Source organism: Ruditapes philippinarum, unplaced genomic scaffold (genome assembly GCF_026571515.1).
Source record: "Ruditapes philippinarum isolate M1 unplaced genomic scaffold, ASM2657151v2 ctg661_1_1_1_1, whole genome shotgun sequence".
NCBI lineage: Eukaryota > Metazoa > Mollusca > Bivalvia > Venerida > Veneridae > Ruditapes > Ruditapes philippinarum.
Window position 1 is genome coordinate 298,247 of NW_026861494.1, and position 72,089 is coordinate 370,335.

Consider the following 72,089-nt stretch of genomic DNA (forward strand, 5'->3'; position numbering starts at 1 on the left):
AAATATAGTTTGATAATAATAAATAATTTAAATAAACATGGGCGTAGCTAAGAAATCACAAGAACAAGATCTGTCATATGTTAGGAAGGTATGCATTTTTGATGATACATTTGCCCTGTTCCTCAGCCTTACTTTTGAAAATAATGAATTTATTGAAAAGCTATTAGACTAACATACTAAAACAAATGTCTTTTTACAGGTATATATTTTATTCACATGAGTTATAAGCAGAGTTTATTTGTGCTCTTTGGAGAATGATAAATATACTGAATCACCTTTATTCTTTGTCAATATTTGAAAGTTTTTACATAACATAACATAGCTTTAAACTGAATTGCCTTAAAGGCCCATGAAACATTAAATATGCTATACATATATTTGTTAAAAGCTTTTATTGGTGTCCCGTTACAGTTTCTAAAACATTTCTCAATGACCAAATAGCTAGTCATCTTTTGCCTCTTTTGCATTTTGACAATTTGTGCACTTATAATGATTTTGTACTTTGTAAGGAAGTATAAATACTACTTTGTTTACATTTTGCTACCTTGATCACAAGTTAGTTTACATCCAGTACCAATTTCTTCAGGGGATAAGCATACTACATATGCTCTAAATCCATTATTGCAACATACTCAAACTCATGTTTGCAACATTTTTATATCAGGCTTAATGTGGCTTTAATTATAAATCCTTGACAATTTGTACACTTGAAATCTAAATCATATTTTGTTTCCACAGATCAGGAAACCAATGGTTGAGAAGAAAAGGAGAGAAAGGATGAATAAAAGTATATCCCTTCTGAAGTCGCTAATCGCACAGACTATTCAACAAAACGTAAGACCATTCTCAATAAAACATGCATCCATAGTTATCAAGCAGGCATTGAGCTTGACTCAGCATATTTAAAAAAATATGAAAAAGATATCAGCACTATATTTTGCATAGCATTATTTGTTATCATAATTGCATGATGTATGCAGGCCATAAGAAAAGAAACGCTTACACGTCATATGACGTCATATGTGACATCAATAAACCGAATGGCGTTATTGAAATTATTTTTCCACTCAATGTTGTTAAGCATATTTTTATTAATTTTCTTTCCATTACCATGGTCACAGGGAGGAACTGCTACACGGAGGATGGAGCTCTTTTGATAACTTGTCAGGAGATCTTCTGATAACTGAGTTCCTGGAAAACGTTACGGATTTCGTCGCATAACTTTTGTATATACCGAAGAAACATTCTTCAAAAAATAGTTACACGACAAAAGGGTTTGAGGCGCTTAATTACACTTTTAAGATTCAGCTTGCCTGACATATTGTATTTTGTGTGAGAAAAAAAACTTAAAAAAAAGATAAAACCGTAGCTAACAAGTTTATGCCCGATTTCAATTTTTCAACTATTTAATATTCTATATAGGACAGAAAATTAAATTTTGCAATACGCATCATAAGCTCTGATACCAATCAAAGGTAATAAAATATCTCACTCTTTTTTCATATTCTTTTTTGTGTCTTCAGACTGCTCCAATGACAAGAGTTGACAAAGCAGACATTCTAGAGTTAACTGTGTATCACCTCACGCAATTACAACATCAACAACAATCTGTTACCATGGCAACAGAAGCTGCTGCCTACAACGCAGGCTACAAGGCATGTGCACGAGAAGCTGTGACGTATTTAGCAAAGAATAAAATCACAAGTGATACAGTGACTGGTTCCCTTAGCAACCATTTACACAAGTCATTCCTCGCGAGTAGCAGCCGACAGGGGCAAACAGGTTTATTTCACAGAAATCTTCAGAGTTATAATCCAGCTACACAAGCCAGTCGTCTTTCAACTCCTCTCAGACCATGTGACCCCTTTAACACGTCTTTACCTGAAATCAATTTATCAGGATATTCACCAATTTTAAACGGAACTCAGGCTCTACCGGAACTCACGTCATCATTTGTGCACGCGAGCCTCGATTCCAGTTCTTCTTCAGGCTATTCAAGTACTAGTTCAAACGAAACTACCTCTTCATCTACAATGGGTTCTTATAGTTCATTGTCTGATGACTGTGCAGTAGATGATTCTTGTACGGAAAATGACGAAAAACACATTCCTAGTCAAACAGATGTTGTAACTATTGGAAACGGCAAAGAAAATGAAATTGGTCACGTTATACAAGAAGTTCTATGGAGGCCATTTTAGACACAAGAGAGAATGAGAGAGAATGGACAAAATGTGCTATGTTGATAAATTCAAACATATTAATTTATATTTATAACATTATTGCAGATGTGTTTCACGAATATTGTTTTGTAGATAGAGGTCTAGGAAATAAATTGAAAATCTGAAATGGCAGTTATGTTATGCTTTTTTTTCCAAATTTTAGAAGATGCTATCAGTCTTTTTTCATCATTATGACGTAATTTAAAGTAGCATTATATTCGATTTAAAAAAAGATCGGCATTATTTTTATAACTTAGTTTATTTCTATATTCTATCCTTAAAATTTTCAATATCAATTATTGATCACCATTATAATAGTCAATATCTTGAAGTATACAACTTTTTCACCTCAGCTAAAAAACAAACTAAAAAAAACGTGTTTATACAAAACGAGCGGACGAATATTTCAGGTATGAAAGTAAAAGTAAGATTAAATTGTATCATAGTTTGGGGACCTTTCTGTTGAAAAAGTGTCAGAGTTAAATCGTATACATATACATGCACAGTGCGGTAACTGGAGTGCGGGTATCAGTTACCCGCACTCCAGATCATGCCCGTTGATTGGCTCATTTTTGCTGGGGTTTACATATTGTGACGGCAGAGAAAGGAAAAGCGGCAGAAATATCATATTCAGATGCTCGATCATTGGTTACTTTTTCCCGGGTTTAAAATTGTGACAACAGGGAACGTGTTTTTATGTTTGACTATGATACAAAAGAGAAAGAATACCAAAACACTCGGCAATCTGATTTATACTCGGGGGCTACGCCCCCTCGTACAAATCAGATAGCCTCGTGTTTCGGTGCTCTTTCTATTACTTAAACTACCGACATATAAAATTAACACCAGTATATGGAGCATAAAAACGAAGTATTTTTCGGTCTTTTTTAAAATATAAAAGTAATTTTGTTCTATAAACTCGCAATACGGATTCTTATATGTTATATAGCCATTTATAAACTTGGGTTATACATATAAACTTACAAGTGTTTACACCTAGCCATATAAACTGTCAAAATATATAGGCGTTATCAAACAAGACTTACATGTTGTTATATTTTTATGATAAACTATGATCTCCAATTTGATTTTAGAAAATATTGTTATTTGCTACACGGTCTCAATAAACATGTTTTGACTTCACACAAAGTAGGGTAACTATACGTACGTTATGTTTAAAATGCTACTCACTATAGGTGGTCACAATACGAAGTGTCTTTTAAAAAACTAGCATTTCTTAAAAAGAAGAGACCAACTTTACTTGACCTGTAATCAGCTTCCCATACATAGTTTATTCAAATCAGAAATATTCAGAGCGAATCTTATACATTTAAATAACTATATGTGATTAAAATATTGTTCTCAAGGACGAGCGTAGTATATCGTTAAACTTGAATATTTTATAAACAGTTATTTATGATACGCACTATTAAAATCGCAGTATTTTACGACTTTGACCTATTTTATTAATAATTCTATAAATAAGTATATCGTACTTCTTACTTGTCCATGAGTAAATTGTCATAAAGCAATGTTTGTAATCTTTTGAAGAGCATTTTAGGATAAAAATAAACCTAATGGAAAATGACATCATAATAACAATAAAAGAAAGAATGTTAATTTACCACGAAGAAATGGACGCATGTAAAATAACAAAATGACCTTTACACTAAATAAACGTTGGTTAACAGAAATAAAACCGATTTGCCGCGTTTAGAAATCTTTTTTTTTCTTTTCATATTTAAAAATAACTAGAAATGTGTCCATAGGACACGGGTGCCCCCACCGCGCCACTGTTCTGTCAATCTTATGACTCTAGGTCAAATATTTTTTGAAAACTAAAAAATCTTTTTACTAAGTAAAGGGCAAGAACTTTACAAATACTAAATAAATCCCCAAGCAAACCCCAAGTTGAAAATTGCAAATTTATACTACTGTAAGTCAAGGGCAATGACTTTAACAAAACTGAAAAAAATCCACATGCAAAGTCCCAGGTTCATAGCTTCACAGTGATGTGAATCATTATTTCTGTAATTTAGTGATGTTGATCATTATTCCTGTAAAGTTTGTCGATTCTAACTCAAGCACTCAAGCACTCAAGGAACAAATAACAACATAATGAAACAGTTTTTACTAAGTCAAGGGAAATAACTCTACAAATACTGGATAAATCCACAAGAGAAACCCCAGGAGCAAAACTAAATATGCTGAGCAGCCTTCCCATAAGGTTTAATGACTCTATGTCAAATCCTTTTTGAGTTACATGCGACACAAGTTGAAAATTGCAAACATTTTCTAAGTCAAGGACAATAACTCTAAAAATACTAAATAAATCCAGACGAAAATACCCAGGTGCACAACTACACATGCTGATCAAATATTCCTGTAAAGTTTCATGACTCTATGTCAAATCCTTTTTGAGTAACATGTGACACAAGTTGAAAATTGCAAAATTTTACTAAGTCAAGGGCAATAACTCTAAAAATACTAAATAAATCCAGACGAAAATACCCAGGTGCACAACTACACATGCTGATCAACATTCCTGTAAAGTTTCATGACTCTAGGTCAAATACTTTTTGAGTTACGTGCGACACAAGTTGAAAATTGCAAAATTTTACTAAGTCAAGGGCAATAACTCTAAAAATACTAAAAATATCCAGACGAAAATACCCAGGTGCACAACTACACATGCTGATCAACATTCCTGTAAAGTTTCATGACTCTAGGTCAAATACTTTTTGAGTTACATGCGACACAAGTTGAAAATTGCAAAATTTTACTAAGTCAAGGGCAATAATTCTAAAAATACTAAAAATATTCAGACGAAAATACCTAGGTGCACAACTACACATACTGATCAATATTCCTGTAAAGTTTCATGACTCTAGGTCAAATACTTTTTGAGTTACATGCGACACAAGTTGAAAATTGCAAAATTTTACTAAGTCAAGGGCAATAACTCTAAAAATACTAAAAATATCCAGACAAAAATACCCAGGTGCACAACTACACATGCTGATCAACATTCCTGTAAAGTTTCATGACTCTAGGTCAAATACTTTTTGAGTTACGTGCGACCCAAAAGAGAACGGACGGACGGAAGGACGGAAGGACGGACGGAAGGACGGACGGATGGACGGATGGACGGACGGACAAGGGTAAATCTAAATGCCCGCCACTAATGTGGGGGCACAAAAATAAAATACCAGGAAGGCTGCTCTAAGCACAGCATGGATAAATGAAAAGTAACACCATAATACGATGATTCCCCTTGTTTGATTCTAAAGTGAAAGGAGGCTAAAATTCATTTAAAGCTCACAATGTAAAATGGTAAACATAAAGAACTTTGTTGCAAACAATAGCATTCCTTTGCCGTACTGAACTGGATTTTGCCATTTGTGGAATGTGCATAAAACCTTGCAAAAGATTTTACTTGGCCTTCAGAAATTTAGCACATTCAAGATAAGAATTATTATTGTTATCATTTTTAGTTTTATTTCAAAATCTATTAGTCCTTAAACATACACTGGTAAGTGTAATTACAAATTGTTCATCATTTTACATTGTGACCTTTGTCTTTATATGAATTTCGACCTATTTCACTTAGCAAACATGGCTGCGAATGCAGATTAATCAAAGTTAAAAGTAGTAGAAATGTCTTAAAAATATTCCGTTTTTGTAAAATCAGCTGTCTTAACTGTGTTGCATAAAATGATAGCTAAATCAAAGATTGAAAACAAAGAGGGGTACATGTGATGCAGTCGGACTGGTCTCATTTTATGACTTATTATGATTTCAATTTATTCAATTTATTTACTAACCAATTCAATATCATATGACCTATAATAACCTTGAAATTTTGAAAGAATGTTTTACAGGTATTTATATTACTATGCCTATATGATAGCGACACGCACTAGTTCGTATATAAATATTTTGTTACTTTATCCCAGTTTAGTCTTCTTTAAATATATCGATGACCCAATTGAAGATCTCGGACATTTTATTGGATTTCTTTATTGGACTTTTGTGCGAAATATCTGACAGTGTAATACAGTTTATAAAAGAAAATGGATTTTTCCAGATATAGTTTGTATAAGAACAATATTGCATTGGAATAAATAAGAAATATAACAGAAATAGACAGAACTATTTTCTAACGTGGAAAGTACCAGTGGAGCTGTTTCGTACCCGGGTAAGTATTTTTTTAAGTATTTCTGTTCATTTTCCCCCTCCAAGATGCCCACCCAAATGCTTTAATTATCGGCCTATGAAAAAACAACGAAACCAAAAAGAAACAAAAGTCAAAACATGGGCAATGGATAATGTTTATGACTTAACCCGCTTAAATTTATAAATGCTTTGGCTTTTTATCCAAGTTTTTGGGATTTTAGTGTCGAAACATGAACGATTTTATGATTATGATAAGCAAACAAAATTTACAAAATACGGAACTAAATCAAGATATTATATGGCTCAATTGAATAAAGGAGAGAATGTGAATATTAAGACAAATGATCCACTTAATAATTCCAACCGGATGTAACATTCTTTAGAAATTCTACTTGAAAAAAAAACACACACACTTATGGACAAGGTTTAGTTAATAGTTTCATTATTTTCACTAAACATCTTATACACACACTTTTCTGACTTTCGTTTAGAGTTTTAAACCTTATAACCTTTTTCAGATACACGAGAAATTCAGAGAGTTCTTTCAAATTCATAAAGATTGCATCTCAACAAAAGTGTTCTTCCGTTTCAACATTTTAAACAGACAAGATTTTGACAGGTATATTTCGATACCTTCCCTTTTCTATTTCTATGAGCACTAAATATCAACAGTATAGATCCTGGTCAGATTGCATTTTTATGCTCTGTACAGTTGACCAAAGGCTTTTGTTTTAATTTTCGGTTTGAGCAGGTGAAGAGTAACTTTACTGTTCTATAAAAAACATGTATATAATAGCTCAGTAAGATATAAATAAATAGAATTTAAGTGTAAATTAAGCAGGACAGGGCATTTCTTTAAAGGAGCTCCACTATAGACAAAAAAGCGTGAACTCAAAACAAATAATAACATAAAAAATAAATAAATTTCCTACATGCAGACTAAAACTGGAAAATAAAGACAATAAAAAGTATGAACACTAAAACTGGAAAATATGTGAAAGACGTTAAAAGTATATTCCAAATAAAGTGAAAATCGATTTCTTTCGCCAGATTTAAAATAAGTTTAAAATCATACTACGTTTTTAATTTTTTGGTCATATCACACAATTCAAATGTCTGGTATAATACACTCCAAAAAGTTTCTCCAGTTTCGTCATGTCAAAAAACCCCAATAGAGTCACTTTAATGAAAAACCCAAAAATGTTTAGTTTAATACGGATATGAATTTCTTACAATTCGTTTTCGCTATGATAACAATATCTCTTTATTTGAATACGCCCTTATATACCGGTATCATTCTTTGAAGATAAATAACCTAACATAATTTTTCTTCCTTAAGTTGTCATGTCACAAACATATATTGAATTGAACAAATATTCGATATAAATTTGATATGCTTTTTATCATCTTAATCTTAAATTATGCTACCAAAATTGTTCGGCAAAAATGTCTGAAGGAAACTGTTATTCAGTATTAAATGATTTCCTTAAATAGCCGTTTATGTCTATACTATTTGACATGCAAATACATTTTTGTTTCATTATTCAGTCTTCTTTAACACAGTGAAATTGATTTGAAATGTTTTACTTTACACCGATGACCTGGGATCTAAGCTTGAGTAAACATCAAGTGTATGTTTACAAAAGATTAAAAGCTGTATAAAAGTATAAGTTTAATACGGGCACTAGCAACGAGCAATTGTTGGCGTTCTTTAGATACTAAATCAAACACTTGTTTCTCAGTGCGTTAAATATCAAAATTGAAAATTAGTTAGGAGTTTGTAACAATCCTTCGAAATAAAACCTCTATGTTGAACAAAGAATATTTTGGTTGGCGCTTTAGCGCTAGACCAGGGTTATAAACATTTTTCTCGGAATCATACCGTGTTGTTAACAAGACATCTTGCCAGAAACCTAAAATTCAAATCAGCAAACGCATTTAAATATAGTTCCAATAGCCCCTTTTTTATCAGATTACTGCGAGTATGTGGTTACCACGTGTATAGCGTCTAGCAGACACGCCTTATGGAAATAATATGAACTGGCTACCATGTTATCGAAGCATTCGACTGTCTTTATGTTCTCGGTCATGTAGATTGAACTCCAAGCTTTCTATTAAAAGACAATTTAGCAATTACTTTTGTCGTTTATTTTGTTCGAAGGAAATATTTTTTCCAACCAAAAACGTTTCGTTGTACTTTTCAGTAAGAAAATCTACCTTCATCACATACTTGAAAATTTCTTTGAAATTGAGATCAAATCTAAAAATAATCCCCTTCAGTCAAAGTCTATATATTTTATGAAGTGCAATTATCTCTTTCTGAAAGTTACCAAAAAAAAAAAAACATCGTATTTTGGTAAAATGAGATTTTTCTAAAATTGTATTTATAGTAAAAAAAACTAATTGCATAGGTCAATCAAAGTACCATACTGGTGCCAGCTACGTGTTATTTTTACATTCTGTGTAATCTGCTTTATGTATCTATTATAATAAATAATAACTATCATAATAACATGTATTTGTCTAATGAATAACTATAGTAAAACTATTCTTTTAAAGTAAGAACACTGGCTTTGGAACAAGAGAAACAATGTTTAATTGTTTATTTATTCACATTTCATTGCAATGTTTATGTGTTATGTATTTGATTAACCGTTTGAGTTATTATTGTACATAGATTCATTTGTAATTTTATCTTGGCCATATTCAGTAAATGTTAACTTGTAAATGACCAAAAGCATTTTTATGCCGATTGTTGTATGAAGATTGATTGAGTGATATACCCGGACAAAAATAAGATATAATAATCAGACTACATTGTTTAAAAAAGACATTCTTACTTTCCTATTAAAGCATGTGAAACATAATGACAGAGAGACAGCCCATCTGAACTTTTGTAATTTGATACTAAATGAAAATACGAAATATATTTTTCGCATATAATAGAAAATTGTCTTATTTCTTAAAACACAGAACTGAATTTCTAATTCTTTTAGATTTTTCAGTATCTAAAAGTGTATAATGTATATTAAAGTATATGAGAAAATCAAATGTAGGATTCATGCTATTACCAAGGCAGGTAATTTTCTGCGTTTGAAAACAGACAATCAAACGTAAATTATTTCCCCGTTTGCTATAAGTGGCGCTGTGAAGTACACGGTTTTCTTGGATAAAATGTTCAACTTTGAAGTAGACAATTATGACTGGAAAAAACAAGCTTTTGGTTTTGCCGATAGAATATTGATCATAGAATATCAAATTGTGCCAACATTTAAGGAGTTTTGTCATATACCGGTACGTACATTGTATGTGTGTGTGTACGAATGTGAATACCATATGAACATTTTATAAATATATTTCTTTCATTGCCTGTTATTGATGTATAATTAGCATCCAAAGTCCCTTGCGAAATATCTTACAATCTGAAATACTTATTTTTGTTTCTTTTCTATCCTTTATTTGCTATTTAATGCAAACATTTCCAAATATATTTTTCACATGTAACTCATAACATATGCAATTTTTACATATTACCAAAAGAAGTATATAAACCTAATAGGCTTATGGTTTAATTTCAATACTAGACCGTGACAATTTATTTAGAATTAAAAGTACATCTGGGTAGCCGAAAAACCCGTATTCGATTAAGTGGTTTTCCATTTTGTGAATCGGGTAGGCGTCTTATTACATTTATAAAACCAAAATATCACGGTCGTAGTAAAATTACGCTATATATAACACTTATCACTACATAAATATTTTGACTTGTTATAACATGTTAAAACACAATTTTTGAGCAGAAGATCGAATAGTTCTGACAACAGCTATTATATAAAAAAATCCCAAAGTACTTTGGAAATAACCGAAATGACATTGATTTTTTTTTGCAAATGGAAAACCAGAAACTATGTTAGAAAACACGTAACGTACATATTGGTTTCACGAGTTTCTTAAAATTTAAAGGCTATACGAACATTACAACATACAATCGGTATATGGTATTTGTTTGAATATTGTTAAATTTTGTGAAATGTTTATTTTATCATCCAATTGTACGTCGTTTACTGCATTAAAGCCGTAAGTAATACGTTCATACTGTTGAAATATTTGTTGATGTATAGGAAATGTTTTAATTGTGGTCAAAGATATACCAAGGAAATGAACTATGCTCATCCTTGAGTTAAATATTTTAATCACAGAAATTCATTGAAATCTATGGAATTCTTTGCGAATATGTTTTAATTTGAATAAATGAATGGGGAGCTGCATATTTATTTTGTGTAAGATGAAAACGTGTTTAATTTTTATTTACACAGAGACTGTGTAGCAATTATCAATTTTTCTAATATCAAATTTGTGCATAGTATATCTATAAACTATAGTTGTAGAATACGATGGAATCTGATGAAGTTTGTACATTGAACTGATTGGTTTTTTTACAGATCGTCGTCTAATATATAATGGCTTTATCAAAAGAGACCGCGAAGTTTCCACCAGGAATAGTAGTTTCAGCTGCCATCGACCTTGGTACCACGTTTTCCGGTTATGCATTTGCTTTCAGGTATATTCATGCACAGTCATATCTCAATTGCATACGTAATTACATGCACTTTAATCATTTAATTTATAATGCACACAACCATTCTATTAACCCATTACTTCATATACACGCCTTTTAACGCCTTTTTCACCCCCCCCCTTTTTGTTGTCTTAAATGATGAAAAAATGCCTTATTTAGGCCCCAAACACTTGTTTTTGTTTGAGAACTGTTGTTAAAAAAAGTGACCTCTTTTTCGGCGCGGCCCCCCAACCAAAAGATACATCAGGGGGTTGCCAGAAGGGGGATGTGCCCCCTTCTGTTTGGGGGGTTTGAAGGGGGGCGGAGTCCCCCTCATCGCCAAGAAAATTTTTGGACTTGTGAGAGGCTGTAAATGACCCAAGATTGATCATAAGGTAACGTGTAACCAACGCTGAAAAGCATTTGACTCTATCTCAATCCATTGAGAAAGTGCAGCACTTTGAAATCAATTTTGATGGAAAAAATCAACGCAAAATAGTGATTTTTGGCAATTTTGAGATGTCCCCTCGTTGCCATGGTAACAGAAAATTTAAGCCTGAGCATGTTGTTGCAAGTGCAATGGTCCAGTCAGCATTTGTGCCAAGTTTGATTAGTGTTGAAGCAGTTTTTATAGTATTATAGCAATTTGAACTTGTAACGGGAGACTTTTCAATGAAAACAGCCATTTTTCACAAAATGCTCATGAAGTAATGGGTTAATGAAAAAAATAAAAAAATCTACAAAACAACAATTTTTCTTCAAATTTATATGACAGGCCATGTTTAAACATGAAAAAACGCGATTAAGGGTAATTTCAAGTAATTTCATCATTTTCAGTTAACCCATTACTTCATATACACGCCTTTTAACGCCTTTTTCCCCCCCCCCCTTTTTGCTGTCTCAAATGATGAAAAAATGCCTTATTTAGGCCCCAAACACTTGTTTTTGTTTGAGAAATGATGTTAAAAAAAGTGACCTCTTTTTCGGCGCGGCCCCCCAACCAAAAGATACATCAGGGGGTTGCCAGAAGGGGGATGTGCCCCCTTCTGTTTGGGGGGTTTGAAGGGGGGCGGAGTCCCCCTCATCGCCAAGAAAAATTTTGGACTTGTGAGAGGCTGTAAATGACCCCAGATTGATCATAAGGTAACGTGTAACCAACGCTGAAAAGCATTTGACTCTATCTCAATCCATTGAGAAAGTGCAGCACTTCGAAATCAATTTTGATGGAAAAAATCAACGCAAAATAGTAATTTTTGGCAATTTTGAGATGTCCCCTCGTTGCCATGGTAACAGAAAATTTAAGCCTGAGCATGTTGTTGCAAGTGCAATGGTCCAGTCAACATTTGTGCCAAGTTTGATTAGCGTTGAAGCAGTTTTTATAGTATTATAGCAATTTGAACTTGTAACGGGAGACTTTTCAATGAAAACAGCCATTTTTCACAAAATGCTCATGAAGTAATGGGTTAAAGGAATTCAAGTGAAATATAGAATCATTAAATTTTGTAAGACGTATAGTACATCATAATTTATTTTCATGTTGTAAAGACATTTTAAGGTTAATTAATTGCTTTACATTCATTTGATTTAAATAAAACAGATCGGTCGGAAATCTGCATTTTATTGATTTGTTACAAGCTATGATGTCCCATGACGAAGAAGAAAAGGAAAATACACACAAAAGTGTATAAAGCATAATTTATGTATAATTTTGATACATCAATGTTACCTTTTCAAATATTGTCCTGCCTGTAATCGTTAATACACATGTATTCGAACAAAAAAAGCAACAAACATGTATTCGAACAAAAAAAGAAAGAAAGAAAAACAAACAAACAAACAAACAAAAAACATAGCAAGGCTCTTACGATGTTATTTCTTCGACAATACAGGGATGATCCTTTTAGAATATTTGCAAGTACATGGCATTCGAGGACAACGGCAAACTTGATCGCTTACAAAGCACCGACAACTGTTCTACTCCGACCAAACGGGGAATTTGAAGCATTTGGTCTTGAAGCCGAGGAGAAGTATTCCCTGTTAACTGACGAGGACACTCAATATGGATGGTACTTTGTTCAAAACTTCAAAATGGAGCTATATCGTCAAGAGGTAAATTGTCAATTACTTACCGCGCAGCTCTAGCAGTATAAAGTTCTTCAGACCAGAAAACATTTAGTTTGATATGATTTCTAAACGGTGACCATACGCCGCGGTTTATTGCACGGTAAGAAAGGGGCATATTTTTTCATGATTACCACTATACATTATCTTAACATATGTTGATGTTTAAAGAGAATCGTTAATCTCATATTTAAATGTTGACGGTTCTAGCGTGTTGCAGGAATGCTTCCATGAACAGGGGCAATCAAACCGAGAAAGCATGATTTGCAATGTTGATGTGTTTGGTACGTAAATGATTTCCACTTTTATTTATCAACATTATATCTGAATATTTTGTAGTAAACAATCGGGTACATGAATACATTTTCATCGATACATTTTAAATTTCAGAAACTATCTCGTGAAACTAAACTTAAAGATATCGAAGGAAAAGAAATATCAGCAATGAAGATATTTACACTGGTTATTAAGTATCTTCGAGAGAATTTGACGGATGAAGTTCGCCGTAGTAAGACACACATTGAAGATCATGAGATTTTCTGGGTGCTAACTGTTCCAGCAATATGGTCAGATGCGGCAAAACAATTTATGAGGGAGGCTGCAACAAATGTATATTGAAGTTTTAATTTTTATGCTGTTATCTTTACGTATACTTTTACTGTGCATTAAATTAAAAGTAATTTATTTAGTCATTTCTTGTTAGAACTGTAGAACTACAATGCTTATATAGCCGATTTACCTGAATGTGGGTTATACAGCTTTGTCATATTAAGTTATACGACAAAGTCACATTCTGTATCCAGAAACATTAACTTTAAACCGATAATACTTCAATAACTTGACTCAAACCGGTGGTAAATGTACAGTCTGCATTGCAAGGTCTATAGTTTATGCCTGAATTGATCGAAAATTGACTCATTTCCCCAGCAATATAAATTTCCCTGTTATTATAAACAGGCTGGTATAACCACCACGCAACTGAAACTTGTGCTGGAGCCCGAGGCTGCAAGTTTATTTGGCCAAGCAACCTATACCCAACGAGACGTTCAAGCTGGTGGCATAACGGAGCTCAAACATTTCTGTCCTGGTCAGAAATACATCCTCGCTGACCTCGGTGGTATGCTTTTATTTCATTCTTGGCAATAACATTTGTTATAAATACATTTATTAACTTATATTAAACAGGAGTTTGTTCAAACTGTTTTTGTGAACTGCGTAATATGTAAGCATACACTAAGTGAAACAAATGGAATTTTGGAAGCATCACTTTTCTTTTAAGAGATAAAAGGGTTACTGAAAAATGTTGACTATTGCTATCAAAATTTAAAATGCAGCAGCAAAATGTTATTTCTATCAATTTAGCTGCATTATCGGTTATCTCATATACCGGTATAATACATTTAAATTATTTCACAGATGAATGGATATTTACTTCAATTATCATTTCATATATTAAACAACTAGTCATTGCTCGACATAAAACCTTTTTCTAGAATAGATTTTCATACGCCTTTGTTAAATAAAATCTCATATATAGTTATATTGCCGATGCTTTGGGGCGTGGACGGTATCTTGCAATTACCACTACTGTCCATGAACAGGTTCTATCCTACCGAACCTGCAACATTTGCAATTTTGCCGTGTTGGGTATTCTTTACGGATTATTTTTTTCTCCATCTTATATATATATTTTACAAATTACAGGTGGAACCGCTGATATAGCTACCCATGAAACTCTTCCAGATGGGAACCTAAGAGAGATATTTAGGGCAACCGGTGATGAACTCGGTGGTAATAGAGTAAATTTTGCTTTTTTAACATTTCTTGAAAATCTCGTTGGCAAAGAGGTTATGGACCACTTTAAAAATACCGCTAGAGGAGACTACCTAGATTTCGTAAGAGAATTTGAAATGAAAAAGGGAAGAATAGGTGCCGATGAACCAGTGTCCATGATTTTGAAGGTCCCGCCTAGTTTTAGCGAAAGTCTTTTATACAAAAGGCATGTAACGTTAAAGCAATGCATTACCGAGGAAAAATTGGCAAAGGTTATTGAAGAAAAGAGGGGTAAAATAACACTAAAACACGAACTGGTAAGTGTGTTCTTTAGAGAGCCAGTTAACGAAATAATTAAAAAACTACGAGAAATCATACAAAGTGAAAAATTTGAAATAGACACACTGTTGTTGGTTGGTGGATTTTCAGATTCACCTTTCGTTAGGGAATCAGTGATCAGAGAGCTAAGAGCAGATTTTAGAAGATTAGACATAGTAAAACCAGAACAGGCCTCATTGCATGTGTTAAAAGGAGCAGTGCTTACAATTTTAAAACCAAATCACATCAGTGAGAGAATTTCAAGATTCAGTTATGGATTTAGAGTAGCCGAACCATTTAATGAAGAGGTGCATCCGGCAGGTTTAAGAGAAAGACGTCGGTCAGGCTTGGAATACTGTTCGGACATATTTCATAAATGTATAGAAGTAGGACAGTGTTTAAAGTATGGTGAAAAGATAAAAATTGAATTTTCCGGAAACAGAAATGAAGTAGGAAGTAAACAAGAACCCTGCAGCACGGAACTTTATCGTTCATCAGAAGCTGATCCTAAATATTGCATTCCCGATGAAGGTTGCGAAAGAGTAGGAAAAATGGTCCACCATCCACCGAGAGGAGGGTGGGGTAATATTGTAATGTTTACAGCAGAAATCGAAATCGGAGAATCAGAATTTAAGATTTCTGTTATAAATGCGACTACACAGGAAGTATATGAGACAACTGTGGATTTTCTTGATGATTAAGTTTTAAACGAGTCTGCAACACATCGCCGTGTTGGACTACCAGTTTTCAGTTCAGTTCAGTGTTTCTCTCTATTTCTTTATCCAAACAAAATCTAAAATGATCTAGAGGCCATCGGGTATTGTAGTAATAAATAGCATGACGATTAAATGCTAAGATGTGTAACTTTATCTTAAATTTTGTAATTGTAATGCTAAGCTGTGCTAATTTGTCATCTTTTTTGTTATTTTGTGTGTGTATTTTAAAAAGGGTTATACTTTATCATTTCATTAATGTGTCGATATACGTTATTATCTTACAGAATAGTTCATGCAGATGATAATTGTACACATAATCTGTATCAGGGCAGTTGTTTGGGCTAGTGAGTTTATTACCTATCACTCATACACACCATGACCTGTTGTCAATGAACTTATTTTTTTATGAAATTATAATGAACTTCAAGGTGTGGCTAATAAAAATTGATTCCATATCAGAACCAGATTACAGTCGACCTCCATTTAGCTTTCGTCAGATTCAACAACATGTAATTGCAACGTTTTTTCTATGTTGTAATACAAAACTGTTAGACTGTTATAATGTTGTAAAACATAAGTGAGTCATTCGTTTAGTGTTGGATATAAGGGACCAAAACTAATAAAACAATAAGAATAGGGAGCAATGTGTCTCAATGTGATGTTCAAATGATTATTATTTATGACTAGAGTTTTCCTTTTAAAGAGAAAGAAGAACATCGTAAATTGTTTTTCAACAACAGAATATTCTAACATTATTCCCCGAGACTATCCATCACTTTGCTTTTGTATGGACTTAATTTTATGGTACATGTATACAAAATAAAATGCATAGAGTTTCCAAGTTTTTCTATAGATACATGATTTATTTCTATTGAATGGTATGAATATAAAAATTCATTTGTGGCGGCAGCATTAATATTGCATTTTAAACTGTTTTGACATTACAATTTGAAAGACTACACCTTAAACTTTGTGTATTGGTTGAATTTAAAAAGTAGTCCGACAGGACACCATGACAATACGTAAAATATGTTTCACTTAAGTATTAATAAATATTAACTGTGAAATAAGGAGATAATGGTGATAATAATAATAATACTAATAATAACGCATTTTATTTCATCAATATTTCAATTATAAGTATATTATAACATAGTTACTTTTTGTGCAATATCACGACGTACGGCAAACTTTATACAACATATTTATATACAAATGTAAATAAATGTCTTTGAATAAACGAGCGTTGTGAGTTTTTGTGTTTATTTTGCGTATTTTAAGAAGTATGGTGCATGTTCCCTACGAAAAATACGAAACCGGGAAAATTGCGCACCTGAATATTATTATATTTACCTTGTTAATTTCCTTACAAATATATACTTGCATCTTTGAAGTTTGATTTTATTTTGCTAAGCTAAAAACTGATGAATAACACACAGACAGACAGATAACTTTATTTCACTCAGGTATATCATCAGGTATACAACATGAGGTTTAACAATATATTGTAGCTATAATAGAGTCCGGTATAAAAAGCAGGTCTATAACATAAATTATATAATAATTATACAATAGGTACATTGTATATATGAGTATTCATCCGATTGTGGGGAAACTCAGATGCTCCTCTGCACACACGAAAAATACTCACATGCACATATATTGTTTGCCATCACTGGCTATAGAACAAAAAATACTGCTCAAATATGACATGTTTGGGAAAAGAATCAACAATAGAGGGAAACTAGAAATGTGTCCATAGGACACGGGTGCCCCCACCGCGCCACTGTTCTGTCAATCTTATGACTCTAGGTAAAATATTTTTTGAAAACTAAAAATCTTTTACTAAGTAAAGAACTTTACAAATACTGAATAAATCCACAAGCAAACCCCAAGGTGCATAAGTACACATGCTGACCAACATTCTTGTAAAATTTCAGGCCTACAAGTGAAATACTTTTTGAAATGACATGTTCATATCTACACACACGCGTTGAGATATCATAAGGAAAACAAGAATAACAATCATATAAAACTTAGGACATACCTTGAAATTTTAACATTATTATGCGCACAAATTTACGCAAAAGATAAAGAAAGAATAACTAAATAATGTGGGAGGTAAAGCTTTAACACCTTTATTATGTGCAAGTTTGTCTTTAAAGCTAGTTTCTTGACTAATCAAGAGAAATCCTTCAGTCACAGTATAGATTTTAGATAGCTGAGATTTCATTTCCTCCAGGGAATGTCAATAAATATGATAATTTTTCATATTCACGCTAATCTTACTTCTAGATTTAATTATATCTAGACTTATTAATACACAACATGCTAGAAATGATTTTTCATTTTACAAAAGTTATATTTATGAACTAACAAAAATATATATAATTTCTTTCGTTTGAGCAGACGAATTAGAAAAGATTATTTTCCCTTCAATAGTGTAAAGTCTCCGATAGGGGTCGCGATTAGCGCACGAAGTTTTCGTGCGTAACGGTAGTCAAGTTATGTGTCAGTTCAGCTTTGGGTTACTGACCATTCTACACGTCGATTATTTTTGTATGATGGAAAATGACAACGTGGCAAACGGCGGCATAAATGGCGGCTTGTCTTCACCGGGCGAAACTTCACGGGTTGAAACCAACTTCAACGTGTTCTTGACGAATTACAAACTCAGCGGGAAGAAGTTCAATCATTTAAACAAGATTTTCAGGGCAACGCTTTCAACGTGGCTTCAGAAGTCAAGAAGTTGAGATCAGAACAAGAACTCGTCTGGAAATTCCAGGGTAACAAGATTCAATTTATTTTTAATTCAGAGCTCGAAGAATTAGCCAAACAGACTGCTTGGGCTATTGAACATTGTAAATTCGATTATTCGAAGGAGTTGTTATCAGAACTCACTGAGAAACTGAGAAAGCGCAACAAGTTGATTAGAATCGCCGACGGAAGTCCCGGGGGCTGGGACACGGTCAGATCATACGAGGCAAATCCAATCGCAAGCGACTCAGAAGATGATGCCAAAATCAACAAGGCAGAAATCGTGCGCTTAAACGAAAAAGGTCTAGTTCCAAGTCTTTTCTGGTCCTTCGGGATCATTGATGCCAACACTATAAAGAGTTGAGAATTGAGTACCGCTCAAGCCGGTGCTAGGGGGCGTGAGGGATGTTGCACTTATTCATTATCCCTCATGTACAGACTCAATCAAACCGAGTCTGCAATTCTTATGTTATTTTGTTGTGATTAATGCTTCCGAGGGATCACTTTGTTTCCAGAATTTTTTACGATAATCATCCTGGCACATCTGGCTACTATCACGGCAAAACATGGGAAGCACCTGCACTTTCATTTCAATCAGGGCAGCAACATACGTTTCCGAGAATGCAGTCCTTTCGTGGATTCTACGGGGCAGGAAAAGGCGGCGTTTCAGGCGCGACCTACGGTACAGCATCATGGCCATCCTACGCATGTGGAAACCTCGGCCACTTCCGGCGGGACTGTCCAAATACAGGCGGTAGAACCCAGTGGAAAAAGCAAACGACAAGCAAATGAGCTAAAGAACATTGACTCTTTGAAAGATGAGTATAGTTTTGATTATCAAAGATTTACCAGTGACTATTTTGAGTATGAACAAGGCCAAAAGAAAATTATTGTTAGGGGCCGTTTAAGGCAGCATATTGATTTTTTGGCGTTCAATTGGTACTAATCAGTATATACTCGATGTGATAGAAAACGGTTATAAGATTCCTTTTTATTCTTTGCCACCTGAGACATTTTTGAAAAATAACAGGTCTGCTGCAAACGAAATTCAGTTCGTTTCCGAGGCAATTCAAGATTTATTAGATCGTTCTCTTATAAAAAATTGTTCAGTTCCACCGTTTATTGTCAAATAGATAAATACAGAATCCCTAAAGAAAGCCCAACACGGCAAAATTGAAAATGTTGCAGGCTCGGTTTGATTGAGCCTGTTCATGGACGGTACTGGAAAGTGCAAGTTACCGTCCACGCCCCCTAGCACCGGCTTAAGCAGAATTCAACATTTAAACATGAAATAGTAAAATATTGAAATTAGAAACATCCGCAGATGTGTTCATACGGCGGTTATCATGGAACCTTCAATGCGACACTTCCGTGCCATTCCATGAAAAGCGGCGTATGGTCCCCAAGTAATAAAAAGCGTGTGCCCTAAACGAGAAAACAATGGGCGGAACTAAATAAAATGGAATTTTGAAAGGGGATCAGAGGTTATGAAGCCTGCGTATCACAGATAAGACGTCAAAAGACAAATTTAAAAAGCAGACAACATATCCTAAGGGTGATTCAACATTATTCAAGTAGGAATATTGGAACCACCCAACTAGAAAATGCCGAAAAGTTGAAACTAAAAATACCACAAGCACAACAATAATGCCGTGCTGAACGATCTTCAAGGATCGAAAATATAACATCATTGATTAAATGTACGGGGAGACTTTCTACAGCCGCCACACGGCCATTAACAGTGTCTGAAAATTCTAGTAAGAAACGATTGATTTTAGATTTTAGAGCAGTCAACAAGCATATTTGGAAACAGTCGGTCAAATTTGAGGATTTAAGAATAGCATTATATTTCTTAAAGAAAGATTGTCACATGATAAAATTCGACATCACTAGTGCGTACCATTTCATTGAGATATATCCGCCACATACCGAATTTTTGGGATTTTCATGGGTTGATAAAGGTAATAAGATTTCTTATTACAAGTTTCTTGTACTCCCATTTGGTTTGAGCAGCGCTTGCTATATTTTTACTAAGGTTACTAGGCCCCTAGTCAAAAAATTGAGAGATGAAGGAAAGTCATTATTGATGTTTCTTGATGATGGTTTTGGGTGTGGCCAAGATTTCAGTAAAACAGAGCAATTAGGCGTTCAAATAAAGGTGATTTACTTTTATCTTGGTTCATTCTAAACGTGGACAAATCTGGCTGGGTTCCAGTTCAGATCATACAATTTTTAGGTGTTCTGTTAAATTCCACAGAAGGCGTTCTGTATATTCCTGAACAGAAAATACAAAAGGCGTTTTTCGCAATACACTGTATTCTGAATGCTCACAAAGTGCACAGGACAGTACCTGTTACAAAAGTGGCAAGTTTGATAGGGCAGCTAATTTTTATGTCTATCGTCATAGGTCAAATCATGACCCGTTCGCTTAGCATAGATATCTTGAATGCTAGGTCATGGGAATGTTTTATCCATCTTTCAGACGACAGCTTAGATCAGTTACATTTCTGGAAAAAAAAAGAATTTAGAACACTTAAATCGCAAGCACTTATTTGATACTGTCAGATGCTCAAAAGTTGTTTACTCAGATGCAAGTAATTCTGGGTTCGCAGGTTACGAGGTTAGTACGGTTAACGGAGTTGCCCATGGTTTATGGTCAATTGGTGAGAGTAGCTAATCCTCCACGTGGAAAGAACTGACCGCGGTTTATCGGGTTATTTGTTCATTAACTCATATTATTTCTAATCAAAGTATCAAGTGGTTCAGTGATTATCAAGGGGTTACATCAATAGTCAGGAAAGGGTCCATGAATAAGGAGTTACAAAGCATAGCAATACAAATTTTCAAGATTTGTATGTCAAAGTCCATACAATTATTCATGGAATGGATTCCCAGATCGTTTAACGAAAGAGCCGATTATTTATCAAAAGTTGTCGACTACGACGACTGGGGGATTTCAAATGAACTTCTGTCTATGATTGAAAACCGTTTTTGCCATTTGTCAGTAGACTGGTTTGCCTCAGAACACAATGCCAAATTGGTCAAGTTCTATTCAAGGTTCTGGAGTCCTTCATCCTCGGGTGTAGATGCTTTTACAGAAAACTGGGGAATTGAATTTGGATTGTTTGTACCCCCGATCTCGCTTATAGGAAAAGTTATTAGAAAAATGAGCGCTGATCAAGCAGTAGGTGTACTTGTAGTTCCATGTTGGCCATCGGCGATTTTCTGGCCCGATTTGTGTCCAAATGGAAATTTTATTTCAAATGTATCAGACTGGTTTGATCTGCCAACTAATAGGTTGTATTATACGGCATGTAGTAATGGAAAAGGTCTATTTGGTAATGCAGATCTGAAGTTTAGAATGCTCGCTTTAAATCTTAATTTTAGGCACAAGGGAGATCAGTGATGCGCGTCATATGACTTGTATTAATGATCATTTGTCTCCCTTGGATTGCACATGACAAATTTATGTAACGTATCTTTGTTGTAAATATCTTGTAACTTTATTTAATAAAGACAGTTTTTCGTTGATTAAATTATAGGTAGCTTTACCTTGCAAAGTTATGAAGGCAGCTTTGTCGTGAATAAGTTTTAAAGGCAGTATTTGCCGTGAACAAGTTAGAAAGGCAGCTTTGCCATGAACAAGTTATAAATGCAGTTTTGCCAGGAACAATTTATAATGGCAGCTTTGCCGTGAACAAGTTATAATGGCGGCTTTGCCGCGAACAAGTTATAATGGCGGCTTTGCCGTAACAATTTATAAATGTTTAAGTGTCTTATTATCTCTCTATTTAATGAAACAATAATAGTAGATTGTAACGAATTTGTATACTCTAGTTTGTTGTTGTTCTCATAGACTAATTATTCCGTAAGTTATGTTATTTTAGAAACATATATTATTGTCTCTATATAATGTTCTATACAGACATGATAATTAAATCTTTGTTTTATACATCTTTTCTTACAGAACCATATAGAAGAGATCGAACAGCTACCAGATGTTTTTGGCGGACAAGGTGGACCTACTCCCCGACGTTTTACAAATATCACGAGCAGACAACACGTGCAAAAAGTATGAACATGCATTTTTTCGTTGGAAAAAGTGGGGCGTGTGTAAATGGCTGCTGAGTGGGGACATTTTTCCCGCTAAAACTTTGACTGTAGCAACATATCTTACATCTTTAATTCAGACTGCAAATACTCCGAGTCCAATTATAACAGCATTTTATGCCTTAAAATGGTTTCATGATATTTTTGGTTTGAGGTCTCCGACTGATTCTAAGACCGTAATTAATGTTCTTGAAGCAGCCAAAAGAATCTTAGCAAAACCTACCAACAAAAAGCTACCCATGACAGTAGACATTTTACTAGCTATGTACAACAGGCTGTTTGAGTTTGGCAATTTTAAAAAATCAAAGACTAATTTGTGCATCTTTGTTAGCGTTCGCAGGTTTTATGCGCAGTTCTGAATTACTGAATATAAAGATATCTGATTTGATATTTGAAGAGACATATTCAGCTATCTTTGTTGAAGGAAGTAAAACCGATGAATATAGAGAAATTTTCAGAACAATGATCACTTATTTTGTAATATAAGTAGTACTGCTAAAGGTTATACCATTAGGAAGGCTTATACTACATTAAGAGATCAGTTTAAAGCGGCTTTTGCACCGCATGTTAGTAATTTATCACAATATTGTTTGCATTCTTTGAGGTCTGGTGGCGCTTCGGCGGCTGCAAATAACGGTGTAAAAGACAGAATGTTTAAACGCCATGAGCGTTGGGTTAGCGAAAGAGCTAAAGACGGATCATTTAGAAGAAAGGCTTTCTGTGTCTCGTTCATTAGGTTTGTGATATATAATGCCATACTGTGGTTATTTTAATACAGATATGAATCATCGTTTTGTTCCGCCAATATTACAAGCAGTCAGTAGTGTGCGGCAATTTAACCCGTTTTTTTAAATTTTCAGTATAGCGACCCAAGTGCTTTCCGCAATTAAATATGAATTTATGAAATGATAATTAAGTTTGGTTGTTTCTTCTTAGTTAAGGAGACGATAAAAGGTTTAAGGGGATTGATATTGATGTTCGTACTTAAGTTACAGTAAAAATTTTACCGTCAAGATCAATGTGACCTTGACATGCTCCTGTGTGAAAAACAAAAGGGCTTTTAGAATCGATGAGGATTATCATACTAAGGCTATCGGTCACTTTGTTCTCTAGTTATCGACTAGACAAGGTCACTGTGACCTTGATCTTAACGCATTGGTGCGCAAGAACAGTTAGGGTCTTTGCTCAACGATGGTGGTGATGAAGCTGTAATACTATGAGTTAAAGTTATTAAGTAGGAAATGTATACTCGATTGAGGCCACTGTTACCTTCACTTTCACATATCGGCGCCCAAACGCAAACGAGGCATCCCATTTAATGACGGTGATAAAGTGATCATTCTATAAAGTTTGAAGTCTATGGGTTAAATAGTTTTCTAGTTATTGAATGTGATCTTAACCTTCGAAAATCCGAGCCAGAAAGACAACATGATTCTTCAACTAATTAAGAGTGATCATCCTATGACGTTTGAAGGCTGTGGGTTAAATGGTTCCATGGTTATTGAAAGGAAACAATTTTCATATACAAGGTCACTGTGACCTTACAATTGGTCTTAACTGAAAGATGGTGATAATTATATACAATTTGCAGACTTTGGGTTTAAAGGTTTTTTAGTTATTGAACGGAAACCTTTGAAAATTGTAGGCTTTGGGTGAAAGGGATCTCTAATCATTTAGCGGAAACAATGTGATATACCGACTATCTCATATACTAAACGACATAACGACTGACATTTGAAAAATATTTAAAAAAAATATATATATGTATATATAAAAATAAATTAATTTTTTTTAACCTAATGTAATAAAATATACTTTAGCTTTGCAATTAAATGATTTTTACTGTTCTTGTTGTTTAAATACAACAAAGGTTTAAAGTAAATATAAGTTAAATAGATTCACCACTTATATTTTTCTTTTCAAAATTATTTTTTCAATGGTAGGATAGTTAATCCAAAGATGAGCGTGATTTATTCTTAATGCTAACAAAAGGCATTTTTAAAGTTTATTTTAAAAGTAAATATCATCAATGGGGTTTATACCTGCCGTTCCTAAATCATATTTCAGCTGTAAAATGAAAGGAATTTCATTATATGCATCGGTTTTACAGTTGTGGTGAATTCGAAATTTTAAAAGTAAAAAAGAAATGAAAAGAAAAATAGTATTTTCACTTCAATACAAAATGTTAAACCACTGTAACTGTATTTAATGCTAAAAAGCAAAATACAGTTAAGAAAATTTAGGCTATGAGAATATATTGAGAAATAAAAGAAAAACAACAAACAAAAAAACAACAACAAACAAATCAAACAAAAACAGGACACCCAAAATTAAAAGCTTTGAAATATAAAAAAAACAAATTCACATCTATGGCTGATGTTCCTTTAAGCAATCAAGCATATTCTATGTAATTCACCTGCTGTAGTAAAATATAAAAATCAATAGAAGATACTGTTATATTCATGATGGATCAATAATTTACAAAGTAAGTCCTGAAAGTATTTCGCTTTCGCACTTTTTAAAAGTGTTTACAAAAGTTTATATTAAAATACTTTGTAAGGTAAATGAAATAAAACATGTGTGAAAGGATTAATAGGTTGATATTATTGTTGTGAATGTGATCTTCTTATTTAAATATGTCAGTTTCCATATAGTAGAAGGAGAAAAACAAGACAATATAATCTTTGCAACTTTGAAATGGACGTTCTTCTTAATGCAACTATTGTAAAGATGAATATGACAATTCATGATACCCTTGTTTCCTTTTTTGGTATCATACAAAACGACAATTGGTTAGTAGCAATTTGACAATTTTGACAGTTTTCATTTTTTTCAAGGAATTTCAATTTCATTCTCAGTGAAGGTTTTGCAGAATGGATTTTTAAATAATTGAAGTGATGATGAAAACTTGTTTGTCAAAACAATTTGTGTACATTTTTGTTTGTTTCTTTGTGTTTTATTATGTGTATATGTATTTATCAAAAGACGTACTAAAGCCGAACATTAAGAACAACTCAAAAATTTTATTACACATCCTTCAACACTTCCCTACAACTTGAAGAAACCTAAAGTTTTGGATCCATCTGAGGGTCAAACGGCAATTATTGATAAATTACTGAATAAGAAGGTAGAGTATAGCATAGTTTTTATGTCTGTTCCTTACCCATTTTAAAAAGTAATTTAAAGCTACCAAATAATATCCTTTGTTTCACCATCTGTTAACGGAATCGGCATCCTTTTTATTATAAATTATTATAAAGAGAAGTACATGTATATCGATTCTCCATCGGTACCTTTCAAGCCTGGTCAAATCGTTTATCTTTTTACCAATGTATTTATATGCTGTAGTTATTTCTTACTTGTAAGACTGACAGTGTTCTTCCGTATAATCATTTAGTTTTATCGTCTTGTACATTTAACAAAATGTATTTGAAACTCGCGATTACAATTATGCTCATTTATAAATTCAAAGGACCTCTGGTTAGACCACAAATAACTATTGTCTATACAGTATTATTTGGTTTTAAAAGCGGTCATTCTTTAAAAATATTATGCGTGATTTGTAAAATAACACAACAAGAACTCTGAAGATCTTTAAAGAAAACCTATATTAATAATCAACCTGTACAGCTATTAACTTGAACACTTTCCGTATTGAGGTTAATAAACAATGTTGACAATTTTGATAGAGATAATACGAATGCTTACACAATAAAATGTTGATTTTTCTCTATTAAATATGTATTTTATGCCCATGAAAGAAAAATATAAAAAAGCAGGTGCAATGTTAACTTGCATTTGAGAAGGAAAATAAAATAATGAAAACAATATTTTCAGGAAAATGGATTTTTTGTTGATTGTGGTGCTAACGAAGGGGAAAGTTTATCAAACTCCTTGTTTCTAGAGCGGCACCGTAATTGGAATGGTATTTTGATAGAGGCAAATCCAACCGTCTACAGTGAACTACAGAAAAAGAACAGAAAGTCTTTTACATTGAACGCTTGTTTGAACACCAGACCATATCCATCATTGGTAATAATATTTTCCTTTATATTATCACCATTTTCTGTTTCCCAAAGAAAAACTAACAAATGTTATCCACTTATTCACTTGGCAATGAATTGGTAAAAATAAAAGGCTGGACTAAAGGGTTTAAAAATAATGTGATTTTCATTTACGAAGGTTACTGAGACAAAATTCTGAAGTACCTAGTATATAAGATCAGTGATAACTTATATAATTATCGAATTATTTATTTTAGGTAACCTTTATTGAAGACTCCTGGTGGGGTAAAATAGTCGAGGGAAACTATTCAAAATCTTATCGTGGAATTGGAGGTAAAGGCCGTTTTGTCCAGGTGCAATGTTTTCCTTTGTATTCAATTCTCTTAGCGATGAATCAAACCAGAGTAGATTACTTCAGTCTAGACGTTGAAGGAGCAGAGGAAGGTGTTCTTAACAGCATACCGTGGGACAAAATAGACATTAAGACAATTTCAATTGAATACAATAAATGGCCAGGTGGAAAATCTGCATTGATTGCATACATGGGTAACAAAGGATATAAATATATCACTGAAATCAAAACAGGAGCAGCTGCTGATGTAATTTTCATGAAAGATTAAATACATTTAAGATAGAATTTGAATACGCAAGCTACCCAACAAGACGGAAATTGTTCATAAAACTGACGCAGCATTTAAAAAGATGCACGAATCAAATTTATTAAACATAAAAGCGTCCGACGAACGAAGAGCAAATATCTACAAACGTCCCTTATCCCCACTTAAATTAAATTCTGAGAAGAAAAATGAAATGCAAAAATACACGAAAAGAAATAAACAAAAATGTTAAAAAAGCAACACAAAAATACCACAAAAATACCTCAATCAGCAATTATTTTTATTCATTATACTTCATTACAATAATAGCAATAACACAACTACAAAGATGGCACAGTTTTCATATACATTGATTCCTTCCTTAAATTAGAAGCCAAAAAAAAGGCTGATTGTGTCTTATTTGATAATAAATTAGATGCTACAGAAGCATGTACATTACCGTTATTGTTTATTTAGAAAATGTAAGTGTTTGTATTAAGATATCAAACAGATTCAATTCGTTTAATGAGCGCTTCACTGACCGCTGTGACCCATTACCGTCACCTACTTTATATCTTAATTTTATAAAATGAAGCTTTCTAGCCTGGTTACTAAACACATCCCCACAGGAGAGAAATATAATAGTCGTGTGATGCTTGAGCGAGTCCTCTTTGATGCTTACGCATAAACATGGCAAAATATGTCACCAGGTACAATGTTTATTTCAAAACGCTAGAAGTATGCACATTAATATTTCATTAGTTGATAATGGCAATATAAACTAACATCACCGTAAAACATAATGGGCTCTTATTGCTCATTATACCAGACGGGCTGATCGAACGAGTATTGAAATTCTAATAATAGCAGTTTCAGCTTTACACACTTTAAGTCGTTTGATGTCTATTAATAATATATCGTTTATATAATTATATTCTGCCAAATGAATAGAGAATATTTTTAATGCGTGCTTAGAAATTTTTGAGTTTAAAATAATAAGAATATTTCTTGCGCATCCATGTGTTTGTATGTTTTGATATATATATATATTCATTCAACTTTTGTTTGATATAAGATAATCTGTACAACCTTCATTTGTGTAAATACGTAAAGTGAAGACTCTATCAGAAAGCCAATATTATTAGTGCGCATCTACAGCAATAGCTCGATTACCTAAAATGGAGATTTATTTAGCAAATATTCATTTCAAGAGTTTAGATTGTTTCTTAAACATCCTCGATCATTTATCCCTGCAATACTTTATCCGTTAGGAGAGAAAAAGTTCAAAACTCCTGACATCATCAACTATTAACTATAGATATCCGTGCTGATATACTACACTATTCATTATTTATCGGAGGAAGCCACAAAGTTTTGACAAGGGTTGATTCATCTTCCAAGGAGGATTTGATGTTCTACTTATTTTCCGCATCAAGAGTCAAAAGTTTGCATGATTTTCACTAAAGTCTAATGATTGATACCAAAAGCTGTTTGTTGTTTAGTATTTTTGTTATGCATATATAAAAATAGAATAGCCAAATTTTCAGAGGGTATACATGTCTCTCCCTCGTCCACATTTTACTTTGATGCTTATATAGTGGTCATAGTCATGAAATTTCTTACTTGATGTATAGCCAAGGTTATCACAGAGAAAGAGGAAGGGGTAATGATACGTGGATGCAATTGGGCGCAAGTATATGTTGGTAGAGGTAATGGAGTATATTTAAAGGATCATAGATCCGAATTAGAAATCCAAGCAATGCTATATATGCAGAAAACCAGGGTATTTAAGTAGAGGAGAGATTGTCCAACATTATTAAAATAAATCACATGTTTCAAGTGTATTGAGAAATGCCACAGTCGATGTATTGCCCAAAAGTGAAAGTACCTCTATTACATGACCGAATTATGACACAGGTAGGTATAAAGATCCGATTTTAGTAGATGAAAACAACGAAGTGAAAATCAACATAGAATTTACTCCAGCCGCAGCATTACTTGATAAGGAATTTGCGTTTATATTAAATTAAAATTCTTGCATCAGAAATTTCAAACCTTTAGAGGATATACTCAATTTAGAATGCGCAGATGAAAACAGTTTGGCGTATTTAGGATACATCGGAGTTAAACTAAATGTAGCGGATGGGTTACCTAAATTAATTTTCTTACACCTAGTACCAAAGTACCTCAGTAAAACAACAGTACTTTTAAGACTTATATTCTTCAAGAGCTTTTTTTAGAATGCAATTAACACTTAGGTAATTAATTTTTACAGAAGATGATATTAAAGAGCCCTTCAAGTTAATGTTAGGCATACGTACACTGGCATATATGTACACTTAATAATTCTTGATAAATATGTTTGATGAGGCAACCAGCTATAAAACACAAGATGAGGCATATTTTGCTATAGAATGACAAAACATACACTCATACAAACAACATATAAACTAGTTAAACTAGCCTAAACATGTTTATTTCAGTCTGAATGTGTATCCAAAACTTTCGTAAATGTATATATTGTTTGGTGCATTTATCTGCAACCATTTTATGGGGTGATCGGTCATCTTTAGAGTGCGTTTTGGTTGCGGTTGCAGATTAAGTGCAAATAGGAAGAGGTTTAAGTTTTCAGAAACTCTAACGTGAAGATACACTTAGTTAATTTCTCAAGTTGTCTTAATAAACTTACGTTTGCGAGGCTAGTTCATCTAGTCGTGAATATGTATTTACATGTGTGTTTTGATATTAGTATTTATACATAAATATTTTTGAGTAACAGTGATAAACATTTCTGCTATCTTTGTCACAGTTTACTAGATTATGCGCATTCTGAACTATGGAAAGCCGTTTATGCCGTTATCAAAGTGAGAAAATTAGACGTAAAAGTACGTTGGTTCAGATTTAAAGAATTGTTCATACAGATTAGAAGCAATATTTATTTTTGGTGCAATTCTGGTGTAAAGCGACTACACAAGTGATTAATATTTACAATTGTTACCACAACGTACAATCAAATAGGTAGACAACGGTTCAACGCGATGACAGTCGTACTAGTATTACATGTCGGTATAAAATCATAGTTGACGGACGGTAAGTATTAATATATTTTTAACATATCCCAACTGTGTTTGAGTAAATCAATTAATTGATTCATAGTCAACATCTAAATGAGCCTGCTAACAAATTTCTGACCCTGTGCAAGCTTTATTTTACGTGAATTGTGATTGAAAATAACCACACTTTCCGATGAGATGCGGCATAATTTTAAAAAGTTACAAAACCTTACGTTTTCGCATGATAAAAATCATTCTAAGAAACGATTCGCGAACGTCAACATTATTTTTGTCATTAAATATTCCAAACAATACCTTTAAAAATGCTTTTCTTTTAAAGATGTATCGTATTTAAGTTTGAATGCCTTCAAATTTGAGTTTCGTCATCAACCGTTCGACTCTATTTAATGACAACATCTGATAGACAACGATCTTTTCTTGCCTTGCTTGATATTATCGAAAAAAATATTCGTAACTTTAGCAAGTGAAGAACTTTGTCAGAATTATTGACCCTACATCGATCAAGTAGAGACAAAAGCCACCGATGTTGGAATTGAAATAGACTGAAGTCTTAGATAATCTGAAAGAAAAACTGTCACCCCACCGATAAATTGGATTTGCCTTCATTCTTACCAAGTGGCAAACTTTGAAAGTGAACATATCCGAGAACTTTGCAAAACCATGCACATCAAGAAAATCCAACGCAATACAGACACAGAGCGATTTAACAGAACGCTATTGGGCATGCTCGGAATGCTAGAATAGATACAATAAGAATCTCTACAGAACGTCCAAAACAACAAAATTAAAAATGTTGCAGGCTCGGTTTGATTGAGCCTTTCCACGCTTGCTAGCACCGGCTTAAGCAGTACATAAACATTGTGAAATTTGGAAACACATTTAGACTCATATCAAAAGATTGTAAGAAATACGTCAATCGTTGAGTTTATGCTTTTAATTGTATTCCACATAAAGGCTTTGAAATTTCACCGTTTTTCCTCATGTTTCTTACAAGATGATCCAAACTATCAATAGATTCAACAGCTGAAAAAAGGTCACAGAAAAAAGAAATAGGCAGCAAGGAGGCAAAGAATTACATCAGTGACATGAGGACTAGAGTAAGAAGAACATAGAATATAGTTAAAAACATTTGGACATGTCTAAAATGAAACGAAAGAAGTTTTACGACAGGAAGACGAAAGCGGCCAACATATCTGTTTGTGACTTGTAGGAAGCATAAGATAAATGATAATTTGTAAAAAGAAGTTTATCATATGAAGGACCAGCCAAGGCCAGACATCCCGTTTTCGAGTAAGGTCGGGGAAAACGCATACAAAGAAAGATTTAGCAATTGTCATGAATTTTGAATTTTATGGATGACATACTGTGTTTTGATTAGCTAATATAAATTCAGGCACGTGTATTTTCGCGGGTTTTTCAGTGCCAGTTATGCTTTTCATATATTTTCATACTAATTGCGATATAAAATTAAATTTTATCCATCTTTGTATTGGTAAAGTATTTTGGTACATTTGCTTTTAATTAGTTGTATCCTATGGGCTTCTGTGGAAATGAGTATTACATTCGTTGCTTTGCTTTCGGAGATATTGTAAACATGTTTGCAATATTGCATATTTTGTGTACAGGAAATTAAAAGGTTATCCGGGTTACTAACTATTTAATAGGTATTTAGGCACTTAGCAACTCAAAGAATACGTCGTGTTAATTCTATTCTGATGATGTTGTTAATATGCTGTCTATTTAAATATATATTTGTAATTCAATATCTTATTTGCATAGTAATTAGTTGATATAATGTATTTTTGGGTCACGTGCACGTGCATCTTTCCATGTTACAATGTCATTATTTGTGACAGACATGATGTGTGAATAAAGTCAGATTAGAAGAAAACCCAAAGTCTTGTTTTTAAGTACATTTCATTTAGCGCATGGGTTACATTAATAATTTAATACCATCAACAATCTTTTCAGCTTTTAAGCTTGAAAAGGTAAAACGTGGAAATCATTTCATTTCTGAAAATAACAAAAAATACGAGAACAATATAATTTAGAGGAATTAAATGCAGAAACAAATACAAACATTAAACAGTTGGTAAATGGTAAAACACAAGGCCATTAACGCGGTATGTTCAATACACCAGGTGGTTTTACACCATTATGAAACAAATGACATGCAAGAATGAAAGGTTATTTTCTCTATGAAGCTACGTCAGAAAAGTAAGGTTTAAACATATATTAAGAAGCGACATTTAAAATATTTTCAGAATAGCAAAAGCTTTCTTAGTCTACATGGAAATTTGTTCTTGAAATGACCTTATACGTTTATACATTCAGAATAATGAAAAACAATTTTTCCACACGAGTTGTAACCATTGTCATATGTGCCATAGTGATTTATATGCTCGGATCTTCAAGTTTGAGGCAATTGCTGTTTTCACAACGAACACAGAGGTCAATGGAATATACTTTGCCTCCTCAGTATTTAGCAAAGGATAAACATTTTGACTACAGGAAGGCAATGGAAAGTCTCAATGATGCTAAAGTACAAGACGATGATTTGAAACTAATTGCATTGATAAGGAATTATTATATTGAAAATCCTTCAACTCGACCGTACAATTTTGATGAACCAGATAAAATGGATCAGTCAAAAGGCCAAACGGCAGTTATTGATAAATTGCTGAATCAAAAGGTAGGGATACAATTAAAACATGTAGTTTTCTAAAACAAAAAAGGGAAGGACTCATAAATTCAATTTAATTTTACGTATCTTTAAATGTCTTAGGCATACATGAATAAGGCAACACAATCAAGTAACATTCAATAACAATGAATTGAAACCGTCATCATTAAAGGTCTTATAGGGCATATTTTCATTTTTTTTTCATTTACATTCAAGCATAATTTCTAGAGTCAAATAATTCAGACAAAGAGAAATACATGTAGTTTTATAACGATTTGAAGGGTTATAGGTGAAGTCAAGTCAAGTCAAATATTTTAATGGCAACATCGCAAAGTTACCGTGGCCGATATAGCATATTAACATTACATATGGAAATTATAGTATACAGCTATTACATATTTTCAAGGAAGACGGATTTTTTGTCGAATGTGGAGCTAACTCAGGGGAAAAGCTATCGAATTCGTTATTTCTAGAACGTTATCGTAATTGGGATGGTATTCTGATTGAAGCAAACCCAATCGTCTACAAGATGCTGAAGAAAAAGAACAGAAAATCGTATACACTGAATGCTTGTCTGAACATAAAACCATATCCAGCTATGGTAATGTTTTTGTTTTTATTCATTCTCAACATGTTACATTTACAGGCGTTAAAAATATGGGTAATCTTTTTTAATTATTCGATTTTGACAGAGCATAGGAATAATTCGTTTGAAAAGAAAAAAAAATTCATATGTGTGATAATTACTATTTATTGATGAAATGCATGGCTTAGAATATGTGGCCTGCTTTTTAAATTTGTCTTTGGAAGTCATATTTGTGTTATGCAGGCTTCACAACCTCTGATCCCCTTTCAAAATTCCATTTTATTTAGTTTCGCCCATTCTCGTTTAGGGCACACGCATTTTTTTACTTGGGGACCATATGCCGCTTTTCATTGTTCCATGATAACCGCCATATTAAACACATCTGCGGATGTTTCAAAATTCCAAATTTTACCAGTTCATGTTAAATGTTACTGATTAAGCCGGTGCTAGGGTGCGTGGACGGTAACTTGCACTTACCAGTACCGTCCATGACCAAGCTCAATCAAACTTAGCGTGCAACATTTTCAATTTTGTCGTGTTGGGCTTTCTTTTGGAATTCTTTTTTTCTCTCTATTTTAACTATTCTGTATAAGTAATTTACATTTAAAATAGTCCAGGCATGTCAAAAGAAAATTAATACTTTTGTTAGACATTTGTCAAGTTAAGCAATCCGTTACCTTTGTGAGAAACCTTTTTTAAATATCAAAAACGTGTCTGATCTATTTATTCTTGTGGTAAGATACTATTCTTGTCATCATTACTTTGTAAATACATGTTTTAATAAGGAATATTTATCAAGTGATTTGCGTATAAGTCATATTGTATAATGCAATTAAATATGATTAAAAGGCATGTTTTAAAGGGAAGGGTATAGACAGATCAAGATGTTGTAGCTTTGTTACAAAATATTACGCGTGCAAAACAAACTTCATGGCTAGAAGAGATTGAATCTGTCGTTTGTATTACCACGTTAATAACACGCATCTATATTTTATTTTTAGAATTTGTAAAACGTAAATGTTAAACTGTTAAACTGTTACATCATGCTCGACGTAAATATCAAAAATGATGCATGAAATGTTTCTAAAGGTTTGAATTTATGACCTTTATTGCTTTTCGTAAGACACTTTATATTACATATTTGCATTTCCTTTCATATAGTATTTTATTATCGTTAAAGGTGGCGTTTTTAGAAGACTCTTGGTGGAGTAAAATGTTGGATGGAAATTACTCGAAATCTTACAAAGAAAAAGGGGACGCAGGTCGTTTCATCCAAGTTCAGTGTTTTCCTTTATATTCAATTCTTTTGGCTCTAAATCAGACAAGAGTAGATTACTTTAGCCTAGATGTTGAAGGGACAGAGAAAGGTGTTCTTGATAGTATACCGTGGGACAAAGTGGACATTAGGACGATGTCAATTGAATTCAATAAATGGTCAGGTGGAAAGTCTTCATTGATTGCATACATGGCAAGGCAGGGATATAAAGCTGTTAGTGAAATAGATACCGATAAGGCGCACGATATAATTTTCCTCAGACTGTAAGTCGTATTTATGGCAATTAATGACAATATATGGAAATGATAACAATATATCACAATAAATGACATCATATAATAATGAATGAAGTATATGGCAAAATTACATTATATGACGATAAATTACATTTATTTTTATATGAAATAAATGGCATTGTATGGCAATAGATGAAGTATATGGCAATAAATGACAGTATATGACAATAAATGGTATTGTATGGCAATAGATGAAGTATATGACAATAAATGACAATATATGACAATAAATGACAGTATATGACAATAGATGGCATTGTATTATGACGATAAATGTATGAATGTATATGGCCAAAGATGGCATCTTATTAAAGTTGACAGACAGTGTTGTCCAATGAGAACCATTTGGCAAGAAGCTAAATATATTGTTCATAAACTCTTTGTGAGATATTGCTTAAGAAACACGAATATTTTTTAAGGCAGCACGCCCTCAGGTTTATGTTTTCGTGAAAGTTTCCAAAATGTATTTAAAAGTAAAATATTGTGAGGTGAACAAAAGAGTATTTTTTACACGTTAGGGGGACAGAGTAAGCCCAAAAGCGTTAATCACGCAGTAACAGTATGATGATAAATACTGCAAAAGTCTTTATTCGCACGTACCATAAAAATTATAACTTGAATCTTGAATTACCCTAACTATAATCTTAGTAAATTTTTCTCAATATTGATTTTCTTGGATAATTTTTGCTTATCTGGAGGCATGCAGCTTTAAAAGCATTCACAAATTTTCTTATTGCGTAAAAAGATGCGTTTCATATTTAGTTATGCATGCACGTTTATTTATTGAAATTATCGCATATTCTAAGATCATGCAAAGTTTTGTTGTTTTTTATACAGTTTTGAGGCTTTTTATGTATACATGTTTATGAAAACTTTAACACATTTCGTTTAAGACTATTTTTTAAAGTTCTTGGTTTGAATGTAATTCAAAGAAGGCAATGGATAGAAATATGCCAGTAGTGTAAACATGCCTGTGTTTGAAAAACAAAAACTATTGTTCCTTAATGTTAGTTACCGGTTGAATTTAATTCAAGAAAATATGAACAACACAACTAAGTTCAGAAATACCAGAAATCTTTATAACTGGAATTGTAATGAGTCCATTATTAGAAGCTCACCAACGAAGCTATCTCCTATCATAGACGCAAGATAAAATTGCCAAAAAACAACAACAAAAGATGGAATGTTTAATTAAAATTTTAATGGTAGCAATATGATTTGGTTTACACAATAAAAGCCAGAGCAACATAAAATTTACATATTTATATTCATATGATATTTACCGTATAAATGTACAAACTAGTAATCTACATGTTTCCATTTAAATAAAGATTTTGACCGTACATGTATATATTGCTAAAGTTATATTGTTATGAACAATATAAAACTCCATCCAATGCGATTTTTTCTGTTGGCCAACCCATTTGCATTAATTTTGTTTTAACGTTTTATTTTGAGTGTACATTTGCATGTATATAGTAATAAATATTGGTAATCTAATTGATTTTGTTCTGTTCTTGTAACTTTACAGTATGTAAAGTAGTAAATATAAAATTAAGTTAGTAATACAAAAATATATACAGCCCGTATAAAACTTCCTATCACTTAATTTCTATTTAATATAATCGCAATGCCACATTCATTAAAAAATAATAAAAAAAGCCTCGGGTGTTATTTCAGTTCTCGGGTTGCAAATATGCGCTATGACCCTGAGAGACATGTGGTTTTTTTAACTATCGAACCAATATTTTAATTGAATTAAACATTTTTAATATGCGAGAGCAGATCGGCCAGGGGAGAGAACTAGAACAGTACGTTTTTTAAGTCTATGAAGATTACACGCCCCTGGTGAGTAAAATTTATACAGTAATTATATTGCAAAAAAATATTGACCATGATGATAGATCGAAATAACACAATGTGAAGTCACATTAGGCTAAAACGTTTACGTTTCCACCTCAAATAATGTAAAATTTATATCACTTCATGATGATACAGGAAATTTCATTATTGAATTTTGGTGCAATGGCTAACAAAAATAAGTTTTTATTTAATAGATTCAACAGCTCGTCTTTTCATTTTGCATCTGAAATTCCACAAATTCTAGTACAAGATATCACCAGCGACATTTCCATTTAAAACTAAAGATTTATGTTCTCTTGTATTCAAACTGTAGCAATTACATGCCATAAATATATTTAAGTCCTACTTAGACATCCCAGCAACGTTTCTACTGCGCATGTCCCTTTGTTATTAGATGTTTCCGGTATATTTATGTCATACGTTCGTACATATAAAATCTTTGAACGGTGCTGACAAAATCGAAATTCAGACTAAAAATGCTTATTTCTTATTCATTTTTCGTCCAATCATTTTGTCAATAAGGTAGTCACTTATGCATTCAGGTAGCGTCCATAGCAACCTCATCATGTACTTTGCATCGTTGCCAACCAAGTATCTACAAATACAAAATTATGAATAATTCCACAATATCTCTTTACATTTAACATTGTAATGCTTATTCCTAATATCTCCAAAATTTCTAATACATAGAGATGAAATTGTCTTTTCTTTTCTTTTTCTTATTAAAGCGTGCTTTTTTCAAATATCTTAGGCGCCTTAATGGGTTTATGATGTGTTTTCCTCATTTTATAATTATACTGAAATAGTAACTAGTTAATTAATTTAAATAACGTTACTCTACAATTGAAATAAGTACACTATAATATATTCAAGTATGTATAAATTTAACGATTGGATTGTTTCCATCGGTCAGCTTTAATTACAAACTAATATACACGTCCTGTTTGTAACAATAAATATAAAACAGTCAGCATGTGTCATCCTCGCATAGATCATGAGAAAATGAGTATGAAGGGAATGATAACACATATTTAGGGAGACTAAAAAAACGTTGGATCACCTCACTAAATACCGTATACTGGTATTTACCGGACAAGGGGCTTGAATGATTATATGCTATAATCTCGTCCTGTTCGTTCAATGAAAGGAACTTTAAATATCTGATTCATCTCTCTGATAATAAATAGAAAATGTAATAATTGGCGAAAAAGTGATTTCTTTTTGTAATTTGTGATCATGATTTTTTCTGCAAGCATCTAGAGACACTGTAATGACTTTTATTACTTATATTGATGGTCATGATACTAAACCTTTCCTACCTTTTCTTAGGATACTTGGCAGTAAGTGCGTGCTCATAGGCTTCCACCACCTCATTCACATTAACCGAGGCTTTGGATGTAGCTTTGATGAAATTGGTCATACCTGAATGTAAAATGTGATATGAGGCAGGATAACACAATTAATCATTTTGGAAAAGGGAAATGCATTTAAACATAAGACTAATTATACCTTAGTGAAGTAGCGATTTATTATTTCTTCCAACAAATTTAAATGGACAAGTAATGTTATCCAATCTTTTTTCTTCAAGGATCAAGAAATCATTTAAGAGCAATTATTGTTATTAGGGTATTAGAAATAATTTTAGTTTAAACATATTAATTATCAATTATCGACTGTTTAGCACGTTATTTGCAACTTAAATTATTCACATTTGACTCCATATCCTGGAACTAAACAGTGTTGCTCTCATACGAGTTAACATGATCTTTACCCGAGTAGGACTCGAACCCAATTAAGATCCTCGGGTTAAATAGCAGATATATTTACTACAAGATATTGTATTATCATATCCTACGTAAAAAACATGGTTTAAACTATCGCTAAAACAAAAAAGGCAGGAAAAAGCATAATCATTAAAAGCATCTTTTTTAAAGTTTCAATTTACATTGGTTAATGTAATCATCCCGGAGTGTCTTTTTGATTTCTTCAGGCAAGTTTTTCACTTTGTCTTCAAGTCTTTTTTGCTGACCCTTTGGGTCGATTATTCCTGTTTTGAAGGCGCCGGGTTCAACTATACATACTTTCACTCCAGTTCTATATAATTCCCTTCTGTAAATAAAAGAGAAATAATTACTCTAAAATTGAGATAAAACTGCTTTTTAAAACATGGCAGTCATTGATATTGCACTTAATCACCAATTAACAATATCAATATTTTTCTGTTCATATAAAGTACAATCTATTAAAGACACACGATGATATCTTTAGGTAATTAATTAGTTTTCTTGCAGTAAAATCTTACTGGATAAATTTAATTTGAAAAGGAAAATACTCAAACCATTTTTTGGAAATGCCTTTCATATTACTTGGCAAGTTAATGTAGTTCTGTATTAAAAAAGAAAATCTACATGTTTAATGACACTTTGTATACAAAATGTAATAATTTATAGTGTGTTTAGTCAAGAACGTAACGTATCTTCTCATTCAGTACTCATCAGATGTTTATTTTGCATACAGAAAAAGACTGTATAGCATTTATCAGTACACAATGTGTTTCAGATTTTAAATTTGAGCATAATATATCTTTACACAATCTAAATTAATTTAGTTTGGACAATTTACCTGAGGACGTCCGAATATGCTTCAACACAATATTTCGACACAACATAAGTTACTTGACCAAATGCAATACGCCCCATCATACTGGAGGTATTTATAATCCGTCCTTTTTCTTTAATTATAAGCGGTGTTAAAGCGTTCGTTACCAAAGCAACGCCATAGAAATTGACAGACAAAACATTTTCAAAATCTTCTTTAGTCTGCCAAGTGCATTGTCCCGCAGTCCCAGTAACCCCGGCATTGTTCACAACGGCCCAAAGACCTGAAATGTTTTATAAACAGAATCTGTTTGAAATGAACTTATACTTATAAGTTTTTGAAGACTTTAAAAAATCTAAATGTACATGTACGTATACTATCAATAAACTTATTGATTTATTTTGTACCCAAAAAATATCCCACATAATTGTTTTAACTATTCAATAATCTATTTAGAAGGCTTTATTTATATCAAGTTTAATTAAATGGTCTACCGATAGAATTGATGATGAGGCCATGCTTTACATATTTATCTTTTTCCTATACGTATCACCTGTATCGTTTACTTTAAACCAATTTAAAGGTATGCGAATACAAGTTAATGTGTATGCAAACCCAAGTAGATCTATTTAGAAGAATTATGTAAGGTCGGTCTTTCGTTCGCATGTAAAACTATTCTGTTTGTTGTTTATTTGTAAGTACACTATATATTATTTTGGGAATAAATATGACTGTATAAACCAAGTAGATCACTGAAAATTAAATACAAAAACAAATATGACATAGAAATTTATTTTTGAACCATACATATGTACACCAGCCGGACGTGTAAACAGCTCATAGTGCAAAATTCTCAAAATTTAAACTTGCCTTTATCTGTAGGTAATTTGTTTTTGATCGTTTCAACCATTTTGTCAATACTTGTCGCACTTGAGACATCAACTTGTATCGCTGTCAGGTTTTCGGAACATTCTTCCGTCAGCTGAGTAACAGCACTATTCGTATAGCATCCAGCGAATACACGAAACCGCATCACATCTAATCTCTTAGCCAGCATATTCCCGAACCCGGTATCACACCCGGTCACCAACACATATCGCTGCTCAAACTTACTTACTCTTAGTTTTCGAAGTAGCCACTCTATACCGAAAGATATGAGTATTATAAACGAAATAACTAACAATATTTCCATGTTTGTATATGCTGGGTTATGTAGGCACAGATCTAAACCTTGTGTAGTATAAATTAGTACTTGTAGTTAGCCTTAATGAAACTTTAGTGACCTTGTTAGGTTCACATAGCGTGAAATGTGTGACCTTTTATGCGAAGTTTTACATAAATCTACTTCATTTTAATAAATCTCCTCTATAGAAACGGTGAAAAAGGTGTCGTTTTAAACTTAAATCAAAATAACAAACTGTCTTAATGTGATGTGTGTAGGATATAATATAAAAAATTATGCAAAGAAAATTGGTTTATAAAGTATAAACATATACATGCATCTGTTTGTTAAACAATAAGTCATTACGATGCGACTTTAATGCACTGAATCGCTCTGTTTATTCGCCAAACTATCAAGTTATTAAGTAATAGAAAATATCATTTTTAAATGTATCTATATAAATAATGGAAAACTTTTACAAAATCTTTACGGTGATACTCCGATAAATGAACGGTATATGGTAAATGATTGAGTCGTTAGGTTTGATTTATTTAACAGGGGTAATCAGTAATTACTGTTCACGGGCTATTTATTTTGCACCAACACTGACTATGGCGTACTTAGTAGTATTTTCAGCTGGAATTGACCTCCATTCATTATTCCTGACACCAGCGACACCTTAGTTAACAACTGACCGTCCCGGACCGTACTAGCTGGAAAGCATCCTCGCATGACAGTCCAGTCGAGTTATATATTCTTTAAAGTTTTTACTAAAAGGTTTGATGTGAATATTTAATTTTCTACAGCTAATAATGCAAATTGTGCGGAAAATAACATTATTTATTTTATTGCATAGGTTGCCAAAGGAATGTGCAGACAAAATATAGCAAGAATAAGATGAATAAGTTATAGAAGGATATATTTTCCCGTATAACCCTGTTAACAATCTATATAATGGGAATCATAGAATGCTATTTTCTACCGTAAAGTCCTGTAAACAACCCATATAATAAGAATCTTACTAGGCTATAAACCTGTAAAAAACCTGAATACGTTTGTAAAACTTCAAATGCAACCTTTCTAATTTCTTAGATTCGCTAACACTTTACCGATGTTAAAAAGTAACATAAAAATAGAAAATATCCGATAAGCATACATTGATACTTGCTACTTTTATTTCGTTAAAGATAGTATTGTGTGTATTTCAAAGAAAATTAACGAAGTTCTTGCAAGTTACATAATCATTTATTACCTATGACGATGGAATTCACACAGTCGACGCCCGATTTCTCCTTTTTTATGGTAGTATAAATATTTATATAATAAATTATATCATCTTGTATAAGTTTATCCTAAGATTCGATATTATTTTTAAATGAAAAAATATAATGTGTAAGTTTTGCAATATGACATATGAAAAGACGCTTGATATGCAAAAATGTAAGTATTTGTTGCTAATAAAACGTGATATTCATAAACATACAAGCTGGGTACATTATCTGGATGTGTGCTTGGTGGTAATTATACAATGTATTTAGTAAAATATCTGAATTTGTCTCTTTTTTCCAAAACGTACATGGGCGTATCCGATATATTTATAAATCCGTGTGGTACATGGGCTGTGAAAGCATTTCCTTCTGTGAAATACATTTTAACTTAAAAGGAATTTTGTAATTTTAAAATAATTAGAAATTTTCGAGTCACTGGTAGTAATAATAATAATAATAATAATAATAATAATAATAATAATAATAATAATAATAATAATAATAATAATAATAATACTACTACTACTACTACTACTACTACTACTAATAATAATAATAATAATAATGTAAGTATGGACGTTCAATCATAAAATTGAAAATTGGAATTTAAATTTAAATGGATTCATGATGTTTATCTCTTTTCTCAAAAGGATATTGGTCACTTTGCATCAGAAATGCTATGTCATACATTGACCTACACTTATACAAACACGGAGATGTCACGAGAATATACATAGTCAAGCTTAAATGAAAGGTTTGAATGTAAAGCTGTCAATTATATTGAAGAACAATCAGGGAAATAGTGCATGAAGTTTAAACTAAACCTGGCTGTACGCTTGGTAAAGAAAACAACAAATGAGCCGCGTCACGACAAAACCAACATAGTGCGTTTGCGACCAGCATGGATCCAGACCAGCCTGCGCATCCGCGCAGTCTGATCAGGATCCATGCTGCTCGCTTACAAACCCTATTATAAGTAGAGAAACTGATAGCGAACAGCATGGATCCTGATCAGACTGCCCGGATGCGCAGGCTGGTCTGGATCCATGCTGGTCGCAAACCCATTATGTTGGTTTTGTTGTGACGCGGATCAAATTTATGTCCATCATGTCACTTGTACCGATCTGCAAGTTGTGTTGACAGATACATGAGTGTACTTATCTTAAACAGTTATAAGGATAACTTTATATTATTTTAGATAATTTTCTTAAATTGTGTCTAAGAAAAGAAGCAATTCAATTTCCTTTATTTTTTTTATTTTTTTTAGTAAAGTCGTCATCTTGATAAATATTTATGTTTTTCTTTTAAGAGCATATGAGCATATGATGACATATAAATCAATTTGAAAAAGATATTAAATTATCAGACTTGCGTTTAAAATTCATTGTAATTATATCAATATTAGTAATCTTATGTAAATAATTCGGCTATTCAATATTGTATCTATATCTACTTGTTATATCTACTTGCCATCTTAATAGTATTTCTCCTATTTATATGATGTAAATGAAGCTTAAATTTTCTCGTTAGTTTAAGCTGTTCAAATCTAGGTTAAAACATTGAAGTGTTTCGGAAACTATATGCATAATGTTTTATACATTTGCTTGAGTATATGTGTTCAAAGTTCATATTTTTAATTATATTTCTTAGATATTTGGTGGGATAAAGTTATTAATCTCAATGGAGCTTTTCATTATTGTTGCCGTTGTTGTGATAATTGGACTAGTCTTTGAATATTTTCTGAGACAATTAAAAGTTGGAGATTATGAGTCTCGATACATAGTTATAACCGGATGTGACTCGGGATTCGGACACGATTTTGCTAAAAGGGCTGATGCATTAGGATTCAACGTGTTTGCATGTTGTTTAACAAAAGCTGCAGTCCAGAAATTCAAAGAGACGGGTTCTCCAAAATTAGTTGCATTCGAAATGGACGTCTCAAAAGATGCGAGTATAGAAAAATCATTAGAAATAGTAAAACGGACGCTGCCCGAAGGGAAAGGTATGTTTTTATTATATTTGCTTACACAAATCACTAAAGTATATTTTTTGTTTCTCATAAATTGTCTTAAAAAATAAGTATTATCACGGATCTTGATTACATAAATCCGTGGTAATATTTAAAACATTTCGTAATGATATTTCACTACTTTAACAGATAACACCAAAATTCTTTGATTGTGAAAATATTGTAGTATCTTACGTTGACATAGAGATGGTGGTTGGTATCTCACCTGCCAAAAGAGCAAACAAAATCTTAATTTCATCCGAAATTATTTTGGTGTGTTAAAGTCAGAATTCAAAATATCTCCTGCGACGTTTTCAAAAGTTGTCTTTTCTTTTTTTTCTTTTTCATAAACAAAAACATATATCCGAAAAGTTTATATATATTTTATAGGATTGTGGGCAATAGTAAATAATGCGGGCATTTTAGGCGGGATTGGATCGACACATCTTCATACAAGACAAGACTATGAGAACACCTTGTCTGTGAATCTTTACGGGGTTATCATGGTCACAAAAGCATTTATGCCACTTGTTTTGAAAGAGAAAGGGCGCATCGTTAATACCTCCAGCTGTCTGGGGAGAATTGCACTGTTAAATTCCTCCTATTGTATATCAAAGTATGGCGTGGAGGCATTTTCAGATGTTTTACGGTAAGTAGTGTCTCCTTTTATTATTTATTTTATTATTTATACCTGTTCTTTTCTGTTATTAACCTGTCAATAACTGCATAAATAATGTTCCGGTCAGTGCACACGATACATACACACAACCTTTAAAAGATATTCACCGAGATATGTAAATGCGTATTATTTATGCTGTTATGTATACATGTATATGTTTTAGCTCATACTGTCATGTTATGTACATAAATAGGGCATTAAATAGTATTCAAGTTACAATTATTGACTTGTGAGCCGTTGCATACGATGTGATTTTCACCGATAAATGTCATATTGACCAGGCAAAGGCCGAGGTTAGTTTGCTATTTTGTCGAAGAATATCACATCATATTCAATGGATAATTATTCAATAATTGTTTTATTATATGATCAGCCTTAGTTTCACAAAAAGTAAAGCCTAATATTAAAAAAAACGTATCGATGTTCTTATTATTGCGGTGTTACTATTTACTTTTATTATTGGGTAACTAGATTTGAATCGAGAAATATGCAATAAAGAACAAACATCATTAATTTGCAATGTGGTGATTGAATATGAGTCTGATTCTATATTTAGGGAAAGTCCACTTTAGCCATTGAAAATAATAATACACCAAAATTCATTTTTTTATTATCAGACGAGAACTTTACAGAACAGGAGTCAAAGTACAATTAATAGAACCTGGAGCTTTCAAAACACCAATATTCGGGAGGGATTATATCCGAAAAATGGCAGAAAACAAAGTAGCAAGTTTACCAGCAGACGTAAAGTCGGATCTTCCAGAAGATGCCGTAGATCAGCGTAAGTGGTCATGGCCAAAACATGGATATTATTATATGATTATCACATTGATCAGATTGTATGTTTGTTGATTAGTTTTTATTGTTGTTGTTGTTGTTTGTCCTTTCTTTGGCTTTGAGTCGCACCAACATTGTAAAGGTCACATGTTAAATGTTCTGCGTTACTGGTGGAGGAAGCATCAGATGCTCCACCTTGCATTATTTCAGACACGAGTAGTGCCATCGTAATTCCGATCAGTTAAGATAATAAAACAATAGTCAAAATTTCGAAGATATATATAGCAAAGTACAGCTTGATATACAATAAAGGTGGATTTATTCTAAAGTCGTCATCATCATCATTATCTAATTAACACAATTGTTGAAATTTCAAAGATAAATGGAGCACAAAGAATAGTTTGATATACAATATAGGTGGATATATTCTAAAGTCGTCATCATCATCATTATCTTGAACTAGATGTACCATGTTTTCTTTCCAAATACTTACGGGTTTTTTTTTGCAATTCTTAAAAGAAGCTAAGGTCAATGCCATCTCGTTTGACTTAATCCTTCCAAAAACGTACGTTTCTTTTCTTCACTTTTTTTCAATTTTTAAAAGAAGTTGAGGTCAATGTCATCTTTCAAAAATATAAAAGAAACAATACAATGAAAATTGCTGCCAGTCTGAAAGATAAGAATAATTGAAGTACGACATAACATTGAGTTACCCAGCTCCAGCTATCGTTAATCAGTTTAACCTTTCAATGTAGGAAAATAATGTTTCACTGTTAAAGTAATTTTTAACTTCAGAACAGTTATGTATTGCTACACATCTTGTGGTAGTTTTTTCTGATCATCCTCAATTCAGTTGATAACCATTGCTTTCAAATAATTCTTATGACTTAATCATATACTTTTGTTTCATTTTAATTCTTTTATTTGTTTATGAAGTCGTTGGTTCAATCCGCCGACTGGAAGAGACTGGTTCAACAAACACACAGCTCGTGGTGGACGCCTACCTCCATGCTGTCACAGCATTGTTCCCACTAAAGAGGTAAATTAATCGTTTACACTGTTTTTATTATCATAAAAATAAATGTTAGAAAAAAGCAACTTATATTTGGCCTAATTACTAAAGCTATTATTCAATTGTAACTTTAAGTACCATTGTTTGATAAATTAACTTGAAAGCGTGCTTTATTTCCGGTGATATATCAATAACTTACTTATATAACAATGTGAATTACTTCGGCTAAGATATATAAACAGTTGAATGACTGTGATGAGGGAGTTTTGCGTATACAAAAACGTAATGTTGAGTATTTGATTGCAAATTGACATTAACGTTACGGTTGAGTATATGATTGCAATATGACATTACGTTACGGTTGAGTATATGATTGCAATATGACATTACGTTACGGTTGAGTATATGATTGCAATATGACATTACGTTACGGTTGAGTTTATGATTGCAATATGACATTACGTTACGGTTGAGTATATGATTGCAATATGACATTACGTTACGGTTTGATTTTATGATTGCAATATGGCATTACGTTACGGTTGAGAACATGATTGCAATATGACATTACGTTACGGTTGAGTATATGATTGCAGTATGACAATACGTTACGGTTAAGTACAATATGGCATAACGTTACTGTTGTCTATATAATTGCAATGTGAAATTAAGTGACGGTTGTATTAATGATTGCAGTATGACATTTCGTAACGGTTTGTCTTTATGATTGCAAAAAGGCATTACGTTACGGTTGAGTACATGATTGCAATATGGCATAACGTTACGGTTGACTATATGATTGCAATGTGACATTAAGTTACGGTTGTCTTTATGATTGCAATATGACATAACGTTAAGGTTGTCGATATGATTGCGAAATGACATTACGTTACGGTTGTCTATAATGATTGTTATATGACATTACGTTACGGTTGACTTTTTTATTGCAATATGACTATACATTACGGCTGTCTTTATGATTGCAATATGACATAAAGTTACGGTTGTCTATATGATTGCAATATGACATTACGTTACGGTTACATGTATATACATCGTTTGTATGTGGTGCGCACCTTGTGATTTCCCGGTTCAACATTAAATCAAGTCTAATTAAATTTTGAGATGAAAGCATTTTCATAAAAACATATTAAATTTAAATTATATGTCTGAGAAACATGTTCATGTTAATTAAGTGATAACATTTAAATATAAACCTTTTACATTCACATACATTATGATAGGAATTCGTAAAAGGTGTGTCTGGTGATTTTCTTCCCTTTCATTACAATTTTGGTTGTATATTGTAGATACATGGTGGGTAATGATAGCAAGTATGCGTACCGTCTGCTTTCGATCCTCCCAGAATGCATCAGTGATTTTTACGTTGACTTGAGGGACGCACGTTCTATCTAAGATGACGATTGTAGATTGCATATAAATAATCGTTTCCGATGAATCACATTCTTTGAGATCTTTATATTTATACATGTATATGTATATAAATATGGTGTTGGGTATTATGTATATATAACATTTAGTCAGAATAAACTTGTATACAAAATATACGTTTGATAGTAAAACATTGGTTATGTTTTATTAACATACCATGAAATTTAATAAAACTCATTGCAATTCATCGCATGATTTATTTGTTGATAAATGAATGTAGTATTTTATCTTAAGTCTATTTGTATTGCTAATGTGTGCAGGTAAAAGGGATATATTTGATTTAAATGTATATACAGATATAAATTAAAATGTTCAAATCAAATAAATGAAATATGGCGACAGATTTTGCAAACAGCACTTTAATCAACACAACATATATGTACATCCTGGTGATGTATACAATTAAAAAGATTTCTACTAGTACACCGCCTGCTAAGTTAATTAGAAAATCAAAATGGAGTATTTAATACCACAGGACAACAAAATGGACAAAATAAAATTCGGGGCACGCCATCCGCCATATTTATTTTCACAAGGTTACCTATATAGGAGACAGTATACTGTTTTTAAGGCTAGTAGTCCGGTCAGCTCAATATGTACAGCGTTTGACTGTGAATCGGGCGACTCTGGTTCGATTCTCGGACGAAGCAGATCACTTTCATCATTCGCACTGTACCTCTGCTCTGCATGTACAGAAGTAATCAATTTTTTGCTAAAGTGAAGGCAACTTATTCTGGTAAACTGTTTGACAGCATGCCCAGGAACGATGCGGTGGCTCATTGCCGAGATCCGGAGTGAAAACTACCAACACCACCACCGTTTTCAAGGCTTCTCGACAAATATATAACTGACCGCATCAAAACCTCACATACAAGTCTGTAATCAAACTCCAGAAATAGATGCATTTTATTTTCCCATAAACATAAGTATCTTACAGCAAACAAAAATAATACATGTCCAACTTCTGGTTTTCTATTTCACAGCCCTGAGGATTTGCTTGTTTTCATCGTGAAAACATATTATTAAAAAACAGCCAACATTTCCTTTTATTGAAATCCTAAAAAAATAAGGTCGAAATATATATTATATACTGCTTGTCAAACTCCAAGTCTGAAGATAACATGAAAACAGCTTTTTCAAAATCATTCAAACCCTACGAAAAACATTTCATTTATTGAAATATTTCAATTGTAAATTGATGTAAATCAAATGATAAAATAATGATAACAACAATATTGCTTTTTTAAAAAGAAGCATGCCAGAGGGTTTTTTAACTGTGGAAGCTTTGCTTAATTATTCAAATGGCGGAGAAAGTAAAGAATTTCTGATTGTTTTAATTGCATCTGCGAACAAAAGCAAATTTTGGCTGTTCCTCCAAATCTCTGGAAAAGCTCTATTCTGAAGTTAAAGGAGCAGCAAAATTGTATAGCTCGGTGACATTGTAGCTAAAGTGTTTAGTGTTACTATTTAACAAAACATGAAATAATAAAATGCTTTTCATAACCAATTATCAATTTATACAGTTTAAAGGATTAAAAACGGCATGAATCACTGCTTATAATGTTGAATGTGAAGTTAATGATATATTTTCTGACTTTTCCTTTTACCGATGTGTTCACATCAATGCTAATTTTTCGTTTAAATAAACTCGTTTTTTTAATCGGAGCATGCACATAACGATTGTGTAAACTGGTTCTAACGAGATTAGAATTCAAATGAATACATTAACTTAAATTTGATACGCAAAATGGGTGCCACCAACATTCATTCTCAACACTATGGAGAGGCATTGTGACAAATAATAATCAATTTGATTAATACCATAGTAACAAATTAATTTAACACATTTTGAAAAATAGTGTGACAGTTGCTCTCTTTAGACGTGGAAAATAATTCTTCTAAATGATTTAAATTTTTTCTTATGTTGAATGAATTGAATTTAGAAAATGTACGTCAACTGCAAATTTATACATCAGTTCTATATTGCTTTTTCTTCTTAACGAACTGCTTTGTATAAGATATGATTCCTCGTTTAACTAGCTGTTTTGATTTTCATTTTTTTATTTCGTCAAATAAGTACAATTGCCGTATTTTATTTTGTAAATGTGTTCGATGTTGTTTTTTTTTTTTGTAAATAAAGTAAGTAAAATATTACAATGATCATTCTATTTAAACAATTCATAAAATGAATATTAATTTTAGGAGACGAATTGGTTTCTAAACGTGTATTATGGTTTAACTTAGGGATCTTAATCATAATACTTAGTCTAAAACCCAAAGTTAAAAAAAATCGGATTTTAGCTTTCATTTTAGGTCAAAGGTTAGAAATACTATCGTTGTTTTTCATACTTTTAACTCGTTTTTAACTCGGATAAATAGTTTAGTTTTTTTCTATGTAAGGAATTAAAATATAATATTTCAAAGTGATTTATAGTATTATAGTATATAATTCCATTCAATAACCTGACGCGTATCACATCTTTTTGTCCATTTTTATGAGTTTAAAACTAAATATAAGTTAATGTTTTTGAGGCTTTAGCGAGTCGAAAAATTTCCGCCAAAATTTTTAACAACCTTTAAATTTAAAAGCTGTGTAGGTTTTAATATTTATTGAGTGATTTTTTTCATTTTTTCACGAGGGGAAATTTAAAAAATTTCGAGAATTTAGGGAAATTTTTCTTACCAATCACTCCCCCTTTTAACTATGTTTTCATATATTTTAAAATGGTTACTGAGAAAACAAAAAATTGACAATTTTCGATAAACGATTTTTTTTGGGTAACCGGGTGGATTGGGGTTTTTGGTTTGGATTTTACCCAAAGAAACTAAAACAAAATGGGATTTAATGTTTTTGCTTTTTGGGCCTCCCCAAAATTTCCTCCCAGTTAAAAATTTCAACGAAACAATTTCTTCAAAATTTGAAAGCAAAAAGAAATGGATGCCCAAAAAGGGACTCAAGTTTTAAAAGACGAATGGAAATAGTTAAAAGGGGGAGTTTTTCCCAAATAAAAAGGTTTTGATTTTCTTTATAAAACAAATTAATGTAAACAAAATTACATTATATTAATAGGTTAAGATATCAATATTTCCACAGGAGCTTGACATTCTACAAGAATTGAAAAATATAAGCAAATAAGTGATAAATAACGGTAAATATACCCCTCTGTTCAATTAATAAACACAAGGAATTCAACGCCTTTTGCACACTCAATACAAATTTTATCCAATTTCACGCGTAATTTCAACAAACTTGTTAAGCCATTTCGATACACAATAAAAAATAATACTTTTTACAATCGCTTATATTTTAAATTAAAGCATTACTTTAATAAGAAATTGTCAATGTTTACTCAAATGTCAACAAAATATTTTGTCTGGACATGCGCTGACGACCGGTATTTGTCGGCTGTTTAAGATCGGTTTGCGTCATTATGCATTTTTTTTCAACAAAATGGGGCATATGGCCTTCGTGGTCAATTTCTACGCATCCATCAGGATTCTAAACCGGTGTTATATACATCGCCCAGGCCGATATTATTTCTTTATCATATCTTGCTATTGCTATAGTGACAGAAAGTTAGTTTTATGAAATTAGCATCATATTTATTTTAACGAAAAGGAAAACTCCTGATTGATCGCATCACTAACGTTCATTACATCAAGTTGTCTTGTCTCTTAATAGGAGGACTCATTATTTATTATACTTATTAATTTTACACAATCAACTCAATTGATACAAACCATAAGATTAGTACATCAATGCACATTGTTTCTTAAGTACTAGGAAAAAAATACATTTCATTATCGACAAGTGTATTTGCGATATCATATTTTCATTGTATTTGGGAAAAAATACACTATAAGCTGGATTTAAAAAGAAATATGTAGAGCGTTCAAAACGGTAAAATTGAAAAAGAATCAGGTTCTGTTTCATAATTGATATTAATAAAAGCAACAACCAACTAAACGAAGCCTGTTGCCTTCAATGACTGAGGCATAAGAATTCCAGCCATCGTTTATCCATGCGTGATCGTAAGCGGCGACAAAATGGGTTCGAATAATAATTAATAAAAACAAATTATCAAGCACACAAAGCCTGTTTTGGATTAGCGGCTGGCTTCAATGGTTTAGGTATAAGAATTCCAGGCACCGTTTACCCATGCGTGATTGAAAGCGGCGACTAATTGGTGTCTTTGCATCTCTAAGATCCAGCAGGTGCGTTCGTTTTGACACCATGCGTTGCTTTGAAATTAGTAATACCCAAGGTTAGCCAAATCATATTTCCTGTTTTGGCGTCATATTGCCTTTACTGTGTTGGTACGCCTTATATAACCAAACAAACAGAGCGCTAAATCACCCTACATTTAACCATCATTGTTTTTTTGTCTTTGGAATTAAAACTTTTATTTTGTAGGCTTATGGGCAGTAGTGAACAATGCTGGTATATTTGGTGGAATAGGACCAACCATTCTTCATACAAGACAGGAATACGAGAACACACTTGCTGTTAATTTATATGGTGTTATCATGGTAACGAAAGCGTGTCTGCCTTTAGTTCTTAAAGAACACGGGAGAATTGTGAACACTTCCAGTATATCAGGAAGAGTTGGTTTCTTTAATTCTTCTTATACTATTTCCAAGTATGGTGTAGAGGCTTTTTCTGATGTTCTAAGGTAAAGGAAAGCTTCAAACATAAACAATTTTAAGGTTGTTCTACGTTAAAAGGCACTCCATTGAGCTTTTTTTTACATCAATTAACTATCTTTTCAAGACTTGTATACCATTTGTGTAGGTTTGGACCAATTCATGTGATAATTTATTAATTATTCACTACGGTTTAAAGTACCCTTTTTTCGATTTTCCCGAGACTTATCAATTTAATTGAAAATTGATAATATGGAAAGGTAATTTTAAAGGTGGATCCCCCTATACCGCAACACTTGCCTGCTTTAGTTTAAATTAAGAATAAAAAATTTCCCAACGTTATCTCTTACAACATCTTCTTACTGAACTTTGGCAATTAAGGTTTTTTTGATAAATATGGGTTGCCAATATCTTTGATATTTGGCTTGAAATTAAGTTTCCCAAAATATTTTAAAGTTACAGAAAGTTAATCAAAAAGTAAATTCAAAACAAAACGACTAGGTTTTTATTTGCTCGAAATATCGATTATTTTATCTCCAATGGTTAACGGAGTGTTATATTGATAAATGTTTAATTTTAGCCAAATTTTCATTTCAACGATTTGAAAGCCCTCAACTTTGTTAAATAAATTTTGCCCCCACACCGTTAAGACATAATGGTTACAAATCTTGGGAAAAAAAGTTATGTTTAAAATTTACAATTTTGCAAATGTTAAAATATTTTTTTATTTTTGAAGGGAAATTAAAATTTGTACTTTGGACTAAAAGGCAAAAAAAATTTTAGGCCCCGGAGGAAAATTTAACACACCAAATTTTGAAAAACCCCTCCAAAAAGAAATTTTGGTCAAAAAAATGGCCCATTTTTCTCCCAGAAAAAAATCACAGTTTTCCCCATGACGCCCGCCCCGACAAAAAATAAGTTGTTTTTGGGATTGTACGGCCGTAGGCCTCCTATTTTAAACCCCCACTACGGCAAAATTCGACTTTTTTACCAAAAAACTTTTCCCCGGCATTGGGAACCCGCCCCAATTAAAAAATTTATTTCCTTGGTTTTTTTTTTTCCAAAAAAATCAGAAAAAAGAAATGGTTATTTTAATAAAAGTTTTACTTTGTTGTTAAATTTAAAAAAATTAAAAGGGAAAAAAGTAAAAACATACCCTTCCGTAAAGTCTTCTTTACTTGTTGAATCAAACTGAATAGGCAATCCTTGCGCGTTGTCCTTATAGGGCAATTATATTATAAGAAACTTACACTGGCTAGTTGGTAATTGTTTACAGCGATAACGAGACTCTTTCGAGTTCAGAGAGCAAGTTTTCTGATCTGCAACGAAACGTGTTCGTACTTTGTCATGCAAATGTTGTATATGCGTCTTATTTCGGAAAGAAATGATCGAATACTATGAGTTTTATTGACCTTACAAGTTATTAACGACGACATGAGAACATGATTCATTTATAAAATAGCGACGAAGTGTCATTTTAAGGCAGGAGGCTAGCCGTACACGGGGATGTAAGATAAGTTTATGTAGCATCAATGTTAACAAAGACAAAATCTGTCTCATTTGCATATTTCTCTACTTAAATATAACACCAAGAACTAACTAAGTTCATTAAACAAGATTTCATGCGTTAAATGACGTTTACAGTCTGTTTATTTTCAGCTATGCATAATAAAACTCTTTTGTTATTTCGGGGAACATGTTTACGTATTTTTGTAGTGTTAGCACCTTACAAGAAACTGGAGGAAACTGGATCGACAAAATATCAACCTGTTGTTGACGCATACATCCATGCAATAACAGCTAAATTTCCAAGAAAGAGGTGGGATAAGTTATAATACTTTATTGTCTCTTCTTTTTCCATTTCCTTCAATCAAAAAAGTAAAATATGATATCAACAAGGAAAGGCGGCGTTCTATGAGCGCAACCCCAACAAGACCGACCTTTACTGCGTCGGATAAAGGTTTAAAACAAACATGGCTTCAAAAATATCTAAAGCGATATGCTGCACTTTATGACGTTCACTTTATATTTTGTAGTATGTAAACACACAGGTTAATATTTGAAACCAGTTCTAGGATCGTCAGAAGTATTTCTTCTCGAAATTGCTTTCATAGTGATTACAAAATGTTTAACATTTAACAAGCATATTCTTTAAAACGAGTATATTAGAAAGCGTATTTACCTCTTTCTTATTTGTTGTGGTTGAGGGCTCTACAATAGAAGTGTCGAGGGCTCTCATTTTGACAGATCGTAAACTTTTTGAAATTGACAAAAATCTATTGCAATAATACCTATCAAGCATCTTTAGATAGATGACATTTATACTACAGCAGTTCAACCGCCTTCTTTGCCTAGCTATTTACATAGATAAGGTGCAGTTTGTTTGGAATGTTGTTTCTGCGTTGATTTTGGCCCCACTGGTTGTATTGTGGGCAGCGATTATACATGAATATATAACATATGATTATACTCACCGATATAGAGATCAAACATATACTTAGACTAAGCCATTCCAGAGACGGATTGTAAATTTTGACCTCGTTGAGAAAGAAATGTTAATGCAAGATTAAAGGGCTTTTTTAGTGGGAATAATTCATTCATTGGATGTACTTGTACCTTTTCATTATATGAGAATAAATTTCATTGATGATTCTTGTTTATATTATTTGTTAACCGTGCCCCATTGGAGCATCTGTGAAAAACTACACTGTACAAGTGCGGAAAAAAATCAACTGTTATATATACGTAAGTTGTTTTTTTTTCCTGTATGAATCTATTAAAAACTGCATTGTTACATATCAATACAGTTTTTCAACTGCTCATTGAAAGTGTTCTTAGTATAATGGGTTAGTAAGATCCAAGCGTTATATAGGTGCAGTATATATATACTGCACCTATATAACGCTTGGATCTTACTAACCCATATATATATATATATATATATATATATATATATATATATATATACGATTATATATACGATATATATATATGATTACGAGCTTCAAAGTAAATACCTTGGTTAGCAGAAAAACGTGTATGTTATATTTATGATTGACAAGATTCGTAATGCTACAAAGTGGACACACTGAGTATAAAGAGTTAAATAAAACTACACTCATTTTTTGTATTCATCAATTTGTTTTAATTCATTCATGCATAGTTACCAAAGTCTGTGCACAGTGGCTGTTCAATTTGGCAACACTGGTTAAAACTGTTTGAAAGAAATATTGATTGAACATTCGAAACAAATGCAACAGTTGAAGATTTCATTAATTCTGAAGTTAGCTTGTAACGTAATGAACACAAAATTTTCGTACAAAAATAATAAATTAGGCTAGAAGTAACAAAAGTGGGATAATTGATTGACAGACTTTCAACAAGTACCTGAAAATATAGGCGTAATTCTAATGTAGTACCACAGTCGTGGGAGTATGTATATTTCTGTCTTGGAATTGATAAAGCTGTTACGATTTCGTTCCATGTTAATATATAAATATAAACTTTATATGCTTCTAGAGATTCAACATTAAAATTATCATTTTGATATTTTAAATATTTCTAAAAAGGGCTTGTATAATTAGCTTTATTATTGGTTATATAAGTTCTATCTTCGCGAAAACACAGTTATACATTTGTTTTCACCGAATAATAGTTCAGTGCAAAAACAACAAGTTGCTCATATTTAGAAAGACTTAGTAAAGTAAATTGCTTGTTTAACAGGAAACAAATATTGTTTTGAAAGGTAACTGTAACTCTATCACCGACTTAAGTGAAAATTAATATTTAAAATAACTATTGCATGCTTTATGACACCATGCATTCAGTATATCCAAAATATCTTAAGACGTTGTTGACTGAAATATGCGTCACCTAAATGCTTAATCTGTGATGTGTTAGTTATATTATCATTCCGACATTATGAAAGGTGTAACATCATTCTTTCAAGTAATAGAATTAACTAGTAATAAAAACTCAATGACTTTTTAAATAAGTACATTGACTAGTTATAAAAAAACTTATTAACTCGTGAAATAAGTACATTGACTGGTAATAAAAACAAATTGACTGGTGATAAAAGTACATTGACTAATTATAAAAGTACATTGACTGGTTATAAAACGAATTGACTAGCAATGAAAGTACATTGACTAGTAATGAAAGTATATTGACTAATTATTAAAGTATTTTGGATATAAATAAAAACACATTGACTAGTAATAAAAGTACATTGGCTAGTAATAAGAAGAACACTTTGACTAGCAATGAAAGTACATTGACTGGTTATAAAAATACATTGACTAGTTTTAAAACCTGGATTGGTTAAAGATGTTCTATAGATCTGTATAAAATCTTTAAAATGGTGTCTTGACAATTAAGTGGTGGAAACTTTGACACTATCTTTTTTAATTGATGACAACTCCTACACTATCAATAATTTCACAAAGTTCATATTGCACTGACAATTTCAATAACACATCGATTTGATTATATGGTCGCACGCTTATGTCATTGTTTATATATGTAGTGCTAACAAAAAGTGACAAATCATTACTTTGCGTTTTTGATTGTTTTAACATGATTCACATTTCCCACTTTTAAACAAGCAAGGTTATATAAAAGGTGCTTACACGTAATATGAGTCAATGTTGTGTCATGTAACCAAAAGACGTCATGAAAAGTTGCTTTCCCTTCCAATTTAGTTAATCATTTTCATCATTTTTTTTCTCTTCCTTATACACATATTTTTTTGCGTTATGGTACGATAAAACATGGATTATCGTTCACATGTTTTGTAATTAATTAATATGGGGTACCTAACTTTGTGAATAAATTACATCTCATTTAAGTTGAACCGTGAACTTTTCTACACCGCGCACTCAAAACAGACATATATTTTCTAAATATGCAATAATATGTTTTACAAAATTTCAATTCTAAATTCCATGCGTTATTAAAATGCATGGAATGATATTATGTCTTTATTTCATAAAAAATTGCAATTATAAAGCGCACTGAATATACAATACAAAAGGAGATAGCAAAGACATTACGATTAAAATGTAGGTTGTTAGATAATCGAATATTAGAACTATGTTCCTAGAATATGATGAACGACAGAATGGATCAGCGATCTCAGGATAGCATTTCTAGGAATTCTATTCATATTTTTTCTTTCCTCAAATAACGTTAAAGATAAATCATAGGGAAAACGGTCAAAACGTGCATACAAAAGTAATAAGAATTCTGTTGGATAACAAGACATCTAATTTTAATTCTCGATGTGCTCCGCCAGACAATTGAGGATAATAATTTTATAAGTACTTGTTTTTAATGGTTTATTTCCTACTAGTTGTTTTTAAAAGAAAAGAACGAACCTCAAAAGCAAATAAAATAAAGTATATAACAGATAACACTTGAGAACATCATGTTTCTTCCGATAAATGTTCTATTTATTTCCTATAAACTCTATTATTTGTAATTATGTAGAGGGGGCAATACACAGTTTTCAAGGTGTCACAATCAAAACCTAACCTAAGTCTGTAATCACACACATGAAATTAATGCATTTCATAATCAACATATTATACATATGTATCTCACAGCAAACAGTTAAAAAAAACATGTCCACCTTCGAATTTTCTGGCACATAGCCATGTGTTTTTCATTGTTTTTGTCGCGAAAATTAATGACAAAAAATAGCAAATTACACATACTTGAAAGCTATTAAGATATCAAAATAAAATTTAATCAGATGCTACATTGCTTTTTTTTCTTTCTTAAACAATGCAAAATCTGAAAATAAAATCCAAACGGGGAAACATGCAGCTTTTCCCCCACTGTTTTATGTCTTCTGCATACCCTTTAAATTAAAGAGCTGATTTCCTAGCTAGCCTTATGGTTCATCCATTCGAATCTAACAGGTACTCCCCAAAATGTATGGGTCAAACATCACTAAGATCAAACTTTCTTAATAACTGAAACAGAAACTTGAAATATAGCAACTTTAAATATTTAGAAGCTCAAGTAGCCAGTTCAATTACAATGGTTTCTTATTTGTAAATTTGACCCTAGCCGATTCGAAATTTAACGACCGAAACTGTGCACTGCCTCCATCGGATTACAAGGGGCATATAAAAATATTATTCTGTGTTGCCCTGTAGTTGCAAGTATGTTTCAATGGTGAGTCAAATACTTCTGAGTATTCCCCCTTTTTACTGGGATGGTCTTTTCATGACTATGCATTTACTGCACTAATATTATCTCCGGATGTTGTTCTTGCGGCCAGATCAGCGCTTATATTTGATATCCGTTTTACGAGCTTTAAATGACCGGAATTATCTTCAACATGTTTCATATGGTAGGGTACTATCCCCATGATCTTTGAATAAAACTGACTTAGCACCAGGTGATAACAAGGAGACAAACAATGCACAAACATTACAATACGCTCTTTCCTCATGGAGAAAAGTCTTCTCGTTTATCACTGAGCATAACCTTTGACGGTTTAAGAAAAAAAAGATGTTCCTGTATAAACATGCAGCGGAGTGTCTTACTTTACTTTAATGGATGTATACCATTTGCCCCATTAGTTAGTAAAAGTACACATTTAGAGTGATGATTACTTTACAAAAAAATGCTGCTCAAAATGCCTCATATTAGTAAAACTAGTAATGTTGAAATATTAATAAAAATTGTTTAAGTCTGTTTAGAAACAATTATCATATATATACGTGTAGCTAAGACAACAGGCAAAATTTATTGTAACATTTTCTTTTTACAATTTGGAGTATTTGGACGTCTTTATTTGATGCAATGGTTTGTGCTGAAACCTGATTTACCTGATGAAAAGAGGAAAACACGTGAAAGGCTTTACAGGAAAATATAGATAACAATCAGTTAACCTGGAATCAAAATGTAAACACGCTGTAAGAGCTCTTTATAAGAAGTAAAGAATGCCTCAATGTATAACAAACCGTATGAGCGACGTCATAAAGGTCATGTCTCAAGTAATTAATGGCGTCAAGTCTGTAAGCGCCCTTTCAAGTGACAAAAATATATTTAATTTAATAATACTTTGCTTCGCTACCCAAACAAAATCGGGGTACGTGTCATTGCGAGTTTTAAGCTGATATTAACCGAGTGGTTAGGCTCCGAACTCCTGAATTCAATGGTAAAAATCATTAGGTGTTATAGTTGCAACTTGCAAGCAAATAGGTATATATCGTTATTCGGCAAAAGACACGGAAACACATGATAATAATATAAAGTAGCAAAATATAGCTTCTTTTAAGTTGAATTTGTGTAATGATGTCATTTTTATTGTTACTACCTTTAATGATGTTATACTTGAGCCATCTTTCATTTATTTTTGTATTAGACTGTTTTCTACTGCCTTAGTAAATATCTTAATAAGGTAAATAAATGAATGATAAATGGACACTGTGTTGAGTTCTATTGGAGTTATAATACGATGTTTTTCAACAGTATTGTGCTCTGTTAACTATGTAGAAATGTGATAGCACCCTTTGGAAATGGTAAAGAAGAATATATTTGGTATTGATAGTTGCAAGTGGTATAAAATAAACCTAGCACATGCCTTTTACATGAAATGCCCCCAAAGAACCATTGACTAGACTTGTTGCTAGGCAACAGAATTTGCTACTAGTTGCATTTATGATTGACCAGTTTCATAATTCCGCTAAGTGAATTACACAAATTCATACTTCGATGATTAACTGAAGTTGCTCTCGTTTCCAAAATATACGTTTTTTATATTTCAGCAGTGTGTTTTACATTTGACGGAATCTAATCTTGTGTAATGTGTATGTTACCGACAGCAACATCAGAATTTCTCCTTTATTCTTACATTGTTCCGACATTATTTGTAAACAAGGCACAACTTGTATCAAAACAGGCTGTCATTGATATATTTCATTGGAACGTTACTCCTGATATTAGTTCTTTATAGCAAAAGAGCTTTTAGACATATCCTGTATCTCTTTCTTTGTACAAATTTTCTAACCTGTCAACTTATTATGTTTGGTAAGTTGCATTTATAAGGTCATGTCCAATTTAATTTGACTGGTCTTGTTATAGTGCACACATGCTCGCAAAAATATTTAGAGCCTTCTGTTTGCTAGTCTACAATTTTTTTCGGCGTATGCAAGGACCAATTACCTAATATATGGCGGATGTCTTGATGAATGTAAAAATGTAATGAAAAACGAAATTGACTGACTATCACAGGGAATAATATCTATTTTATACTTTAATTCATTAGATGAAATCTACTAAAAATGACACATAAATTTGTGTTTCAGACTTGTTTTCGTGACTTCAATCCATTTAATCGTACCATAATGTGCTGTCAGTGTAAAATTCAAATAAACGAAGAGGTCCTTTATTGTAAAATGTTATAGAATATTTTTTATATGTCGGCTAAATACGCTGCTTTACTTTTTATTTCAATTAACGGCAATTATAAGGATAAGCAAAATGAAAAAGAAGAAAAAAAGAACAAAAAAACATTATCTTTATATTTGTCCATTTTCGGACAAAAGAACAACATAACTTAACAGCTTGATGACACGATAAAGCTTTCGTGAATAATTTAATTATTTCAATAATGATCCCACAAACTGCCAATAACTTAATCAAGTATTTTTTCTTTTACATAAAGTTTGGTCATTTAACACAAATTGTTGATTTTTTTTGTCATTTTTAGTTGGTTTTACAGCGCTTTAACACAGTATAAGTCACATGGCGAATATAAAGCCTAACTTGTGGAGAAAGGCCTCATGTGCTCTTCCGTGCATTATTTCAGACACGAACGTGTACTTTAGTAGAACCACTGGCGTACCGCAAGTAAGCATAATACCTTGCTTATAGGACAGACTCGGGATTCGAACCCACAGCGGATGAGGGGCAACTATTTTTAAGTCTACGGCCGTTACCGCTCGGCTACAGACGTCCCCATAAATTGTTTAGAAAAAAAGCAGATTGTCATACTCAACTATATGCTATTGAGATTTTGTTTTTGTCACAATGTTCAACTTTTTACGTACCTTTACAACAACGAAAAAACGGACCGCACGCACGGAGATCTCAGGGACGTTTTGCTTGGGCTAAGGTTTGGAGACTTACATTTCTTTAAAGGTGACCCTTTAGGCTTGTAAAAAATTGAATCGCAATGAAATCGGACGATCGGTGTCGAAGCAGTGGCTATGGAAGCCTTGTGTCTTTTTATGTATCCAAGAAACACGTCCGTGAGAACTCCGTGCGTGCGATCCGTTTTTCGTTGTTGTAAATGTACGTAAAAAGGACACAAGGCTTCTACAGCCACTGCTTCGACACCGCTCGTGCGATTTCGTTGCGGATTCAATTTTCTGAAGGGTCACCTTTACAGAAATGTAAAACTCTAAGCCCTAGCCCAAGTAAAACGTCCGTGAGAACTCGGCGCGTGCGGGCCATTTTTGTTTGTTACATGCTTATTCATATCTAAACGTACGTAAAAACACAAGGCGCCTACAGCCACTGCTTCGACACCACCCGTCCAATTCCGTTGCGGATTCGATTTTGTACAAGTATGAAGGGTCCATTTCACAGAAATGTAAGTCTCCAAGCCCAAGCCCAAGTAAAACGTCCGTGAGAACTCGGCGTGCGGGGCCCTATGCGGATTTTGTACAAGTTTTAAGGGTTGCATTTACAGAAATGTAAGGCCCAAAGCCCGAGAAAGAGAGAAACGACCGTAAGAACTTCGTCAGTTCCTTATGGAATGTCAATTGATGCTAGAGAAAGTCTCTGGATGTCACGGAACGTTATTGGGTGCTAATGAAGTTTGTAGGTTTGTCCTGGTATCCATTCTGTTACAAAAATCATAATTTTCATTTTCATTACCACAGAGTATAATTTCTTTTTATCATTGTGTTCATTTCTATCCCAGCAGGCACATCAACGTTGTTTCAGCGTTGAATTATGGTCAGATAAAACGTAGAAACGTTGAAATAAGATTGGATTTATATTCGGATTTGAAAGTTTAAAGAACGTTGAAATGTCAACGTTGATACAACGTTGAAACTTCAACGTTGGCGCAACGTTGAAGTTTCAATGTCATTTCAACGTTGAAAACCCACCATACTTTAATTTTGGATATAAAGCAAAGTAACCAAGTTTAACAAAATATCAAGACAATATTACATACTTCAGATATTTTATTTCAAAAAATACAGTTATAGTGCAGCTTTAATTCACTTTAACAGCTACAATCTGTTCCAATCTTTTCTTCTAGATCTTTTTGGGTATGTTAAGTGCTTGAGTACTTCTTTGGCTGTCTCTTACTGCTTCTGCAAATAAAAATAAGAAGTTTGTAGTTAATAGTGGCTTGGTCAATTTCAAATTACATTATACCGGTACATATAATTACTCAACTTAGTGATTTGTTTTTATCTTAAAATGCTTATCTCTTAGATTTACATCATAAAACAGCATAGAAATTGGAACATAGCTAAGTTTCATATTGACAGCAAATACTGTACATAAGACAACAAAATCTTCTTTTAAAAGGAGCTATTTAAAAGTCTCACCTATGATTGGTAAGAAAAACTGCTCCCCGTCAGTCATGTCAGTTACTTGCAGCATATTCCTAAGAAATTATCATTCTAGGCTCTAGCTAAGATCATTTTATGCAGCATCCTGAAATCAACAAACATGTAAATTTTATATTAATAATGTTACAGGAATATTCTGAAAGTAATATATTTAAAGACAAGATAAATATCCAGTAGTTGAAAAATTTATACTATGTATTGTAAAGAAATTCAAATATAAAATAAATTAATAAGAATTAATTTCAATTTAACAAACCTGACAGTCTTTTTCATGTTGAATATATGGTATACAGGCTACAGCTGCAATACTCTTAATTTCAGCCAGGACCAGGATCTAGAATATAAAATATTAGTATATAATCTATAAATAGCTTTGAAATGCCTTTCCCTGATTGGCTGACAAGCAACTTTTTGTAAAAAATAACAGGTCAATATCAGAGTATATTCACTGTTTTTTTCCTAAAAATAGATTTTCAGAGTATATTCACCGGTTTTTCTTCTAAAAATAGATTTTTTGGAAATTCCCTGAAAGACACAAGACTATGACGTGATGTCACGCCAAGTTTGTTGTTATATATTATTCTGATAAAAAAATGGATGACTCTTAAATAAGAGTCAAATTAGTGTATTTTAGTAACCGTCTTTACATTTTAAAGAAGACTATAAGAATAAGCTTGCTAATGCGCTCATGAAAAAGATATTTTATGGAAAAATAAGACAAGCTTCCGACGTAGGCAATGGCAGATCTAATAAGCCATATAAAAGCTATTTATAAATTATATAATAAAACAGATATGTACTTTTTAGCTGGTAAATATGATGTGATATGTACTGAAAAATTAATATTTACCTCGGCTATCGCCTCGGTCAATATTAATTTTTTCAGTACATATCACATCATATTCACCAGCTAAAATGTCTATATTTGTATAATATATAATGAAATAGAAATAGATTTATTATTCCCTATAAATTTACGACAATTAAACTTTAAAGAATAACACTCAACTTTGTTTTTTAACTTCATAATAATGTTGTTTTTTTTCAAACTAATTAGTATATATAGTAATTAACACTGTATAATACTATCACTAAAATATAAACATAGCTATATTGACGAATCGTCTTGGGACGTAAATTATGTGGGCCGAACTACTTTATAGGTTTCATTTTTTATAATTGATGAAATTTTAATTAGGATATAGTACAGAAAAATGTTAGATAATATGAAAAATAAATTAAAGAAAGACAAGATTTGTAAAATCATAAATTGCCAAGGACATCAATAACTTAGTGTTTACAAGGCCTGAACCCAACCATTCAATTAGGTTGCGAAAACGTGTCAAATCAACTAAATCATGTGTTTTCATCTCTCATTTATTTCATTAAGTAAATTAAAGTAGAATTTTAAGAATAAATAATAATATTTTAGAAAATAATCAGTAAACTAAAGTAAAACATTACGGTAATACCTCTGAAATCCAAATGAATTGCCGAATCATGTTGTTTTCCGATGTGTTCAAATTTCGAAACAGCGCCACCATTTGCACGAACGATAATCATAGACATCAAACAAAATCATAGACCGCAACAATTACTTCCCTTGACCAGCGTTATTTTATAAACGGGGGTTTGACTACTATCAATTAATTAATTAATATTATTCATAAAGAACTAAAAAATAAAACAACAAACAACAAAACATATTAACTAATATTTAAAGCGTTAATAGAAAGTGAAAAATTATTTCCAACTTTATTTGTTTAAACGCTAATTTTGAATATCCGCAAAAGGATTATAACGCAAATTTTCCTGACAAAAATCACCTTCAGACTAATTCAATAAAAGAATAATAACACAAAATTAGTGGTATAAAAGTTTATATAATGATTTAACTAAATGTAAAACTTCAACCATAAACAACGTTGAATCAACGTTGAATATACATTGGCAATATATCCGTATGGTCGCCCATAGTTGAATATTGGTAGTTGAATATTGGTTGAACAACGTCACGACCATATTTCAACGTTGAAACAACGTTGAGTGCCTGCTGGGATAGAATCTAACCTTGACGAAATAGAATTCACCTAAAACACGAGATTACGACATATTAACAAATAATATTAACATCCATTTAGCCATTTTTAGCATAGATTTAAATTACAATATGCATTGAGCTTTTCCACTGCTCGAAACATAATTATGCAAAGAAAATATAATGAAAAGAGGCTGTTTCGCAACACATTTTTCACTATTCACATTTCCTGTATGATATTTCAAAATCGAATCATGCATTTATATATAACAGGTTCTCTCTCAAAACATTTAAATTTTGGAACACAATAGTTGTTCTCAATTATCCCAAGACGATTCTATCCACAGAGGCTTGAACTATAGCATGTATAGATATTTAGAAGTACAAATATCTAATTTAATTTCAGATCTGTTTCTTATTTGTAAATTCGACCCTGGCCAATTGTATCATTTTAAACTTTTTCGAATCAAATACTAGTAACACCTAATGCTTACTTAACTTTTGTTGCCAAACGAAACAAATGACTCATACGAGTTACATTCCATCTGTTTTATTCAAACATTCATAAAACTCTTACTATGCAGTATGCTAAGCAGCTTTTTTTAATCAAGACTCTTTACATATGCACTTTAGACAATTTATCAAAACTGAACATTGCTTGACTGATATGTTTCAATTAATGAACAGAATACTATCCATAGCACTTGGTCCCCCGAAAGCAAATAATTTGCAATCGTATTAACTGCTAGATGGCAGGGGTATCACAAGGCGCTACCTTGCTCGTTGTCGCCGAGTTTAGGATTTCATGTAAGACATTTGACATAATCAATGCAGAAAAAGCTTTCTGCTAGCAAAAAAACAACAACAAAAAAACAAACAAACAAAAAAACGCAAAGAAATCACTTTAATATTAAAAAAAATCATTCAAAAATGAAACTTCTATGTAAACATTTTAAAACTGGAAATGTTTAATTTTCATTGACTCTGCTCTAGCTAAGAAAAATCAATCTTGCAATGACATAATGATCTGTATTCATGTATTCATTGAAATGATGTTTTATAGATGTTTTCCTCAAGATTTATACATTTTGTTTCGACGCTCTGATTTTACACGGACTTGCGACCGTTAGCAATCATTTAGCAATTCATCTTGCAAACAAGCATTGAAGAGAAATTGAAAAAATGTTTGCTAGTATCATTCCCGGACCAAAACGTTTTTTCTGTCACTGAATGAAAATTTTGATAAGAACTCTTTTACTGATTTCGCCTCATCAAGCAAAAGCGTCAAAACATTTTTACGCCTGAAGGTAAAGTTGTGTTTATGACTAAGACTCAGTAACATTATGTAGCGTGTATAACCAACACGACTCAACCCACCCTTCAATCTCTCGTCTATTCATCAAGAGACCAATCTGGACTGATATCGCACGCCATACAGCGATGGGAATAGAGCGCTGATCACAGACGGAGCATTAGCTGTTCGAGCTGATTATACACGTATAATAGCTGTAACAAGCAGATTAATTACACTATATTCGCCAAACAGCCAGCGAGATATAGTGCTTGGTCTTGAGACCGTATTGACACTCTTCTTGCGCTAATGTTACAATAAACACAACTCAGGCAAAATGTATAGACTTTTATCTACCAACGTTGCCTTGTTAGCAGAAAAGTGATTTCACCTCATCACTCCAGAGACAAAATGTTTTATATAGACTTTTATCTACCAACGTTGCCTTGTTGGTACAAAAGCGATGTCACCTTATCACTTCAGAGACTTTTAGTGAAAAGCTGAAATAAAAGTTCAGATGAATGCATATATCAAAGTTGCAAGGTTTGCAGAGTCCCTCGGAACTGTTGGAGCCCTCGCCCTACCGGGCTCGGGCACCACACGTTTCTTGGCACTCTGCAGACGTTATAACACGGTAAAACGTAGTTAACCCTATATTATAGCATAAAATCGGCTATTTTCCCTCATTTGCCCATGTTATAACGGGACCAAAACCATGTGTTAACATAGTCATGCGCTCTTGATATAGCCTGGTTTTACCTTTGCGCAATACATACAAGGCCCAGTAAACAAACAAAAAATGACGAGTTAGCCTGTTTGCCAAAGATTCATGCCCACTTGTTATATTTAAATAACTGATTCGAGGACCTCATCAAATCTCATAACGGTGAGCAGCATTCAAGTAACTATGCCAGAAATACGGCGTATAGACATCGCCGCTTTTCTTTGTTATCGCAGTTTCTAAGAAACTGACAGTTGTCAATGTAAACAAATATCTGTCATTCAGTTTAACCTCCCCCCGATTAACTTACAAAACAAGATAACACAAAATGAATATGAGAAAATGTTGTTTAATTGATGTTTATATTGATAAATAAATAAATGCTCTTTATATTTCTTTGAGAGAATAATGTTTAGTGCCTGATTTGTTTTGCTTGGAGAAAAAAAACAACGATTCTGATGTCACTGATCTTTTTTCTACCGTCAGTCTAAAATCATTCTAGTCATTTCTGAGGGTAATGAACAGGTCTAGCAGTATTATAAAACCTGTTCGCTGAAGTTTCTTTAGCTAGGTTTTTTCAAGTGTTTTGTTGTGAGAATTATTCCTGGTAGATCAACTTTAATTGTTTCTACCGTGTGAAAATATATGAGCCGTGTCATGACAAAACCAACATAGTGCGTTTGCGACCAGCATGGATCCAGACCAGCCTGCGCATCCGCGCAGTCTGATCAAGATCCATGCTGTTTGCTTACCAACTCTATTACAAGTAGAGAAACTGATCAGCGAACAGCATGGATCCTGATTCAGACGGTGTGGCGGTTATGTGCAGGCTGGTATTGGATCTATGCTGGTCCGCACATATCGCTATATTTATATTGTTTTGTCATGACACGGCTCATATTTTATATTATTTATATGTTAAATCACTTCATAGGTGTTATTTATCCACGATGGACACTAGGAATGTGGAATCCCATTTGATCTATCTGAATCAAAGACTAGTTTGTTAAAATAACATTTCTTAATCACTTTATTATTTTTTTAGAGGAAAATTACAACATCAATAACAGTCTGTAAGACCATAAATCTGTTTGTCCTGCGTCGAGACATAACAGTTGTGTTCTTATAATGAGCGTGACTAGTAATCACATTAGAGATTTCAGTTTAATGTATTACTTCAATCTGGATCTGCGATTATCTTCGTAAATAATATCAGTGGAACACATTATGTAATAGGATTAAAATACTGACTTCTACTTCAAATATATGAGTGTGATAATCTTGTTTTATTGCGATTAACACTTAATATCCAAACACTCGAGTTTTAGGAAATCAATACATGAAATTTTCACTCAGAGCATAAATTAGTTACATGCAGTATTGATAAACATAAAAAATATCGTGTATACTAACTACATTTTTATATGGATTAATTGTAGCCCCCCGAGTTGATTATAGCACAAGGAACAAAATACACTGTGACCGTAAGTAGTGGGAACAGGAGCAATAGTGCGTCTGTAGCGAACTGCTCACTAATACAGGGACCACAAGTGATACCTGCACTACTGTCAGAGCAATATTGAGAATTAATCACCAGTCTTTGTTTTTATGAAAATCTGTGAAAACATTATGCCTGTGCAGTCATTGTGTGTTTATACATCGTATATGCAGATAATATCACTTGTAACTACTTTTGGTATAAATGAAAAGACAGTGCTAGCTCTATAGCCATGAAATAACAAACAAGTAAACAGTGAATATTCTATTTTCGAACAGAGCTTGACACGCGTGGCAATGCACTTCAGCAAAAAATATCCCTTAAACTAGCATATGGACTTGAAGAACAGGACAGGTAATGTTCCTTTGGATATATTCTGGAACATGTCCCTCGAGCAAAGGTATAGCGAAAACGCTCTACTTATATTGATTTGTCTTATTGCATGTCTCATTTCATGACAACATCAAATGTAAAAAATAGAATGACAGGGCTCCATTTAATATAATTTTCTAAGACTCATCGGCATCACTTGCATGTAGTGCACATCGACTGTTAGAGAAAGATCTTAGACACAGCTAAGCATAGTCGAAAAATTAAAACACGCTAATTCACAAACAATATAAACAGTGAAATATAATAATCCCTCAGAGCTAAACAACTTACAGTCACAGGTGTCATGAAACCACAAGCGACATTTGTTAACAGTAATACTCAGAGGAACTGGCCGAAATCATCCGAACAATGTATGACTTTGTGGATATAGCCGCATTTCGCTCAGAGAAGAAACCTGCTAGGGAACATCTTAAAGAATATATTGTGATTAGACTAAGTAAAAATCCACGGTTGAAAATGAAAGGCGATGTAACAGATCAGCTGACATTCAGATTCACCGTTGCAGTACTGAACATTGTCTATATTACGTTTTGTTCAACGAAGCAAAAATAACACAATCAGGCAAACTATGATGATCAATTTTTACAGTATGGAATTTGCCACTTATTGTTACAACTACCAAAGGTTCGTACATTGATCAATAATGACGAAGAAAGGTAGCCAATTAACGCACTATACAGTATGTTGTAAATTACTCTATGTATAGTAAATAACAGATATAACATTCATTGAAAATAAACCAGGCATATTTATATTCATTTAACCAAATTGTGTAATATCTTGGTTATATAAGGATAAAAGTATAAAATAGGGAGGTTAACTGCATGTACTAGCTGCCGTCTGCTATATGATCTGATTGAGTCAATGCTGGATCAAAAAGGAGTAAATATTCAACTATATACAGAACACCATAGCAGAGAGCAAACATCTATTATCTACCATAGTGCAAAGATGTCCCTAAATCGAATGCATGATGTGTCCAGTCGGTCAGACTTCTACATGATGAACTGCTTGTATCGACTATATTAGATGACAACTATCTGAAGGGACCGGCTTGCTTAACCTTTGTGAGTGTTACAATCGGTTCTACACAGCACCGAATAAGAATCTAATTGATTATATAAAAACAAGATATGTCTATTGTTTTTACGAGAATGAATTGTTTCCGAAGTTTAACAACAGTTTCGTTATTCAGATTGTTGACACTTCTAAGATTAATGCTGTTAATGAACGAGTCGAAAATCTGAGATGATGCTCTGATGCAGCTATTTTCACATCTAACAAGGACTTGAGATAAATAAGGCTCAGATATCAAGATTGTATCAAAGTCCACCTTTTTAGTTGTGAATGAAGATAAGGTCAAACGAGCAAATGACAATTTGTATGCAATTCCATGTGATCCTATATTAGTTCTATTACAGATACTATAGTTTACTGCATCAGACTCAATATATTTTGCGCGATTGATCCATGAGAGAACTAGATAAATGTCGCGACAATGCTTACGTTACCAAGTAATTAAATGTTTGTCAGGTCGATCGCAAAGATATTACAGGAGAGAATAATTTACAATTTTGCTATGATAGAATAGAGATTAAGAAGTTACTGTAACAGTTACTGAAAGTTGTTTTAACAGTTTTAACCGGAACAAGTAAAAAAGAGTAAAGGATAGTATAGCAATTTGCAGGACGGGAGCGAAATACTGTTTTAAAGGAACAATAACAGCTTACAATATTCAGTGTATGTAAGGAGAGAAAGTTTAAAGAAACATATACGCCTAACATTCATAACTAGGTATCTCAGGAACTTATAAATCGGAAACTATAAATTAGGTAACACCATAACAGTTGTGTAACATGGAACCAATCAACAGTTGTGAAAGATACAACTATACCAATGCAACAAAAGCAGTGGTTTGAGAAGCAGGAAGCAATACATTAGTCAACGGAGAATCTATATGAGACTAGTTATTAGCAGACCAGAAACAGTGTTTGAACATGAGGAACAGATTACAGATATCTAATAACAGATAGTAATCCAAAGAATAATAACAATCTTATGAACGAGACACCACATACAGTTGTTGAAACAAACAAAACAGTATGTGGAACAGAATAATATAACAGTTCCTTCACTGGAACAATAAATGCCTTTTGAAACAAAACCAATAACAGGAAGAGCAACCTACACAGTGGAACAAGAACATATTAACAGGTATGTGAACTAATAAGAAGAATAATATGCTTTACATAGAACAATATACAGTAATCAATAACATGTCTCGTGATATCGAGGAGAACTATTGACAGGTGTTGTAATCGAGTTACATCTATGCAGCGAGTATATATAGTTGAGAAATCAGGAAACAGTATTGTATACAGGCGTCGCAAGATCTAAGCAGAAAACAAGACACGAACATAAAACAGTCGTGTGCGGCCTAGGTCCTGTTTTGGACGAAGTAAATAATAGAGGTTCGTATGAACTAGAACACATTGAGACAGTCGTGTGTAACAGCCGAGGACAGCAATATTACAGTTAGTCGAAGTGTCAAGAATCAAATAACCTAGCTGATATATACAATGTTGGATACAAGAATAATCAGGCACTAATTACACGTACTAGGATAGAATAGGCAGTACGAGTGCATACGAAGTAACATATTCCACCCCGGTTCTGTGTAAACTAAGACACAGTAAAGACTGTTAACAGGAACAATAACATTTGAGAGATGAACAGTAACATAACACAAAGAAAAAACAGTTGTGAATGGAAACAGATAACATTGTGAACAGAAAACAATAGCAGATTTAAA

General features: G+C 32.6%; 5 protein-coding genes across 6 annotated transcripts; 4 read left to right on the forward strand and 1 right to left on the reverse strand.

Moving 5' to 3' along the window:
- Positions 1–735: 735 nt before the first annotated feature.
- Positions 736–2,247, forward strand: LOC132715844 (protein deadpan-like). The gene is made up of 2 exons (XM_060698925.1): positions 736–834; positions 1,524–2,247. Exons 1-2 carry the CDS (start codon positions 751–753, stop codon positions 2,196–2,198), a joined length of 759 nt encoding a protein of 252 aa, XP_060554908.1. The 5' UTR covers positions 736–750; the 3' UTR covers positions 2,199–2,247.
- A 3,874-nt stretch (positions 2,248–6,121) lies between these two features.
- LOC132715841 (heat shock 70 kDa protein 12A-like) lies at positions 6,122–17,125 on the forward strand. 2 transcript variants are annotated; one of them, XM_060698921.1, is made up of 7 exons: positions 6,122–6,417; positions 6,914–7,014; positions 10,838–10,956; positions 12,843–13,062; positions 13,465–13,683; positions 14,032–14,191; positions 14,779–17,125. In XM_060698921.1, exons 3-7 carry the CDS (start codon positions 10,856–10,858, stop codon positions 15,864–15,866), a joined length of 1,788 nt encoding a protein of 595 aa, XP_060554904.1. In that variant the 5' UTR covers positions 6,122–6,417; positions 6,914–7,014; positions 10,838–10,855; the 3' UTR covers positions 15,867–17,125. The 2 variants fall into 2 exon arrangements, with proteins under 2 accessions (XP_060554904.1, XP_060554905.1); XM_060698922.1 differs by lacking the exons at positions 6,122–6,417; positions 6,914–7,014 and adding an exon at positions 9,637–10,472.
- A 15,712-nt stretch (positions 17,126–32,837) lies between these two features.
- Positions 32,838–35,394, forward strand: LOC132715846 (protein Star-like). Its single transcript, XM_060698926.1, has 3 exons — positions 32,838–33,114; positions 33,512–33,706; positions 34,872–35,394. Exons 1-3 carry the CDS (start codon positions 32,878–32,880, stop codon positions 35,232–35,234), a joined length of 795 nt encoding a protein of 264 aa, XP_060554909.1. The 5' UTR covers positions 32,838–32,877; the 3' UTR covers positions 35,235–35,394.
- Positions 35,395–36,511: 1,117 nt separating this feature from the next.
- On the reverse strand, positions 36,512–40,977 carry LOC132715842 (17-beta-hydroxysteroid dehydrogenase type 6-like). The gene is made up of 5 exons (XM_060698923.1): positions 40,595–40,977; positions 39,749–40,007; positions 39,072–39,235; positions 38,446–38,548; positions 36,512–37,721 (listed from the first exon to the last, which is right to left on the reverse strand). The coding sequence occupies exons 1-5, from the start codon at positions 40,914–40,916 to the stop codon at positions 37,607–37,609; spliced, it is 963 nt and encodes a 320-aa protein (XP_060554906.1). The 5' UTR covers positions 40,917–40,977; the 3' UTR covers positions 36,512–37,606.
- A 2,691-nt stretch (positions 40,978–43,668) lies between these two features.
- Positions 43,669–48,201, forward strand: LOC132715843 (17-beta-hydroxysteroid dehydrogenase type 6-like). Its single transcript, XM_060698924.1, has 5 exons — positions 43,669–44,156; positions 44,553–44,811; positions 45,459–45,622; positions 46,555–46,657; positions 47,941–48,201. Exons 1-5 carry the CDS (start codon positions 43,835–43,837, stop codon positions 48,044–48,046), a joined length of 954 nt encoding a protein of 317 aa, XP_060554907.1. The 5' UTR covers positions 43,669–43,834; the 3' UTR covers positions 48,047–48,201.
- Positions 48,202–72,089: the final 23,888 nt, after the last annotated feature.

Excerpts from the sequence above, each read along its gene's own strand:
- LOC132715841 (XM_060698921.1), top strand. The coding sequence starts at position 10,856 with ATGGCTTTATCAAAAGAGACCGCGAAGTTTCCACCAGGAATAGTAGTT. Across the intron at positions 13,063-13,464 it reads TGGAGCTATATCGTCAAGAG|AAACTATCTCGTGAAACTAA; the intron begins GTAAATTGTCAA and ends TTTAAATTTCAG. Across the intron at positions 13,684-14,031 it reads TGAGGGAGGCTGCAACAAAT|GCTGGTATAACCACCACGCA; the intron begins GTATATTGAAGT and ends TATTATAAACAG.
- LOC132715844 (XM_060698925.1), top strand. The coding sequence starts at position 751 with ATGGTTGAGAAGAAAAGGAGAGAAAGGATGAATAAAAGTATATCCCTT. Across the intron at positions 835-1,523 it reads CACAGACTATTCAACAAAAC|ACTGCTCCAATGACAAGAGT; the intron begins GTAAGACCATTC and ends TTGTGTCTTCAG.
- LOC132715842 (XM_060698923.1), bottom strand. The coding sequence starts at position 40,916 with ATGGAAATATTGTTAGTTATTTCGTTTATAATACTCATATCTTTCGGT. Across the intron at positions 39,236-39,748 it reads GCATATTCGGACGTCCTCAG|AAGGGAATTATATAGAACTG; the intron begins GTAAATTGTCCA and ends TTTTATTTACAG. Across the intron at positions 37,722-38,445 it reads GCCAAGTATCCTAAGAAAAG|ATACTTGGTTGGCAACGATG; the intron begins GTAGGAAAGGTT and ends TTGTATTTGTAG.
- LOC132715843 (XM_060698924.1), top strand. The coding sequence starts at position 43,835 with ATGGAGCTTTTCATTATTGTTGCCGTTGTTGTGATAATTGGACTAGTC. Across the intron at positions 44,157-44,552 it reads GACGCTGCCCGAAGGGAAAG|GATTGTGGGCAATAGTAAAT; the intron begins GTATGTTTTTAT and ends TATATTTTATAG. Across the intron at positions 44,812-45,458 it reads GCATTTTCAGATGTTTTACG|ACGAGAACTTTACAGAACAG; the intron begins GTAAGTAGTGTC and ends TTTTATTATCAG.
- LOC132715846 (XM_060698926.1), top strand. The coding sequence starts at position 32,878 with ATGGAATATACTTTGCCTCCTCAGTATTTAGCAAAGGATAAACATTTT. Across the intron at positions 33,115-33,511 it reads ATAAATTGCTGAATCAAAAG|GAAGACGGATTTTTTGTCGA; the intron begins GTAGGGATACAA and ends CATATTTTCAAG. Across the intron at positions 33,707-34,871 it reads TAAAACCATATCCAGCTATG|GTGGCGTTTTTAGAAGACTC; the intron begins GTAATGTTTTTG and ends TTATCGTTAAAG.